Source organism: Ostrea edulis, chromosome 7, assembly GCF_947568905.1.
Source record: "Ostrea edulis chromosome 7, xbOstEdul1.1, whole genome shotgun sequence".
NCBI lineage: Eukaryota > Metazoa > Mollusca > Bivalvia > Ostreida > Ostreidae > Ostrea > Ostrea edulis.
The window spans coordinates 74340720-74400837 of record NC_079170.1 but is presented as its reverse complement, the minus strand read 5'-3'; the positions used below and the strand labels follow the sequence as shown (position 1 = coordinate 74400837).

The following is a 60118-nucleotide window of genomic DNA, read 5'->3' as shown; positions in this document are numbered from 1 at the left end:
TACTGACTGAATATTTTACATTATTATTATTATTAACTACAGTTACTGACTGAATATTTTACATTATTATTATTATTAACTACAATTACTGAATGAATATTTTACATTATTATTATTATTAACTACAGTTACTGACTGAATATCTTACATTATTATTATTAACTACAGTTACTGACTGAATATTTTACATTATTATTATTATTATTAACTACAGTTACTGACTGAATATTTTCGGAAACTTGATATTGTAGCATTCTTGAAGAGCATAACGTGGAGGAGGACATAGAATATTGACATTTATTAAATGTGCTTTTAAAAGAATAAGATTCAAGTGATTAATACTGTTAGAATCCGTGCTCTATATATAGAAAATAACGGAGGCGTCCTATTATATTCAGAACACTAACTGACAACCAAGTGTTTAAACCACAGCCCAGTTTCCGCGTCAAAACCAAAATCGAAACCACACACATTTACCTAAAAATTAAAACCCAAATAAATAGTCGGAAAATGTAGGCCTATATTCAATCACGGTCAGAACGAATTAGATTTCAATTCATTTGAGAGATTTTTCTTTGTTATTATTATCCATGATATAGCCTATTTCAGTTTGTCTTAGGTACATTTTTCATCGAGATCGTGAATGTAAATTGTATATTTAAACAAAAACAATAATTTTAAAAATTATCACAAATATACATTGATGCGAGTTTTTAAATATCAGGACCAATTCCTGAGTAAAAGAGTGATGCACTTCCTAATAAAGCTGTATACAATAATTTATATTTTTAAATAAAGAGTGTTCATCCTAATATAATGAGTGGATCGATGACAGGTGGAATTATTCAAGTTGCATATTATTCAATCATATTTCGCTTGCTACTTGGGGTGTTTAACACACCTTAGGACGGCATGACGGATGAAAAGTACTCATTTGTATATCTATCTTCTGGTGATGACAAAGTTCAACGTTATCCGTTGAATCAAATAATTGCCGTTATGCTAAATTGTGCTCCTTTGTTAGCTGACCTGTTTCTATCTTCATTTGAAGCAGAATTTGTTCAGAAACTTATACGCGAGAAGAAGACATTTCTTGCTGTGGCCTTCAATTCGACATTAGATAAATCGACGACGTTTTGTCTATTCACAATGATAACTTTCATTCATATGTCGATTAGATATATCCCTGTGAGCTCGAAATAAAAGACACCACATAGTCGTCCACTTCTGCTTCATCTTAGATATTTTATTGAAAATAGACATTAACAACAAACTAACAACTCAACTGTATGACAAACGGGATGATGTCAGCTTCTTCATCGTTAACTTCCCATATTTATGTAGCAATATGCCATTACCACCTGCATATGGTGTTTTTATCTCTCAACAGATTCGATACACTGAATCTTGTTCTGCGTATAGACAGTTTTTAAATCGAGGAAAGCTACTGACAAACAAGTTGATGGTACAGGAGTTTCAACAGCATCGATTGAAGTCAGCATTTCGCAAATTATATGGTCTTTATAACGATACAACCTATCGTTGGGTCAAATGCTGTCTGACATGTTTCATACCGATTGTTAGGCCGTTCCTGGCACAATGATTTTTACTACAGATAGATCCGTTTACCTGATCATGATATAGGGTTCGTGGCGGGTGTGCCCGTTCGACAGGGGATGCTTACTCCTCCTAGGAACCTGATCCCACCTCTGGTGTGTCCAGGGGTCTGTGTTTGCCTAATTATATATTTTGTATTGCTTATGGGAGTTATGAGATTGATCACTGTTCGTTATCTTCGCCTTACATAATTTAAGAAAAATAAATACCCCTGCGGATCAGTCTCGAAACCATTATTTAGAATTTTAAATAATCCATTTATCTAATCGGTATGGAAACACCCACCCTTAAGACAGACTGAATCTACACACAAACCGCCAAAGAGATCATGGGAGTCGCAAAATGTTGCTTCATTCATTCGGAATAAATCGGCTGTTGTGTAATATAACCTCTTTAGAAACATAAAAGGAAGAAACAGGAATTATTTCAACAAATCATTGCGCATGATAAAAAACTGTTATTCGCGTGTGAGAAATATATGTAAAATTATAAGCATATCCTCTACCTAATAATGGCATACATACGATGCATTCGCAATTATGGCCATTGCACACAGATTTGTCTTAGCAAATTCACAATTGATTTGCAATATCATTTTTGGATACGTGTAAAATACGAAAAGAAATTAATGAAAGCAAAACCTTCTGAAACGAAATGAAATCAAGACTAAATGAAATTGAAACGGAATTGAAGAAAACAGATTATATAACATAATCCTTAATTATAATGGTGATATGGGCGAGCAGCTCAAGCCCCTGTTAAAGCTGTCACATATAAATTAAATCCCCCCCCCCCTTTGATGTGATCGCTCGGAGTCGGTGTCTTAGAAAGTAGAAAGCAAGAGCACGTGTACCATCTTATTTCATTTCTGAAAAATACTTTTATATTATACGAATACAAGTCGGTACGGTGCATGTATATACAAGTATAATATTAAGTAATTATTATTGATATGCAGTAACTCTCGAGATAAAACTATATATCTATGAACATTTGCACCACTAAATCATTAATACGTGTTTGTCGATCTTGTTAAGCCAACAATATTCACATATCTACATCCATTTGTCTTCAGAACAAAAATACGTTAAAGCGGATCCAAGGGCCTGGGATACTCACCAATATTTACCATTTTTATTATTACAATTTAAAGAAGTTCGCTTCATTTCATTTTGTCTTGTTTCGTATCGATTTTGCTTTGCATTTTACAAGTATCATGTTATAGCACAAAAAGTATATATATGGGGCTCGCGGCGGGTATGGCCGGTCAACAGGGGATGCTTACTTCCCCTAGGCACCTGAGCCCACCTCCGGTGTGTCCAGGGGTCCGTGTTTGTCCAACTATCTATTTATATTGCTTATAGGAGTTATGAGATTGTTCACTTTTCCTTCTCTTCACCTCACATGTAAACGATTCGTGATTATCTGTTCTCTGCAATTTTCCTTTCCAAATAGTATCATACATGTTCGCACTTGCAGGGAAAAACCACTTTGATTTGTAAAAGAGCGAATACTTCTTTAGTTGGTTAGAAGAGAGGCGGCGTCGGGAGAATGAGAACGAAGATAACAAACATAAAGTACTAAGCGGACAGCATATACGGTAAGCATTAATGCATGTCGTCTTGAACATCAAAAGGTTAAAAATCTCTGAGGAGAGGATTGATTGGTTGATTGGTTGATCGTATCTTGCTTAACATCTCACTCGAGAATTTTTCACTCATATGGAGATGTCACCAAGACCGATGATGGGCTTCAAATTTAGGCCTATACTCGGCGCTTACGGCCATTGAGCAGTGAGGGTTCTTTAGTGTGCCACACCTACTGTGACACGGGTCATCCGTTTTTAAGGTCATCTTCGAGGACCCGTGACATTCAAACCTGATGCCGGGCCTTTGGCGATGGAACTGCCACTACCTGTTTTAACGACAAGTAGTTTAGGTATGTCGCGACCGGGATTCGAACCCCGGGCCTTCTGCATGCGGGGCGAACGCTCTAACCTCTCGGCGACCGCGGCGGTCTGGGAAGATGAAAATGTCAACGTTTCCCTGATTCATGAAAAGTAAAATGGCATATTTCAATATATAAACAACTTTTTGCTCAAAAGCAATGTTATGGTAAATAAGTCACCACTGATCCGAAGCGTATGATCAGGGTGGGTTTTTTTTTTTAAATTGAAACAGACTACTGAAAAAATAAGTCGATTTTGCGCGGATTTCAATAGTCTCGTTAACATTCAGCATTTCGCATTTGTGCCAAGAGCTGTCTAGCAATCGGTATGAAACACGGCAGACAATATTTAACCCAATGATAGGTTGTATCGGGAAACTAGATCGTTTTAACGACCATAAAATTTGTAAAATACTGACTTAGAAGAAACTGTTGAAACCTTTGCATCATCAACTTGATGTATAGCTCTGATGAATCACATAGAATTCCATATTTCTGTTCTATTAAGATCAAAACAAGGTCCTATCATGAAGCATGATTTTGATGTCATACGTTTCTTCATGTGGACACTGTTAGACTACTGCCCATTAAGTTTTCTCAGTGTGTCTTTCCGGTGAACATGACTTTCCTTTTTGTATATCTGCTTAGATAAATACATAAAGTGGTGGAGATATTTTAAAACATTTAGAAATTGTACTTTTGTTTTGGCGCATTGGGGTAATATTGATCTGAATTGTATCATTATTTTTTGGTAATTTCTTGTATAAACTTATAAAATGGACTGTTCATACATCTGATAAAAATACATACACGTATGTTTGTATGATTGTATGTACATGTATGTATGTATGATTGTATGTACATGTATGTATGTATGCATCTATAGTTACAAAAATGTATTGCCGTTACAGATATTGAATTAGAACACGATTAATTTTAAAAGTCGCCAGGAGGAAACTGGCCCGCAATACGCATACCGCAGGACTTGGTTAAATGTCCCCAGTTTTTACATCGAATACAGTTAGTGCTTTTATTACGGTTTTGTAAAGTTTAATGTCACACCACAACAGCTTTGAAAGAAGTTATTGTCTTTAATTTCTATTTGCTATTTTCTGTTTGGTGTTTCACACTTTTTTATGAGGTGTCTTAAACACTTTCCTTTGTACAAGAGTTGGTGAATTCCCAGACATGGCAAAGTTGATCAGTTAATTAATCAAATTAAAAAACTTTACAGTGCGTTTCATTCATTTATTTAAAAAACTCAAACCACAGTTAATTTTGTCTCCCTTCGCCAGTTCTGAAATAAATTCTAGTTTCCCTGCCAACATGTGTATCGTATCAAAATATATTTTGTTTCAACTATGGACACCGACGCTAATTAACCATTACGACATATTCGCCTAAAATGGCACATAACAGTGGTACATTTCTTTCTATGAAGCCAAACTATGGAGTTTGGTTCTTTCCACGTGTTTTGATATTCAGGACGAGGTCAAAGTAAAAGTCGCAAGGATATCCAAAGTTGACCCTTAGACCATGTATCACCTAGCCCATGTTCAAATAACATCCAGCCCTTTCACCCTATGAATTACGGATCTGTTTGTTCTTTCAGTAGATAAATAGCGCGACGGGGGGGGGGGGGGGGGGGGGGGGGGGGGGGGGGGGGGGCAATGGAACGAACCGAACCAGGTTTCCACTAAAAATCACTGAAGGTCTATCAGCTGAGTTATGTGACATCGGTGATTGAACCTGTCTGACCGTCACATACAGTTCACGGTTCGCCTGCCAAATGTCTAAAGCCGTAAGTTTCAGGAGTTAGTCTACGTCACTACAGGTAATAGACATGGAAACTTGTAATACAGCAGAGCTGTGCATGAACATGGACCCTGGCCTCACCCTGGGTTTCTAGTTTGGTGCTTTACCAATTGAGATATCTGATCATGGGAGACTATACACCGACAAACTAGCCATTATAGCAAATATTCGTATATTTTAAACATTGGTTTACCATCTTGTTCTATATTCAATTTTATTTTTGGAAACACACGGGAGCATAAACTTGGACGCTTTACGCTAGCATGCCTGATGAAGCGCGTAATGCTTCTTGAAAAGTATTTCGGCTTAGAATTGAATTCATGATTCATATTTGCATTCCATTAGTGTTGTTGCTCTACTGCCTAGTAGTTATGAAATAGACGTAGGATATTTTCATCAAGATTCACGCTCACGTGCCTGTATATATACATCTTTGCACACTTACATTCTCATGAGAAATTTTGTAAACACATCAAAAACATAAATACATGCATGCATGTGTAAACTAGGTCTAAATTGACGACGTCATTTAAATCCACTTTTATCTTGCGTGATACGAAATCCACGACAAGAGACATTCAGATTAAACACTTGTTTTTATTGCAAGCCCTTTTACTATTTATTCGAAAAATAAGATATCTTTTTAAATCAAAGATATATCGCTTATTTTAAATATCTCTTTAAAATGAGAGATATATCTTAATCTTAAGCGATATATCTCTAAATAAGAGATATCGCTTTCACTTAGAGAGAGATCTATTTCACTTAGAGATATATCTCTTTCACTTAGAGAGATATCTCTTTCATTTAAAAAGATATCTCTTTTACTGTAAGATATATCTCTTACACTTAGAGAGATATCTCTTTCACTTTAAGAGATATCTCTTTCACTTAGAGAGATGTCTCTTTCATTTAGAGAGATATCTCTTATACTTTAAGAGATATATCTTTCACTTAAAGAGATATCTCTTTCACTTAAGGAGATATCTCTTTCACTTAAAGAGATATCTCTCTAAGAATTTCTAGAGAGATATCTCTCAAAGTATAAGAGATATCTCTTTAATCCTTGAAAAAGAGATATCTCTCAAAGAGAAAGAGATATCTCCTTCCAATATTTTTTATTAGTTTGAATACTTAAAGGAATTCTCCCTAAAACGGAAGCCCTTACCATGAGGCTGGGGTGTTGCTAAAACGCGGAACAAAAAATGGAACGGAACACGAAAATATATTATGCAATAATGTTATGAGGAGGTCAACATTCTGCAAAATCAAAAGGCTTATTATGAACAATGGATGCATGAACAGAGAGAACAGGAAGTCATCTTTAGAATCCACCATTTCATATTGATACCTCATACTAATGCATTATCATGTATTTTTACACGGTGTATTTTGTGGATGAATGTACCAACAGGCGCTTGCTTAATATGTTGCATAGTAAGTTTTAATAAAAATATCAAGCAAGCGCCTGTTGGCACCACCCCCCCCCCACCCCCCCCGGCTTTGTCTTCCCTCCCCCTAGATCTTGACAGTATGTTGTTTCACAAATTAAAGCTGTGTGACCGGATATTCATGTATTATTTTTTGTACATAATTACTTTAAAGCAGATTAATTACTTTATAAAGTTATTAACTTTCCCTTAATTACATGCTTGAAAACATCTGCATGTAAAGGAAAACAGTGTGAATATTATTTAGAAAGTAAATATGGTGGCTACATATATAAATCATCCCATAAGAGACGTCTATAAATAGACCCACGCGCGTCAGGGGAATCCCAACATGATGTATTAACTCATACGCAACTGTCTAGTTTTTAGGCTGAAAGAGCGTAAAACAACGAATTACTAAGAGATATTTGATATTTTATTTCTATTAAACTTATGGTACGGTACTGTTATATCAAAATACACAGCTTTACACAGATAAGACCACCGATGATCTGAAAGTCTTGGGTTAAAACAGGTGAAATAATTTATGATATGTCGTGCAGTCTCATAACTACATACGTGCGATGATGTAATAACGTTTTTAAAAGATGAAAAAAATATTGTAATTCGGACCATACAGCTTTAATAATAAAAATGAATAAGATAACATACTGAAAAAGACTTGAATTATAATTGAACACCTTTCAAATCTATTACTTTATTCTGGCTGGTATCGTAAGATCAGAATTTATGAGCGCATCCAATGAATAATCAAAGTATTGAAAGTACTGAAAAGCGCTAAGCTGACTTTATGAATTCTGTATGTAATGTTAATGAGCAGGAACAACATTAAAAAAAGTGTTATATATTATTCTTTATTTTCGCATAACTAAGTGCGTAGTACATTTTCTGTAAGAAAATAACAAATATGGATAGGAAGCAATGTCCTGAAACTTTTCAACACGTTGAAATATAAATGTTATATGATGTTGTTAAAACAATGATCACTATGATAATTTTGATCCCACACTAAACTAAAACCCTGTCCTTGGATCATGAAATTCACAATTTTGGTAAAGGACACCTGTTCTTATTAAATATCTATAATCAGAATTTAGTATCAATAGCATTACCACCGCTGCGGTGGTCCAGAGGTAAAGTGTTCGCTCTGTATGCAGGCGGTCGGGGTTCGAATCCCGGCCGCGACAGACCTAGTTCGTTAAACAGGTAGTGACAGTTCCATCACCAAACTCTCGGCATCAGGTGTGAATGTCACGGGTCCTCGGAGATGGCCTTTAAAACGGATGTCCCGTGTCACAGTAGGTCTAGCACGCTAAAGAACCCTCACTGCTCAATGGCCGTAAGCGCCGAGCATAGGCCTAAATTTGAAGCCCTTCACCAGTCTTGGTGACGTCTCCATATGAATTAAAAATTATTGAGAAGAATGTTAAACAAGATACAATCAATAAATAGCATTTAAGGCTATGTTATTCAAATATTTGACAAATGAACACTTTATACCCTGTTTAGCTCCCACCCGTCTTCCCAGGGCAAGGGTTTCTGATTCGCTCTGCTCCGGTCCCTGGATCATTAAATGATCTACATGACTATGCATTTTTTTCTCTTACAGATGTGATGTTACAGAGAAGAAAATTTTTGGTAGAAAATGTGAAAACAGTTGTAATGGTAGTTTTCGGTATAAAGTGTTAAATTGTTATTACGCAACTAACTGTTGTGTTCCAGTTAAATATAGTGTATGAAATATTTTTAGAATACAACTGAAATGAAACAAATCAATAGTTTGATACGTATATGTAAGTCACTTACAATAGAAAGGAACAAACAAACTGGACAAAAAAGAAAATTATACATAACAACATACACTAACAAATGTCACATGTCAAAACACACCAATAATGCAGGATTATGAAACGCTTTACATCCATTTCATTACCTTACCAGAAATCATTTAAATACACACATAAACACGCATCTGTATGACTTGTACTACAGAATACAATGCATAATTATCTGTTAATAGCAATCAAACCATGAAAGTGGAATTATCTTTTGTAATCAATAATGAAGTTATTTTCAATTCAAAATCAGGTTGGAGAGAATCTGAATCCAAATAAGTCCGATAAATACATGTATAACTGAAAACAAAATTTAGGAAGTTATTTAGAAAAGATGGTCATCATACATGTGCAATATTACTTTGAAACTGAATACTGTGTCATCAACAAGAGTGGAGATAGCTCATTTTTAACATGAAAGTTAGTGCAAGAGGATATACTAATTCAAATATGATGATGAATTAGACTAACATATAAGCATGGATTTACATTTAGCAATTGTAGTGATTGTTTGTTATACGTAAATCTTAAAAAAAAAAAAACCCAAAAAACCAAGAGTTTGTACACAGGTACATTAAACGCTGTACTCATCAACTTGTGTGTATTACACTTCTTGTGTAAAAGCTCATATTCATATTGCAAAGGAGACTCATCTGTTTGTCTGAATGAGACATAATACACATTGCTATTGTTTTAATTTTATAAAACAGTTCTTTATATGAAAATGCTAATAACCTTAGCAAAAAACCATAAGAGTCGAAGCTTGTGTAGGAGTTCTAATATGAAAAAAACGTAACAGAAGTGACTCACAATAAATATGCAAGATTTACAACATGTTCATGTTTGACACAATGGCAATGTTTATCTAACACTTGTTCTAAACATATGTATTTCAGTATACAGCCCTCGTAAAATTCCACGCGGTGTTTTGAATACTTGAAACCGGGGTATTGTCTTCCATAATATAATACAATATAATATAATGTTGTACCTTTTATCTTTTCCTTGCCCCAAGACTATTATTTTTAGTCTCATTTTTGAAACTAAATCACGAAATCAAATTTGATTGTGTTGACGATGATTCTGAAGAATATCTTGGTCGTTTGGAAATAATCAAGTAAGCTTAAGTTACACCGTTGCATCCTCTAAATTTCTGCATGACCGACTTACATATTAGATCAGGGAAGGTGTAAGCAGTTACGCAATATCATCCTTCTGAGACACCGATCTCTGTCCTTCGCTGTCAAAACATAACCGTGCACAAATTCTTTGTCGTTCACAATGGACGCGGATCAGTTAATTTGTTACTGTGTTGCACACATTTTTGCTGCGTCGGACAAAAAATTTACTGAGTCGGAACAGCAGCCAAAACACACGTGGAAAACCCTCCTGACTCGTGTATAGCTTAATGACGTGGCTTCTAATTATAGATTGCACCATGCAAATTGATTTTCCTGGCCTCTAAGCGCCATGCGAAGGTAACAATGCAAAGGCACCTTAGCTAAAACGGTTTCATATACATATTTTTATTCAATTTTAGATTTTGAATCACTTTAATTATTACAGACGCAGATTCAAATGGGAATTTTAACTGAAGAATGACCTGCATCTGTGTCTCACTTTCCCCAAGAATGAGGACAAAAATATCACCCTTTTTATACATATTTTATTCACTGTTCAACGAACTGTATTCCCGGGGAAAAAATGCAACTGCAGATATGAATGTTATCCCCGTGCTAGATCGGTTGCAAAATTACGACTACTTTAAACACGAATTGTTGACTAAGGCGATGCATAAATTCGCCTATAGGTGGCGATAAACCGGAAACATGATGACGAAAGCAAAATCCAACTGGCGGCAATAAGCGCTTAAGCTACGCTTAGCGCTTAAAAAGTACCCCCACCCCCACCCGAAAACAACATTGTAAAAGATAAAATGATTTTTTGAACAATTTCCCCCAAACATAGGCCTTTTAAATTGAACGTGCTTTTATTCGAACTACATATGTTTAAGATAACTGAATTTGAATTTGAATTTAGTTCTACACCTGGTACAATATACATTTATGTATCACATCAAATTTTAAAGCGAACGAGTCCGGTGAAGAAAAAGTTTTGCCTCATTTTGGGATGAATCTATGTGAAAGTTCATACATTTACCGATATACTGCGGATTAGTGTTGAAACTGAAGAGATACAGCGGGAAAGAAAGATTGAAACAAAACCAATGCTAACTAGGGTGAAGTTTACGACCAATGGTAAGAGGTATTAACAGATTTATATATTTCATGATGTATGAAATAGCAAAAAAGCTAATACGGCATTTATGCTTGAATGGAATTAAAGTCATTTAATTGTTAATCCAAATATTAAGCTATACAAGTATTTAGTTTAGAAATTATCTGCCAGAAGTTCTCCCTATTTAGGATTGGAGTGCTGCGGTTACTAAGTCTCCTGTTAGTTCAAAAAATAATACATCAAACACAGGATGTTTAATTTGTTGACAAAATATATAAGATCATGAGTTATTATTTATTGTTTTATACATATCACACTCCCTGTTGTAAGTACACATGCACGGTATTATGTGTAAATCATTTCATAACTTTTAAAGTGATGACTTATAAACGATGCTGATTGGTTGAAAAATTCGTTTGATTTCTCAGTCAAAATTTCGTTCGGAGTTCATCTGCACTAAGCCCGCGGGACTACTTTTCCACACAAGCATTATATATAACGAAATGCATTTGTTTGATGTTTGTTTTTCATTGCTATCAAAAATGAGCACAACTAAAGATATGAATAAAATACAAATTAATTTAAAGAAACAACATACATAGGTGATGACGTGGCAGAGTAGTCAATTTGATGACGTAGACCACTTACTGGTAGAAGTAGACAGATTACACGAGTTCCCGGTATGAATCGTCTGCTTTACGAGATCGATAACATGACGGAGCAAGTGGCGACTTCTGATCTGGTAAATATCAATGAAATTGAACTGCGTTATATGGGGCTCAGTCAACGAGTGCGTTTTAAACGTTTTCCTCGATATTGAAATGGAGCCGAATTGCATTCCACCGTTCCAACGACACGACTAGTGTTCAACGTCTCCTCCAACACGATGCAGCATAAATCCAGTCACCACTTGTTATCTTCCTTTATATTTAATTCAGCTTTTAACCATTGTACCTTTAATTTGGCGTATAATCCATTTAAATTTGCACAGTAACTGTTCCTGACCTGAACGCACAGCCATGCCGTTTTGTTTTTGTTTACATGCTTGCCTATATGTATTCCTACGCGCCATTTCAGAAATGTTAATTCAAGCTTTTGATGGGAGAAACTATTTGTTTTTCTATCTTAAAAACATAATTAAATGATAAGAAATAAAACTTATAATTCTTTGTTTGATGCATGTATCAAACGAAACATTGGACGGAAAACTTCATCAATGCGCGTAGCGCATTAATGACGTTTTCCGTCCAATGTTTCGTTTGATACATGCATCAAACAAAGAATTATAAGCTTCATTTCTTAAATACATGTACCCGTGCGTTAATGACGTTTTGCCACGGGGAAGGGGGGGGGGGGATATAAACCACGTGTGTTCTTTTCATTTTCTACCCATAGGTATCACTGCTCGTTAACACCTCTGTCGATGCCGAAATTTCAAAATTCTTGTAAAATACCTTGTAAATTCTTATACTAACCTTTTACTAAATTCGCTTAATTAATTTGTGATGCAAAATTTGAAGATAAAGTTGTTTTATCGCTTGTAAACAATTCATCATATCTACTTTAATCATTCTAATTCTTAAAATCCGTTTCGTCTTCCGTTCCGCGTTTTAGCAATACTCTGATGGTTGCAATCCCGCGGGAAGATTTTGCTTTTCAATTTTAACCTGCACTGCTGAAATCTTGACTATTATTTATTTTGCCACCTGAAGTTATTACATGTACATGTTCATGCATGTATATTACATGTATCTGCTATCCTAAATTGTATCCTAGATTGTTTTAAAAAATGAAAACGAAGACTCTGGGTAATATTTCATCCATCTTGTATTAAGATCGTTTGCGCAGTACGCAGCCCCCCTTCTGGAATTTTGAAATTCCAATTTTTTACTTTTATATGCACCCAAAAAAATTGGACCCCCTGGAAAAATTGGGTCTATACCTAAAATATTTGAACCCCCTGGAAATATTACCTGGATCCACCCCTGACTTAGGTTGGTTTCGTTTTGTTCCTACATAGGTCTAGGTTCGTTTCGATTTCGTTTCGTGGTTTTACAGGTGCCCTTATGAACAACATATACAAACGGGAAAAAAACCCACGAAAATGACCAAAGCGTCAAAAGCTTTGTTTCATCTAAGAATTCAAAGTAAACATGTTTTAGACAATAATAATGCATTGTACATTCATTATTTCAAGCATTGAAAATGAATCCTCATGAGAATATAAAAGGTACGTAAAATTATGGTACACACAATTTTTCTTTTTACTTAATGCCTTTTGGTCCGCAGGTTAGACTTTGCATTACCATGGTTATCAGGAAACATTTTATTTCTTTTTTCTTGCTTTTACTTATAAGTTTTTCTTAATATATGAACACATTCTTCGCTAAGAAACACTTTTAATTCACAAACGATGTGTTGAAATAGCGCGGTAGACACGCACAGCTTCTTACAACTTGCGTATCCATACCGACCGCCTCGTACAGGTCCGTAAAATTTGTCCATTAATGATCAAAAATTCTAATAATTTTATACGCTTTTTATCAGATGTGTTCACACATGAATATGATATTAGAAATACCAACACATTAAATTAATGTTGTATATGTACTCTCTAAATTGTTCTCCAAAATACAGATATCCTACCCTTGAGCATGTTTTCAATGAGAAAACATTTTTTTTTTTATAATTTCGTATGTTTTATACTTTCTCAGTAATACCGTAAAGTGTATCTTTACAATTTGTCTCTATGAAAATACATGTACATGTATCTACATTCAAACTGTCGACAACATACACTTTTCGATACTCAGATCTATGCAATATCAATATTTGTTGTACAAAGCCTGTTTTCTAAAATCAAAACCAAAAGCGTGAGGGGAAACCCTGCTATGGTGGAAGATCTACTATATAGTAGTGTGTCCCCTAGGGGGGAGGCTTAGCCATTTTCCCGGAGGTGGGGGGGGGGGGGGGGGTTACTATACAACACCGGTATCATAATATAATCAAGCAATATGAATACATGAAATTGGGAAACAATAGAACAAACCGCTGGCTGTTCTTGTATATGAAAATATTTGTTATATATTTAATCACTGGATAAAGAAGACTCAATTTTTTATTACTGTTATAACATAAACAATTGTACATTGATAGAATGGAGACCATAAATTATACAAAAGTATGTAAACCTATGTATGCATATGATGTGAACAGGATGAAGACAATGGTATGGAGATATCGTTAGAGAATTCAATGCATATGTTCTAGAGATTCCTTTTACTGCATCACACCACGTACGTGCACCTATCATCATATCACGTACGTGTACCTATCATCACACCACGTACGTGCACCTATCATCACACCACGTACGTGCACCTATCATCACACCACGTACGTGTACCTATCATCACACCACGTACGTGCACCTATCATCACACCACGTACGTGCACCTATCATCACACCACGTACGTGTACCTATCATCACACCACGTACGTGCACCTATCATCACACCACGTACGTGCACCTATCATCACTCCACGTACGTGCACCTATCATCACACCACGTACGTGCACCTATCATCACACCACGTACGTGCACCTATCATCACACCACATACGTGCACCTATCATCACTCCACGTACGTGCACCTATCATCACTCCACGTACGTGCACCTACCATCACATCACGTACGTGTACCTATCATCACATCACGTACGTGCACCTATCATCACATCACGTACGTGCACCTATCATCACATCACGTACGTGCACCAATCATCAAATTTACAAAGAGAAAAAACAGGTACTTTTTTCACATTCACGAGAGACATTAAACATTCCCCCTTTATCCAGAGCATGTACAATGTACTAAACGAGGTAGGGTTGGAAGAGAATAGAATTTAATGTAATTTAAGTATAATTTTAGTGCACACGTACAAGCACAGGCCCCTGTGGTACAAGTACAATACATACTTACTTATACATGACACTGTGTGTGACATCGATGTACAGTTACTTATTTAAATTGTAAAGCCCTATTCTTCGAATTATGTTATCATTTCACGAAATTTTACTGGGCTGAAATTCTAGAACCATTTTTCTAGAATTCTAGAATTTTGGAATAGGTCATGGCGATTTTCGTTCTTAATTCCAGACCTTATAACGGAACAACAGGTGAATGATGGTTTTACAGGTAAGTGGATGTAGATAATACAAGCTTTGTCAAATTTGATAAACCGCATATTAAAATAGAAAATTGCCACTATGAATAGAGGAAACACATAATCGCTTTATGCACAAAAATAGAACAAACAAAGTAGCACAATCCTTATAAAAGACACAAAGTCCTCTTCCCTCAGATTCCATTGAAATCAACGAGGCTTCCTGCGAATTAAATCTTTGTAATTACAACCACTTCTTCTAAGAACTTTATTACCTGAAGATGTGCGTTTCGTGTGCATGGAAGGCAGTTGTTTTATTTTTCTTTGTATCAACAATCTCAGCAGGTATGTCATGATAGAAATGTCAGTTATAGCTCTCTGATGACATTTCATGGAGCGATACTGTATACAATCAGAATCAAAGCAATATTTTTTTAACGTACGCATGTGATTGCTTATTATCCTTTGACAGTATTAACACATTGACTGGTATTTACTAATATTACCCAATTATGAAATCATTAAAAATCAGTCTTTTGATTAAAATATAAGTATTCAAACAACAGAACGAGTGGATATTGTCTTAACAACCTCACTAGCCTGTGTATTACATCAGCCTTTATTTGTGGAATTCATTTTGCTTACTGGTCTTTATTTTTTCCGAGCCTTCATTTTTGTTACTAATGTATTTCTTGGCTCACGTGCGGATTCATTCAACCAAAAGCGATCGGTTATAAAAGCGCATTCTCACAAATTGAGTTGAGTAATTTGGTTTACTCATCATTAAGAAACATGTCACATATGTTTGGTTCTTATCTTATATATTGCATTATGTCATCCCCGTGTATATATATATATATATATATATATATATATATATATATATATAGAATACAAGTATTTCTTGTATGTCAGAAATTTCAATTTTAAAAATACATGAGAAACATATCGGTGAAAGTGTTGAAATATTACCCTCATGCATTTCATTTCTTACATTTCCATTTAACTTTCATTTCTATCAGAATCCTCATCCGTTAGAAAAGACATATTATGCGTGTATTTAATGTATTCATGCGCGCATTGTTTACAACTCCATCACGTTCATGAAGAAATGCCGTTTTCAAAGGTCAATTCATTGGTCATTTTCGATGACGCGTTAGAATATTCCCAGCTAAATAGAAAATCAATAATGATTGCCTTGATATCCAAATTTACAAACTGATTTAACTCTCTTTAGACATTTCCAAACTTGCCTGAATTGAATCGTAGGCAAAACTTTCAATATCGTAAAATCATTTGCATCGTATCATTCATAGTGCAAATTGAACACTGAATATGCAAGTATTGAAAAATGAAACATATCGTATTCATGCGATGAAGTGCATTAAGTTTAATCATATATTTCAATATGTACAATTTTCTTGTATTTCTTTGCTAAGTCAAATGGCCAGCAGGGACATACACTCTAATCAAACCAGATACTGGATGTCCATCGAATTGGCTGGAGGGATGGCGATTTCAGGACAATGAAAACGATAACAATAAAAACAGGATAGATCGTGAACATCACTTCTTTGGTAAGCAGCTTCACAAATCACGAGTGAGGTAAAAAAAAAAAAAATCCATTGCCTAAGTATATCAGTCTCGAATGTTTGGGTTATCTTTTCACCTTTAAATAATCAGAGAGTTTTTAATTTATACATACATTAGACGAAACATAGCTTTTATTGAAAGTTATAACTTGATAAGACCCTTTCATTTAATTATGTTAGGAAAACTATGTAAGCCATGCTTTCGGCACCTGAAAGTAATTTCAAAGCATTATGGTAATTTCATTTAAACACATTTTCATAGAATACTCTAAGCGCTCCATATCCATATTCTTGTGACATAGTATACTTTAATATCCACGGGATTGTTTCATAACCTGCTAACGTTTATGTAATCAACATTTTTGCTTCTGATATATTGTAGAAGATATTTGTTTAAAGTAAATCTTTTTTACTGTCCAGGTATCACTGAGCAGAAACCCAGCAATTTCAATTTCTCCTACTGCACGAAGGCTCCAATCAATCTTGGCAGCGAGGGAAATTGGCCTCCCGGAAGTTATTGTATCATTAGGCACGGAAACACATGCCCGGGAGGTAATATTATCTTTGCATCTTAAAAATCGTTGTAGTTTTTATTGCATCTCTTTAGGACAAATCTATAAAATCAATAGAATGAAAGTCGAAGATAACGAACAGTGATCAATGCCAAAACTCCTATAAGCAACACAAATTGGAAAGATAGGGAAACATATAGCAGGTGCCTTGGAGGAGTAAGCTTCCACTGCCGACCGGTCACAACCGCCTTGAGCCCTATATCTTGATCTGATAAACGGAGTTATCCGTAGTCAAAAACAGAGTACCAAGAACTGTCTAACAATGGCTATTCCACACGTCGGACATCATATGACCCTATGATAGGTTGTATTGGCAAACTAAATCGTTATAATGACCATAAAATCTGTGACATGTTGACTTTGGAGGAGACTGTTGAAACCCCTGCACTATTAGCTCGTTTGTCTGTAGCCTGCCTCGATTTAAAAGACTGACCATCAGCAGAAGAAGTTCTTGCGTATCGAATCAATTGAGAAATATAAACACCGTATGCAGGTGATAACAATTGGCTTCTTTAAATGGTCGGAAATTGTGGATAAAGGAAGGAAGTCCTAACAGAAATAACACCGACTCTCTGGTTGTAGGGGATTGTTGTTGGGGTCTACAACTCAAGAACATACAAAAATCTAAGGACTACAAATACAAAAACTAGAGATCAAAATGTAGCTTTCGGGAATCAGATGAAAAGCTCTGTTCAAGGACAGGAAATGACAAGTGTACACACTTCGACAACATCCACATTGTGATACCATGTTGCAATTTGCGCACCGGGTACGAAACTGGAAGACTATCACAATTTATCCAAATACGCCCAGGGAGAGATGAGGGATTGCACATTCGTGTTGTATCTATAATTTTGAGTACAGAGAGTACACAAATCGAGTTGCGACTCACCATACTCGACTATTTCTTCAGTTGTCAGTCATTTACTTTAGTCCGAAACGAATTACTGGTTTTTTTGTGTATATTCAGTATAACAAGGACAACACATAATTAGATAATAGATGGTACATCATTCATACAGATATATTCGCGATGACCGTAAGATGGTACAAATGTTGTAGCTCGTACACTTTGCAGTTTATTTCTGACGTTTGTTTTGTGATTAGGTTTCGAGAATGGAAGCATTTTTTGGGATGACGAAAACGACAATAACAACAACAGCGTTGGCGGAGTATTACCAAGCGGACAATACGGCAATGACACGATGATTAACTACTGCTGCAGGTAGCCTTTTCTCTCTCTTTCTCTAACTACTGCTGTGGGTATCTCTCTCCATAAAAAACAATTTTCTGTTTTTGAAAACGAAACTGAAATCGATGACGTATGAAGTATTCTTTGCGTTTCAGAATTATGTAGGTATTATAGTTATCATAAACAATGCTTTTACGATGGTAGAATGGTAACATACATGCTGATAATATGAAACATGGTGCATCAGTCTACGTATACGTCATTAGATGAGATGAAGTAAGAATAGAAAGCTTTGAAATAGTCTACTACGCTGGTGCTCTAGCGTTAATTATTTTCGTGTTTGTGGCATTGCGATTTAACGTAAATGAAACATATATTTAAAGTTTTATATGCTTAGTCGATGCAATACGTTCGCTATTACAAACATGAAATGGAAATTTATGTATACCTAGAGCACAATGGCTGGTTAAAAACCTTGATATCTGGATATACTATAGCCAAAACTTGCATTTCTATCAATTAAGTATAACCATACCATATCGATTCGTTGAATGAAAATGGGAAGATAACGGTGATAAATTACATAATTCCGATAACAAATACAATACGTAGTTTGACACTTTTGATGTTATCATAGTGTCTGAAGCACTATGGTAAAACATGTTGCTTACGTAACGATTCTTGTTGGCATAAATCTAAATTTTCTTCATTGGGAATGCTAGCATGAACAATGTCACGTGAATGTTCCCTTATATGATATTATTGCATATACAGTGAAATCTGTCTCACCCGGCATACACGAGTGACAATGTGTCGCAATAAACAGTGTGTCGGAATAAACAGTGTAAACCAATGAAAGTGAAAATAGACTCCGATTCCCAGTGAAATAAATCTCGCAGTTGTCGCATTACACAGGTGTCACTATATCATCTTCCTCGGAAATATGATTGAGCAAATGACGATCAATATATTGATTAATGCATAGAAAAGACACACTAGGGATTAGATTACGCATACTATATTTGGACCACGCTGGTTTCTTAACCTCTTAATAACCCATTTTCCCAAACGTTCTTTTCCAAGCAAAAGGTAAAGGGTTACTATTCCATAACTAACTAACGTTCAAAACAAATGCAGAAATATCAGAATTGTTAGTAAATCTTTTATAAGTACATAGATCTCCAGGGCAGAGTGAGTACATGCATATAGGTGGTTGTGTTAACATCTGACTTCAATCGTATTTCAGGAGAGATGGTAAATTCAATTCACCAATCCAGCTTCCCACGACTCAGCCATTCCATCTGCTCAAATTTGTCTACCCTTGTCAGATGGTCAAAGGAACAAACGTAAAGGAAATAAGAATAGATTTTGACGACGAAAATGACCATAATAAAGACCACGCGTATGGAATGCACCCGTTTGGACCGTATCCCGGGAAAGAGGATAACTTGCTCGTCTATTGTTATTATAGCCCAACTAAATAAAATTGATGTCAATCCACTTGTTAGTTTCACTTTTCTATAGTATCAATACGTTCAGATACACGTGGGGTTTTTCTATCGCTGTTTAAAATATAGTTACTATAACAATATTTTTCTGCTTTGAATTTACTATTGCAAAAACTTTTCATAGAAAGATGAACATAAAGAACATTGATGCAATTCATAACTCATAGAAAAAAAAATCTAAATTAAGGGTAAGTAACATCTTCGATTACTTTAGCGAAAATGTTATACTCTGCAAACATTAATATTTTTATTTAGGCACTTTTACTCTTTATTTGAACTGATTAAACACCACCGGAGATCGGCGGTCGGGGCAATTTTTCTTTATCATAAACTAATCGGAAGGTACGGGGAAGGAATTATAGTATATAAATCATCAATCTATGCATCTCTGCAAGTGCAATTATGCTTTATTTCAGATACTTTGGTAGTGGTCTGTCAGTCTCTCAAAATACTGAATCGAATACATTTGCTTTCAAATTAGTACAGTATAAAAATGGTTAATATAAAAAGCGGTTGTCTTAATTGTCGGGGTTTGGATGATTCAGCTCTAACACTGGCAGATGATCTCAATAGCTTAAATTCATCACTTGATTGTTTAGAATCCGTTGCGCAATGTTCTGGTTTGAGAACAAACTTTCATAAAACATAAGCCGTCTGGATTGGGATAAAAAGGGGCTGTGGTGAGGAGTACAAAGCAAATCAAAATATAATTTGGAATCACGAAGGAAAATTCAAGCTTCTTGGTATTATATACGATTTAAAAAAAGATTATTTCACTTAAGATAACTTTAAGGAAAAACTGCAATCAATGAAAAATTTGTTACATGACTGGGCTTTTAGAAACCTTACAATTATGGGTAAAGTCACTGTGATTAAAACACTAGCTTTGCCAATTCTTATTCATTGTTTATCTGTCCTTCCAGATCCTAAAACTAAATTATATGACGAGATTCAAATTTATCTGGAATAATAAAAACGACAAAATTAAGAGAAATATCATAATGAATGATAAAGATAACTGTGGGTTGAAAGTACTCCATATTCAATCTTTTGCGAATAGCTTAAAACTCGCATGGATTAAAAAGTGTCTGAACCCAACTTGTAGGACATTATGGAAAATGTCATTATCAGATAAACGTTGGAGAGAACTTATAAAGAATTTCCCTAATAATGAAATGTATGACAGTTATATTGTAAAATTACAAAATGCGACAAGGGTATCGAATTTTTTTTACCCTGTTTTATGTCATCCGTCGTCGAGACCCCATGGAAGGTAAAACAGAAGTGGGAGGAGAAATTGTTGATAAAATTTGATGAAACTGAATTGGAGCCTTACTTTATGATTCCACATCATGTCACAATGAACACAAAACTCGTCACTTTTCAATTTCAAATTTTACATAGAATATTTTCTACAAATTCAAAGCTTTTTGTTTTTAATTTACTAGATACCGAATTTTGTTCATCTTGTCATGAAACTAAAGAGTCAATAATTCATTTATTTTGTGAATATCAGCATGTACGAAATATCTAGATTGTACTTAAGCAAAAGCTGGCAGAATTATGTGATGTTGATATATGTGTTAATGAACAGTTATCTTTGGATATAATCGCAAAACGTCCGTGAACTACAGAGCAATTAATCTACTGATACTGTTAGCTAAAAGGTTTATATATATCTATAGATGTTCGTTATCTTCACCTTGCATGTCAATATACGTTACCAAATGTGAAATCCCTGTTTGAATATATGAAATATTTTAGGTGTATTGTCATCTACGCCTCCCACGTATTAGGATTACGAAAAGAAAATGAGATTAAAGAGAGCTGGCAGATCATCTCAAAAATCTTATAAATGTTATAGTTTGTATGTAAAGGAACATATGTATGTGTATTTGTATGTATATGCAATTTGAAAATTAATATGAATGTTCTCTGTGCATATATTTAGAATAAAAGTACCTGTTCATCTTAATACCTATACAATATATTTGTTATTATCAACTGTAGCAAACCTAGCCGGAACTAACCATACCGGGTGTGTTTTCGTTTCCCTTCCCCTTTAAGACACGTATTGCGCTTCTTAAATAATTCTGTATGAAATAGATTAACGTTGGACCATCCAACTTTATTTGTTGTTTGACCTAGTGAATAAATAAAGTTAATACTTCGAAGACTTATTTTGTGGGTGCTTGGTTTTGCATCTGCTGCACGAGTGGCTGTATCGGCATCGGGTTTACCTAGAGGGGAAGAGTGTCGTTCTTCCTCAACGCAACATCGAGTTGGCAATTAGGAGCCCCTGGAAACACTATTATGGTGGCTCTGGGCGGAATCGTTTGTGAATCCTTCTTTCGAAATTATTGTGTTCACTGCCTTGTCTAACATGTCATTTCCACTCTTGCCGTTGATTGATGTAGGATTGATTGGGTTATTGTACCATTGGAAAATGACTGGAAAATAACTTGATGGTGGTAGATTCAAACACTTTTCGCTCTTTTTTACAATGTGCTGCAACTGGGATTCTCAGTCGAATTAAAAATGTCAATTGTGCAGTGGAATAGTTCGTATCGGGGTTGTTTCCTAAACAGTACAACGCGTGTTAGCCAATCTTAATTAAGTGTAAATTATTTGATATACAGGGGTGGCGTATTCCTCCTGGGCATCTTATCCAACCTCTGGCATATTCAGGGGTTCGTGTTGTCTCAACTCTTCCTCTTATGTTATTTGTGGGAGTTATGAGATTGATGACTGTGTAATCTTCAACTAATCTTGATCATTTTGAAATTAAGAAAAATCATATGAAGCTATGATAATAACAGATTTTGAATGATACTAGATTTATTTTGTGGTAAAAATTGTGGTACATGAAAACTGAAGATAACGAACAGTGATCAATATCATAACTCCTATAAGAAATACAAAATAGAGAGTTGGGCAAAGACGTCCCCCCTGGCTATACCAGAGGTGGGATAAGGTATCCAGGAGTACCAATCATTCCCTGTCGCCCAGACATACCCGCCGTGAGCCTTACATCTTCATCAGGTAAATAGAGTTATCCGTACTCAAAATCAGTCTGGCAAAAACAGCCTAGCAATCGACATAAAACAAATCAGAGAGCGTTTGACCTAATTATAGGTTGTGTTGGCGACCATGAAATTTGCGAAATGCTAAATCTAAAGGAGACTATTGAAACCCCTGCAGCACCCACTCGTCTGCCAATAGCCTGCCTCGATTTAAATCCTGATCATACACATAACAAGTTCTTGTGGATCAAATCAGTGGAAAGATATCAACACCATACATGTAATAATAGAATTTCGCAAAAGATGTATAAAGTGTTGACAAGTGAAAAGTGAAAATCGTCCAGTTTATCATAAATTTCAGTTGCTAGTTTGTCGTTAATGTTTATTTTCAATAGAATATCTAAGAATGAAGCAGAAATGAAATACGCTGTGGTGTCTTTTATTTCGAGTTCACAGGGATAGTCTATATATCGAATCGACATATGAATGAAAGTTACCATCGTTAATAGTGTAAAACTTATACCGTACCAATTTTGATGGAGCAGATGCGCATATATAAAACGTCATCGATATATGGTACAGAAACCAAAATTATTATACCCAAATTAAAGACTGTTATGTTCCTTTAAGAGATATATTTGATAATTCCTTTTCAGACCTCATGTGTTCAACCTCAAAATGTTCTGCAAAAAATTGCAAAACTTGTGATATACTGATCACTAAAAATTCATTTAATAGTAATCTAACTGGACGTAGTGTCTGTACCAAAACGTTTGATAATCTGACTTGTAAATCTTCTAACGTTGTCTACGCCATTGAATGTAACCTGTGTGGCTTAATTTATGTAGGAGAAACCAAGAGTTTACTTAATGAAAGAATATCGGGGCACAGATTTCAAATTAATAATGGTGGTAACCAACTTCTTTACAAACATTTTAATACACCGGACCACTCCATCTTGTCCATGAGGGTAAGGATTTTAGAAAAACAATTACCATCACACAAGCAATCCTACATTAAGCACCCCTTTTCAAAGACAACGAGAAGATCACTGGATCAGGACCCTAGGCACCGCATTTCCATATGGATGCAATGATAATGTATATGATGTTGGAAATTTGACTAGTCCACAAGGAAATAACGTGAATGTGATGGGACTCTTTCCCAATACCCAAAGACGGAAACGCAGTCATGGGCATCGTTCATATAAAAGACCAAGTATAAATGATGTCACGTTTGATTCACTTTTGCCTTACGTCAACAGACAATTAGGTCCACGTGATATTCGTACAAAGCTTTACTCTATTCCATTGAAAGTTTTACACACGTTATTTGAAGAAGCTATGACTAGTCTATACTTGGATTTTTCAACACCTGAATATAGACTGAACTCTATGATTATGGATGTTGCCTACCACAGGCTCTATAAACCAGCACGGACCATGGGTGATATTCCTTCAAAATCATGCCGCCAGTTCCCTAAGCTCAAATTTACAAACAAAGGAATAGATGCCGTCAACATAAACAACATTCTTCGTCATAAAAGGGTTCAGACGTGTATTCCAACTTATTTCAAGTTAAAGTCTACACCCTGTATTTCCTACAGCTATACTTCTACTATTGCATCCAAACCTTTTAATTATAAACAAACTTTGCAGTGCTTAGATATAGACCATCTTATACGTAATCCACCAACATGTTCTTCGTCTTCTTTCAACTATAGTCCAGCTGGACATCTCATTACTGGTGATGTTGATATAGTTTTAAAAAAATGGAAACCTGAAATCACTTATTCTTAAAGGTCCTAAATACAGAGAACTTCGGTCCTTTAATTGGCGACAGAACTTCATCTCTATTATGAGTTCTGTCGAAGATTATGCCAGACGATGGGGGTAAATATGAAAAAGAAGAACTTGATACATTGTCAGAATGGGTTAAAGACATAAGAGGGATATTAAAATCCCGCATTAGACACATAAAAACAAAAGTACGTACCATCTATCCTTCTGTGTTTAGTAAACCAAAAGTGATAAAAGAATTAGATAGGTTACATGAGGAATATATTTTGGTTCCAGCTGACAAAGCTAGTAACAGCATTGTCTTTGTTTGTAAGGCTCATCATTAGAACTGTATTTTAAACGAACTTGGCATTAATTCCACTTTTGGTAATCATACTTATACTCCAACTGCCCTTTCAAAAGACGAAATTCTTCAAAACCATGCTTCAGGTTTGGACACGTTTAATATTCCAGTCAATGGGTTGAATGAATATTAGTTACCGTACCTATACTGGATTCCTAAACTACATAAAACCCTTACAAAGAAAGATACATTGCTGGAACCAGTAAGTGCTCTACCAAGCTCCTATCTTTGCTCCGCACGAAAATGTTAACAGCTCTGAAGGAGAAACTTCAAACTTACTGTGCGCCTACATATGCCAGAAGTGGTGTTAATCAAATGTGGATTCTAAAAAATTCTAAAGAACTTTTAGTAAACTTGAAATCGCAGAATTTTTCCCAAATCAAAAACATTAAAACCTATGACTTTTCAACACTATACACGACCATTCCTCACGATAAATTAAAGACTATACTTTTTGACATCATAGACAGTTGCTTCTTCAACAAAAACGGAAAACGGAAATATTCATACCTAGTGATCAATCGTTCAAAAACTTACTTTGTTAAACACCACTCTGATTCCACGTACAAGTACTCTGAAGTTGATATAAAAAATATGCTAGAGTTCCTCATTGAAAATATCTTCAGGTCTTTGGTGATCAGGTCTTCCAACAGTCTGTTGGAATTCCCATGGGCACGATTTGTGCTCCTTTGTTAGCTGACTTGTTTATATATTCATATGAAGCAGGATTTATTCAAAAACTTCTACGTGAGAAGCAAAAAATCTCTCGCTGTTGCCTTCAATTCAACTTTTAGATATATCGATGACGTTTTGTCTATTAACAATGATAGCTTTCATTCATATGTCGATTTGATATATCCCTGTGAGCTCGAAATAAAGGACACCACAGAGTCGTCCACTTCTGCTTCATACTTAGATATTTTATTGAAAGTAGATATTAACGGCAAACTGACAACTCAACTGTATGACAAACGGGATGATTTCAGCTTCTCCGTCGTCAACTTCCCATAGTTATGTAGTAATATTCCATTATCACCTGCATATGGTGCTTATATATCTCAACTTATTCGATATGTAATAACTTGTTCTGCATGTAGTCAGTTTTTAAATCGAGGTAAGCTACTGGCAAACAAGTTGATGGTACAGGGATTTCAACAGACTCGATTGAAGTCAGCATTTCGCAAATTCTATGGTCGTTATAACAATCTAGTTCGTCAGTACAGCCTCGCATTGGGTCAAATGCTGTCTGACGTGTTTCATACCGATTGTTAAGCCGTTCCTGGCACTGATTTTGACTGTGGATAACTCCGTTTACCTGATCAGGATATAGGGCTCACGACGGGTGTGACCAGTCAACAGGGGATGCTTACTCCTCCTAGGCACCTGATCTCACCTCTGGTGTGTCCAGGGGTCCATGTTTGCCCAACTATCTATTTTGTATTTCTTATAGGAGTTATGAGATGATCACTGTTCGTTATTTTCACCGTGCATCCAAATGTCGCATTGAAGGCCACAGCAAGTTAATTTATTTTATTTTCACGTAGTAGTTTTTTGATAAATTTGGCTTCATAAGAATATAAAACAGGTCAAATCAGTTAACGAAGGAGCATAATGCATACCCATGGGAATTTCAACAGACTGTTCGAAGACCTGATCACCAACGATTACGAAAATATTGTCATTGAGGAACTCCAACATATTTTTAACTTCAACTTCAGAGCACTTGTAAGTGGAATCAAAGTGGTGTTTAACAAAGAAATATTTGGATTACTGATCACTAGATATGAATGTTTCTGTTTTCTATTTTTTTTTTTTTTTTTTTTTTGGAAAAGCAAGTTTATGATGTCAAAATTTTTATTCTTTAATCTATTGTGAGGAATGGTCGTTTAAAGAGTTGAAATACCATACATTTTGATGTTGTTCATTTGAGAAAATCTTTGGTATTTTAAGTTTACTAAAAGGTCTTCAGATCTGTTTTAGCTCATGACATACACCGTTCAATAATGGTAAAACTTTCATTTTCTATTTTGATTTACTCTGTAAAAGCTTTGGTTTAATGATAAAAGTTTTTTTTTCTTTTTTCTTTTTTGCAATTTGAAATATCAATTCTCGGTTCTAAAAAGATTTGGGCATGTTACTTCTTCTATACATCTGATCCGATCTCTGGTATGATCAAGGGCCTGTGTGTGTCCTCCTATTAATTATACATTATATATATATATATATATATATATATATATATATATATATATATATGCTGTGGGCTGTTAGTCCCCGAGGGTCTCTACAGCCCAGTAGCTACGTATTTCGTTGCTAGCTTGAAAATACAGATGTATATTTAATTGCTGTTATAAAATTTAGAAATTCATTTCAAAATTCAGTATTATCTCCCTCATGCATAGCTCTTATCCTTAGACGAATTTGACTCCACTTATTTGGTTCTCTGTTCTTCCCTATAATAGCTCTAGCAGATTTATCGATTTCAAACATATCGGTCGAGCATCACTGAAGAGACATTATTTGTCGAAATGCTCATCTGGTGCATCAAAATTGGTACCGTATAAGTTTTGTATATATATATATATATATATATATATATATATATATATATATATATTCATTTCGTAATCCCACGAAAAAGATACCACCGAGATCAGCAAATTCATATGGATTTTTAAAGATATAAATATTGACTACAAAATCACTTCGAAAATTTTAGGACAAACATCGCCATACTCAAACATTTCAAAAAAGTGCAACCTATGTATTCTAGGAAAATTCTTTATGATATGTCATCCCGAACAATCTTCATTAAATAAGCGTTCAGAACGTGTCAGAAGTTGCCGTCATTCCCGTATAAATTTCTATTTACTCAATCCTGTGTGTAATCATGCTTAGCAACTACCCAGTATGTTTCTGTGTAACATGTACTCAGTCATGTAGGTGCTTTTCGTTAGGTGTCATTTTTCTCCTGACAAGTAAGGGGAAACTATCACCTTACGAAACAGCCTGTAGAGAAATAAATGATATTATGTGATTGAAATCCATCTGATCATCAATTTATGTAGCTCTGTGAGGCCACGTCGAGCACTCTAGAAGATTATATCAGATATTTATCCGACTATATATATATATATATATATATATATATATAAAGCACAGAAATAGCAATGAACTCTTAAATGAACATAACTGCCCTAAGTGAAGAAATAATTAATATAAAGCACAGAAAATTTCACTTTATGTGGATACCCACTTCCGCCCCTACCCGGGGTTGAACTCACGACCTGCGGAACCAAATCTCCTAGCAGCATGTAACCAGTGCGCTAGACCGCTCGACCATCTAGGCAAGTCATATATATATATCCAATAATAAAAGTCAAGAAACACAAAACTCGAATAACATTTCACTGTTAGCGCTTTCGGCTTTAATGCCTCTTCAGACAGTTATAATTGACTTTTATTATTGGATGTATTTACTGTATCAAATACCGAATTCTTTATTTACAAACTATATATATATATATATATATATATATATATATATATATATATATATATATATATGTTTTATGATGATGAACCTTGTTCGTTATCTTCACTTATCCGTACGCATGTGTCTGCGCATAGGGGTGAATGTAATTGGTAAGAATCTTCCATTTGAAAAATTCTTTTAAATGAAAGATGGATTAAATAATTATCTTGACGTGAATAGCTATATATAGGGAGTTCTTAAGCACGCTATAATACATTTAAAACTTATACGGTTCCAATTTTGATGCACCAGATGCGCATTTCGACAAATAATTTTTCTTCAGTGATGCTCAACCGAAATTTTTTAAATCCGAAATGTAATTGTCCAGATCCGTTTCCATCATTTTGTGTTCGATTTAAGGTTTAAATGACCTGCTGTTTTCTTTCTGTGTCAATTGTTTACTGCTATAGATAAATAGAAAATTATGACACCCCCCCCCTTTTCAAGTATACAAAAACAGAGTGGAGAATAAGATAATCTCTATCAAAACTAGTATGAAATATACATGTGTGTGACCGGTCGATAGGGGGTGATCACTCCCCACACTAGTATGAAATATACATGTGTGTGACCGGTCGACAGGGGGTGATCACTCCCCACACTAGTATGAAATATACATGTGTGTGACTGGTCGACAGGGGGTGCTCACTGCCCACACTAGTATGAAATATACATGTGTGTGACCGGTTGACAGGGGGTGCTCACTCCCCACACTAGTATGAAATATACATGTGTGTGACCGGTCGACAGGGGGTGCTCACTCCCCACACTAGTATGAAATATACATGTGTGTGACCGGTCGACAGGGGTGCTCACTGCCCACACTAGTATGAAATATACATGTGTGTGACCGGTTGACAGGGGGTGCTCACTCCCCACACTAGTATGAAATATACATGTGTGTGACCGGTCGACAGGGGGTGCTCACTCCCCACACTAGTATGAAATATACATGTGTTTGACTGGTCGACAGGGGGTGCTCACTCCCCACACTAGTATGAAATATACATGTGTTTGACTGGTCGACAGGGGTGCTCACTCCCCACACTAGTATGAAATATACATGTGTTTGACCGGTCGACAGGGGGTGCTCACTCCCCACACTAGTATGAAATATACATGTGTGTGACCGGTCGACAGGGGGTGCTCATTCCCCACACTAGTATGAAATATACAGGTGTTTGACTGGTCGACAGGGGGTGCTCACTCCCCACACTAGTATGAAATATACATGCGTTTGAGTGGTCGACAGGGGGTGCTCACTCCCCACACTAGTATGAAATATACATGTGTTTGAGTGGTCGACAGGGGGTGCTCACTCCCCGCACTAGTATGAAATATACATGTGTGTGACCGGTAGACAGGGGTGCTCAGGGGGTGCTCACTCCCCACACTAGTATGAAATATAAATGTCTGTGACCGTTAGACAGGGGCTGTTCACTACCCTTAGGTACCTTATAGACACCAGCTCTAATATGTTCAGGGTTCCGTGTTTAAGCAGTTCTTTGATGTGTATTCCTTGCGGGAGTTATGAGATTGATCAATGTTCGTTATCTTTACATTTTGATGTATAAATACAGTTGTTCATCTGAGAAGTGTTTAAGATTGATTTTTGTTTTTGTTTTATTTTTAGGTCCCATTCGGCAATATTTATATAGAAATGTCAGCAACTCTAGGCAAAGTGTTAAGAAGTTTGACCATTGCTCATTGCATGGCGCGTACGCTACAGCGATGAAGACCAATGCACTTTATAATTTTACAAAGTAAGATAAAAACCGTATGCTATAAATGGATGTGTCATCATTCATAATATCAGAAATTAATATCATGCTCATCACAGACGCGAATTTATCAAATGAAATTTGGCTTACGTAGCTTCATAAATTTTGACAATAAAACACTTTGGTGTGAATTAAATGATGAAAAAGTACTGAAATTGTTTACTATTGTTATGAAGAGAGATACCTCTTCGATGATAGAAATACAAAACCTTTATAATTACAGTACATCAATATTTTCTTATCACTTCCATTTGTATTTCACATGTCTGTATGGACAGCACAGTTTAATCAATGACATCTGAGTATTTTTTTTATTCCAACATTAAATCACTGCCTTGGTTTCCAAAGATACGACAAATAAACAAAAGTTCAGTATTCTATGTTGCACATAGACATTCAGGTGCTATATATATATTCTACAGAGATATATCGGGATGAACATGTGGTTTTGATGCAGAAAAACAAAACCCAAATATACTGATAATCATATCTATTTTTGAGTCAAATATGGCGACAATTGTGAATTGCGGTGATCTTCATAATAGAAGAATAAGTGTGCATAGTAAGAGCTCTGTCTCCTTTCATGTATATCTAGTGCATTTCAAAATAGAAACATGCAAATATATATTGAAAGAATTAATGCACATTTCATGCAAATAATTTATATCGCAATTAGTATATAAGACACAAAATCAATGCCATTTTAATTCGTTTTCAGTTCAGTTCCAACGAGACATTTGTAATCAAAACCACTCTATTGAAGTACCTTCCTTCTCTGAAAATGGCTATTGCAAGGGCAATTCTGTTAGTTTATTTGGTATCGACGATCTCAGCAGGTATGTACTATCTTCTAGTCAAACGTTTTAATTATTCAACGAATGGGATTATATATCTTTAGACTTTTTATCCACAGAAACATATTTGAATTTCTCTTGGAATTAATATGTATCGGCATTAGAGATCCACATGAAAAACGCTGTATATCAGTACTTTAAAGATAATAAACAATACGACGTTGACGTAAAGAGCTGCTATTAAATAAATAATTCGTGTTTTCAAAATATATAACAAATTTCCATTACTCGATATTTTTCATTTAACTTTTCGTCTTTATTTTTAAAATCTAGTATTTCTCGCAAAGGTTTCCTTAGAGAAGAAAACATTCTATCGGGACTATTTTACATTCGTCATTCTGATTGGCTAATGTACTGACGTTGAGAAGGTATTCAACATTAACAAGAGAGAAAACATTCAGTTGCGACGGCATAATTTAGAATGACACAAGGACATAACGCCAACCAGTTCGTGGGGTATTGCGTGGGACAAACAAACAAAATGAAAACTCAACGAAGTAGAACGTATGCATCACACATGCATACATTGCATTAGAAATGGAGTAACTACACTGTATATCATTGGTTATCATGTGTAACAGTTAATACTGAGTTTATCGTTGACAACTGGGTTTTACCGGAGACGCGGTCACAAATAACAAATGCGAAAATGTATTACTTATCATTATCAATTTAATACTATAATTCCTTCGGCACAGTGTATCTTCAGTAAACATGGCGTTGTAGTTTGATCTATACTTTCAAGCTTTGAGATATGTTGTAGACTCGTTGGAAAGAAATATCTTTCTTAATTACGTATTAGTCATAACATCAAATTTCAGATACATATCATCAAATGGCCCTATCTAGTCAGGTACATATCATCAAATGGCCCTATCTAGTCAGGTACATATCATCAAATGGCCCTATCTAGTATTATGCAAATGCGAACGCAATATAAAATGGTTACTTGATTCTGATAGGCTGCTTTCCCAATCACCTGATTACTGTGGATTCCCGATTTTAGGCGAGTACTTGATATTGTCTCACATCTCATACACGACAAATCGCAAAACAAGACTTCGCGAGTGGACCGTTGATCAAAATGGTGTTTGTATATATATTCCAGGAAAATAAAAAGAAGTCGTTAACTATTCGTGAAGTTCCTCGGAAGGATTCTTGATAGATTAAACTTTTCATCTTGCCGTCTGACAAATTTATGATATTCTACAAATCAGTCGTAAAATTTGGCAGTCAGGTGTAATGCAGTCTATTGTCATTGCCTATCTATAGAAATGTGGCAGGAAATCATTTGGACGCGTTTTCTCTAATGACAAAGATAATTTCTATTATCTTTATGTGTATCCGAATAAGCAGACGCATTTCTGTATTCAAAATTACAAAATGTATAATTCCTTCAGAAGGTCATTATCAGTTTCCTTATTTAGTAAACAATGACATAGCAAATGGACAAGAAATCATTTGAAATTCTGAAAGCGACATTAATGTGCAAATTTCTCATTAATTCTGGTGCGTCAAGATCTTTAAATTAAACACCACAAATTTAGATATATGCTTAGCACTCAGGTCCATAGCATTAAGGGTTCTTTCGCATGTCAAAACCAGTCGCGACACGGAACCTTTGTTTTACGATTATATTCAAACTATGCTTAATTCGCACTTTAAATCCTTAGCGTCTGGCGACGGAACAATCGCTACTAATGTTTACGACTTGGGTTTAGACGTGGAAATGACATGAGCGAGCCCCCCCCCCCCCCCCCCCCCCCCCGCGCTACGAAGTGAAATTTTTACCACTGAGCTACCGTGATGTGTGAAATGTGGTACAGGAATTTGCTTTGGTGAAAACAAAATAAATGCACTTCGGAATTGAGGAGATTTCTACAGAGAAACCCTTGAAGTTGGATATATTTTTTCCGTCATGAAAATGTAGGGAAAACGCATAGGTTCCAGAGGAGTAATTTATGACAGCCATCATCCATGAAAAACAAAACACACTTAAGTTTCATGAAGTTCTAATTAGAGCCAAAACTAATTTGTAATTATTATAAATCTATTAATTGTTAGGCGTTGTTGTGTTTTAACAATGTTGTTGTAATATTTCTATTTCTATTGTTTAGTAAAATGGCCAAGAGGGACGTATACACTGATGAAACCAGACACCGGGTGTCCCGCGGGTTGGTTGGAAGGGTGGAGATTGCAGGACGGTGAAAACGATCATAATTTAAACAGCATAGACACCGCACATCATTTCTATGGTGAGTCAATACGTACGTCCCATGAAACATGTACACTTGTTATTGAACTATCATGTATAAACGATTTGTGACCTATTAGATGAATTATGTTCAAGAAACGATGTAGATACGATATCGACGATATCGACAAACCAAACTTGACATTGTACCGATATGGATAAGTATCTCCCCAATAATAGCACACCTTTACTGACGATATTGTGCCAAAATTCAACCATGATTGTTTTTGTAATAACTGTATTATTATTATTATTATTTTATTCAATTATAAAGCGTAAAATTACAAATAGTTTCTACGGGCTGTACAATGCGTGTGCTAATAATCAGTGAGACTATACCAATAAATGTCCTTGGATTCAATATTTTGAAACACATCATTGGCTATTCAAATATAACTAAGACTTTTGAAATATTTTATGGCTAACAAGACTATTGAAAAAGGCTCCAACAAAATTTATGTTCCTGTCATTAAATAATTGACTTTGCAAAATCCTATGACATCACAGGAGTGTGGAACTACGTTAAATGATGTTACACGTAAATGTGCAGCAGGAAAATCGAGAAAATAACAATTTAAACAAATACGATTAACTGGACTCGAAGATGACTAAAGTTCATGACCGCTACCTTGGTGAACAGAGTGTAAACCCCCAATATGATAGTCAAGTTAGCATAACCAAAAGCGCTAACAGTATAATGCTATTCAATTTTTCGAATTCGAATTTTGTATTCCTTGACTAAGAGACATTATTTGTCGAAATGCGCATCTGGTGCATCAAAATTGGTACCGTATAAGTTTTACATATATACTATAAATGTTCATGTAAAGTTTCTCAAAATCATACTTCCTAAAGGCATCTATGGAAATCAACCCCGAGATTTCAGATTCTCCTTCTGTACCAAGGACGCTCATGATTTTAACGCCGATGGATTGTGGCCGGCTGGAAACTACTGCATTATGAGGCAAGGGCATACGTGTCCTTCAGGTAATGACAGTTTATTATTTTCCCAAACATGTCTTTAAAAGTTTCTTCTACACCTTCGTAATGCAAACAACTTTTTAAGATTAAAATTCTTTTAACAACTTAAATACATGGCATGTGAAAAAATTGGAAGTGACTCACATGAATTAATGCTGGATACCATGAATACAGTACACCTATCATCGCACATGAGACACTAAACCTATCATTACACATGAGACACTAAACCTATCATTACACATGAGACACTAAACCTATCATTACACATGATACACTAAACCTATCAACACACATGGTACACTAAACCTATCAACGCACATGATACAGTAACCTATCAACGCACATGATACAGTAACCTATCAACGCACATGATACAGTAACCTATCATCACACATGGCACATTAAACACATTATCACACATGATACACTAAACATATCAATAAACATGATACACTAAACCTATCATCACACATGATACACTAAACCTATCATTACACATGATACATTAAACCTATCAACACACATGGTATACTAAACTTATCATTACACATGAATACATTAAACCTATCAACACACATGATACACTAAACATAGCAACACACATATTTACATACCGATGCTGTGTATATAAGGAAGCTGATATGTGAGATTTTGTTTATGATTCAGGTTTTAATTACGGAACTATTACTTGGGATGACGAAAACACCAATAACATGAACAGGCGTAGTGGAATATTACCCAGTGGTGATTACGGCAGGGACACCACCATACATTATTGCTGCAGGTCTCTCTCTCTCTCTCTCTCTCTCTCTCTCTCTCTCTCTCTTCTGATTGTATTAAACAAACATATACACAACAACAAAATACATACAATGTAGTGATTCTTACGTAAACACCCTCGAAAAGATGAAAAATATCAATATGCTAGGTGGCATCGTATACTGTCGTATACTAGCAGGCATATCTCTACTTCACTAATGTTATTACTTACAATTACACTAAAATTTGCACTAAAATTTGTATTTCAAGGAAAACAAACTGACAAAATCATTAAGAAATTTGCCTGAAATAAGTTAGCATGCAATGGAATCTGTTAGTTATTTTGAATCTATTATTTCAATAAAATGAAAAGCTGAAAATGACGAGCAGTGATCAATCTCATAACTCCTATAAGGAATACAAAATTAAAAGCTGAGAAAACACGGACCCCTGGATATACCACGATATATATATATATCCAAAGACCTAATCACACAGAGTATACCCCAAAATGTGGGTTGTAGGCTATATGTTGTGATGAAAGTGTAGGCTACCGAAACGGCAATATAGATGCTTTCTCCTCCTAGGCACCTGATCTCACCTTTGGTGTGTCTAGGGATCCATGTTTGCCCAACTATCCATTTAGTATTCCTTATAGGAGTTATGATATTGATCACTGTTCGTTTCCTGCACCTTTCATGGTCGAGGTTCGTTTCTGCATACAATATCAATTTATGATTAATTCGCAGGAAAGCATATGGTTACAGAAGAAAGCATTAATTCAGGGATATATTCACAAATATATTCAATGTACATTTTCTAGTTTTTTCAAACACTTCAATACAATTCCGATGATCGGGGCAAGTTGGGCACCACCGCGTGTCTATGATCAAACATTAAAACAACGCTGTGTTTTATTGTCACTTTTACATGACCAATGATTATGTGCTACCTGTATATGTTTATGCATGTACTGTCAGTGTTTCCAGTCTTCTTCAGTCGTGTTTATTCATCATGGCAACTTGAATGTAACACAAGAAGACTACAAACAAAAACGTACTATGACGTCACATTGGATATTACAGTTCATAGTTGAAATTGAGCAAAAAATATTTGGAAAAAAGTAAGAGCCTTATATTAATTCTAACAATACTCACTGACCCCGTGGACACATCGTCAAACATGAATGAGCGTACAATCTAATAGATGGTAAGTAATGGAACAGGATTTAGGGGGGGGGGGGTCAGAAAGCTGTTAACTTCTGGTCTAAGTGATATACAAACGTGAAATATTACAGTAAATCGGAAAATAAAGCACTGATCTGATACTAAATGTCAGGTGCTAGATAAGAGAGATATATGCCTATTCATAGAGATGCCTTCTGAATAGCTCATACAAAACATTGATTTTTAACTTATTCTTTAATGCAATTTCATTACAGATCAGATGGTTATTGGATGAACTATATAAAGCTTCCGAACACTCAGCCGTTTTTTCTGATTAGATATACATCCATCTGTCAGACAGTGGAGGGAATGTTAACGAAAGAAGTGGGCGTCAACTATGGCGACGAAAAAACCTACAATAGAGATTCATCTTCCGGAGCCCATCCATTCCGATTGCATCTCCACGGAAATACGAATTTCCTTATTTATTGCTACTATTACATTTAAATAACATTAAATAAAATGTTACCCATGGCGGTCGTATTATTTTCACTGTTTTAGTATCTGCAAGATAAGTTGCTTTTTTCGGAGTGTTAATATTGGCTTATATCCGTTATAGCCTCTTAAAAGTTTCAAACCTTTTACATCTTGTATTCGCCTATTTGCGCTCTCCGAGAAAAACTAAAATGAAATCGAAAGCAAACACAAATAAATAAGAAACAAAACAAAGCCAAATATATATTGGCATACTGTATTCTCTGATAACACCACCAGTGGTAGGTTAAGGCACTTTTTTGGCAACGGGGATGACCAACGTTTTTTTTTATTTCTTTTTATTTCTGGATTGTGTAAAACCTAAAGCGTTTAACACGGGTAGTGATTGTTTCCTCGCTAAAAGTCAAGCATTAAAATCTTTTGGATTTGAATGGAGTAGATATTAACTGCTGTGCAGAAAGAGCCAACATTAAAATCCATCGGCATACCATACCCACTCAACAATTTCAGTGGTAATATGAAATATTATTTAACTAGTACTTGAATCATACGATTGGTAGTGCATTCGTGATTCCAATTTCCAATTCAAGGATTTTTAAATGTAATATAAAACCAAGTTATCTCATTTTCTAACGTTACATTTTTAAGGTTTTCGATCTTTTGCAAAACGTTTAGGGTATATTTATCCTTATTAAGAAAATGCATTGAACACACCGATTTGTTTACACATTGAGTGAGATCTAATTCAAGGGGATTGTAATGATATCCTTTGACCTTAAAAGGAGAGTTTGGAAGTGAACGGTCAAATGAGTGCAGAATATTTTAGTATTTGGAGGTGAAAGGTCAAATGAGTGCAGAATATTTTTTTTCTAAAAAGATTCCCTTAAATGTATATTCTGAGGTATATTCTTATTACATGTACATGACAGTGCAAAACAGGCAACAGGAAACATATGTTGCACGTGCAGAGTCGTTCATCAACATACTGCAAGTGAATCACATCTAATTCATCGAATTTCACTGATTAATAATGATTGGTTGCTAGGGATCAAATAACCTTTGCTATAATTGGCCATGATTGACTGTTTGTCTCTGAGTGATACGTGAAAGGCGAGGATAACGAAAAGTGATCAATCTCATAACTCCTATAAGCAATACAATATAGCTAGTTGGGTAAACACGGACCCCTGGACACACCAGAAGTGGGATCAGGTGCCTAGGAGGAGTAAGCATCCCTTGCCGACCGGTCAAACCCGCCGTGAGCCCTATATCCTGATCAGGTAAACGGAGTTATCTGTAGCCAAATTCAGTGTACCAAGAACGGCCTAACAATCGGTATGAAACACGTCAGACAACATCTGACCCAATGGTATGTTGTATTGACGTATTATGCACATTTATGATACAAGATTATAACCATTGGCCCAATCAATCTGTAGGGAATTCTTCAAATATTGTTTTTGATTATGTAAAACTTATACGGTACCAATTCTGATGCACCAGATGCGCATTTCGACAAATAATGTCTTTTCAGTGATGCTCAACCGAAATGTTTGAAATCCGAAATAACTATGAAGCTTTAGAGCTAAATATAGCCAAAAACAGCGTGCCAAAAAAGTGGAGCCAAATTCGTCCAAGGAAAAGAGCTATGCATGAGGGAGATAATCTTTAATTTTGAAATGATTTTCTAAATTTTATAACAGCAATTAAATATACATCCGTATTTTCAAGCTAGTAACGAAGTACTTAGCTACTGGGCTGTAGAGACCCTCGGGGATCTGATTCATTATACCAATGATCTAATCCATTATACAAATAGTTGCAATTTACAGTCAAAATTAAGGTCAAAGCAGGTGACCCAAGAGTGACTTGCCCTTGATTGTAAACAGAAAGATAAGTCGTGCGTCGAATACTATTTGTAACGAAATCTTTTTAAGTTGAAGAAGGCAAAATGCAAGATATGAATAAAACAACGAACATAATATGGAAAGAAATACTGTTTAATAGGAAGTGTAGAGACTCTCAACTAATTAACATAAATATTCAGACTCGAATTATCTCAGATAATAAAAACTGCAAGAAAACAGATATTTAAAACAGTAAGGGGAGAGATCATAAGGTCGATGGCGGATACAGATCTAAGTTCAAATGGTTAAGAGGGGCGGTAACAATTCCTGTAAGTATCTGTCATCCGACACTGATTATACTTTAGTAGAAAAAGGAAAAAAAAAAGACAAGTGACTGTTAAAAACAACAGTTAATAGTTTTAATGTACACTTTCGTTTGTGAATAAACATTAGAAACAGTATATAGAGTGTTATTTATAATCATATGTTTGTACTTGTTAATCGATTAATTTCAACAGTCATCGTATTTGGTTTTAAGGGATAAGGGTGGGGTGTCTTGGTGAAAACTATTTGAATTTAGTTCTATAGCAGTCATTGAATTCATAACAGAAACAAAATTAAAAAAGAACGCATCAGAATATTTATAAAAAGTTTATTTTGTAAACAGACAAGAATTCCATCAATTAAAACAACAGAAACATAAACATACCGTTCAGTTGTTTCTGATGTCTGCAACTAGGTCTAGGTTTAAAACTAAAAGTTCTACTAAATGACGAATTCATACGTTGACTTTGATATTGGAAGCCAAGAAATAAAGGCAGAGTTAGATCTATAGGACTTAATGCTGATGATAACCTGTTGTTTCCAGGCAACAGACATCACGGTCATGACTCGGTATGAGCGAGGCTGGTTTTGACGATCGAAAAAATATGTTCATGTCAAGGCACCGCAGCAAGTCTTCATTAAAATCCTACAACGGAATATCTCAAGTAAGGTAAAACTATCTGACAGTTCTTTTTTTTTATTTCGTCTGACACACACGGGAGGTAAAAAACAGCAACCTACCTACACTTTGCTAAAACCACGGGTCCTTACGATGATCATGCTGTTGTTCCCTTTCAAAAAAGATCTGACCAAGTGTTTAATGTTAAATTGATCCATCCATCCTTCGTCAATTCTCTCCGATTCTCTGAATTTCTATCGACATATGTGTTCAACAAAAGAATACATTGTTCAGAGTGCAGCACGAGTTATTTTCCCCTGAATACAGGGGGCACACAACACGATGGGATCTTCTAGTGATGGCGTCATTATAAGGAATAGATAGAGAATGTACTATTTCTTATTGTAATTAAGTGTCAGTTAATGTAGAAATTAAGTGTAATTGCTGACAAACGAAATGACTGTACAGAATTTTTAGTCATTTATTATATATGTATTTATGTGTCCTGTGTGTGATTTTTCGCAGTCCACAGTATCTCAGTTTAGATCAGAATAAAAAGGATGAGCAATTTTTCATTATTACTTTTTATCAATATTATTGACGACAAAAAAACCACAATAAAATATTTAAGAAATTATATGTGCAACCAACGCATGCAATCATTAACTTGTAACCATTTCATACTGTGGACAAAGATATATACATCAGGTGTCAATGAACGAAACATGTTAATTATATCGAATCCGTGTCTCTAATGTAATTTAATGTTTGTGTAAATCAACTTAACCCAAGTACACACAAAAAATCGTCAAGCACGTAGCAATTAAGAGAGAGAGAGAGAGAGAGAGAGAGAGAGAGAGAGAGAGAGAGAGAGAGAGATAGAGAGGGGGGGAGGGCTGGTCTATTTTTTTCGACAATGTACTTTTTCTGTTATCATTACATGCCAAGCTGGTTATTCTTACAAGCAAAGTTTGATCTGAAGGTTGTCGCATTTTTTATATAGCAGTATTGAATTGTAGTGGAACTATAAAATTCAAGGAACCAAATTATCAAATGTCAGGACTAACCTCGATGTATCCTCCTCCTCCTCCTCCGCCCCGGCCCTTTCCCTCCGTGATGTAGGATTTGGAGCTTTTGGGTTTTGTTATATTTGTTTGTTTGTTTTTGCTTTTCAAGAATTTTCTGACAATCATTGTGAAGTCAACTTCACCCTCTCGTCCTCTTTTTTTGAAAACAATATGTTACATACCCCATTATATTTATATTATTAAATGTTTTCATCGTGCATTTGTTTCAAGATTACTCATGGAAGCAAGTTTTGATATTAATAGTACCACTTGGACAGAATTAAACACTAAAATAGGCCTACTGGATATAGGTCTATACCCCACACACCCTCCCATTCCTTCAAATTAACGAAAAGTAGATGTTCTTCGTAAAATCTAATAAACCGAACTGTGTTATTATAAGAGATATGATACAACCTGTTAATACTCAGTCCATTATCAAGATTTTGATACCGTAAGCTTTACAATACTTGTTACTACAATTTTATCTGAACGGTAAGCCCGCCCCTTACTTCCGGTGTAAGGACAGGAACTACAAAAATGAAAGTCATTGCAACGACAACAAATACCAGATAAATTCCAATCCGGAAAGTTCACTTGACCCTTTGGCTCAGGTGACCTAAATAGTAACCAATCAGCCAATATACCTTACTTTGATTGTGAAACTAACTACCATTATTTGTAAGATTACGGAAAACCATCGTTGTAAAAGAAGAAATATGGAGGTTGGGGTTGACTTTGTAAATTCTCCGCAGGTTCGACAAACAACGTTATTTGTAATTGTAAAACACACACACAATTACTAATCATTGATTCACAAAGCCATATGTACAGATGTATATGTATATGTATGTTCTTGATATCAACTGTCAACAGATGCTATGTGCATATTATCAAAGCATGTCTTCTGTCAGTCGAACTTTTCACCTTTGCTTCAATTTCAACCAAACTTGGCACACAAACAGTATCCTAGTTTAAAGAAGGCTCAAGTTTGTACAAACTATTGGCACCTTCCCTTCCAAAAGGATACATTCAAGAAAATAAGTAATGTAAAGCAAAGAATCACTGGATCAGAGAAGACAAAACGTGTGTCAAAGAACCCATATTAAGTGTAGATCAAACAAGGGGGTGTGCGCAGCTCAGTTAAGGCTATCCGAGAAAAATCACAGTGCTGTTATAAATTTACCTCTGTGCACTTCGCACCATATGATGTCACAATGAAAAAGTTCGCCACAGCGTTTATGTTCTGATAGTTGTATCGTGGGGAAAGTGTCATGATATTTTGTCATTATTTACTACTGTTATCAAGTTATAAGTTGTATACGTGAAAATATATCTTGTCAAATGAATATATATATATATATATATATGTGTGTGTGTGTGTGTGTGTGTGTGTGTGTGTGTGTGTGTGTGTGTGTGTGTGTGTGCAATATATATATAATTTATTCAAAAGCTTCTACGTGAGCAGAAAAAAATCTCTCGCTGTGACCTTCAATTCGACTTTTAGATATATCGATGACGTTTTGTCTATTAACAATGATAGCTTTCATTCATATGTCGATTTGATATATCTCTGTGAGCTCGAAATAAAAGACACCACAGAGTCGTCCACTCCTGCTTCATACTCAGATATTTTATTGAAAGTAGACCTTAATGGCAAACTGACAACTCAACTGTATGACAAACGGGATGATTTCAGCTTCTCCATCGTCAACTTCCCACATTTATGTAGCAATATTCCATTATCACCTGCATATGGTGTTTATATATCTCAACTAATTCGATATGCAAGAGCTTGTTCTGGGTATAGTCAGTTTTTAAATCGAGGTAAGCTACTGACAAACAAGTTGATGGTACAGGGATTTCAACAGTCTCGATTGAAGTCAGCATTTCGTAAATTATATGGTCGTTATAACGATCCAGTTCGTCAATACGACCTCGCATTGGGTCAAATGCTGTCTGACGTGTTTCATACCGATTGTTAAGCCGTTCTTGGCACACTGATTTTGACTGCGGATAACTCCGTTTACCTGATCAGGATATGGGGCTCACGGCGGGTGTGACCGGTCAACAGGGGATACTTACTCCTCCTAGGCACCTGATCCCACTTCTGGTGTGTCCAGGGGTCCGTGTTTGCCCAACTATTTATTTTGTATTGCTTGTGAGAGTTATGAGATTGATCACTGTTCGTTATCTTCACCTTGCATATATATATATATATATATATATATATATATATATATGAAATATAGTATTCCTTTATGATATCAAATCATTCTCCATTTTTAATATATAGTATGCACGAAGGTGATATTCATATTATATTGTGACCTTGAAATCGTCCCTAATCTGAATGACTGATGCGTTTAAAACTTCCCTCATGTACATAAATAATCTCATACTACAGAAACAGCGGCAAAGTTCAGGTTCATCTGCTATAAAAAACAATATGAATTTCTCTGCTATATAATCTAGATATATGTGTGCGTTTGAAATGTGAGGGGAACAATTTCTGTCTTGTATATTAGCGGTATGATATATATAAGACTGTTGATATGTTGTTAAGTTACAACATGGTCAGTTTGAGTATCCATTTGCCCCGAACACTTTTCATGTTAAGGATTTTTATCTTTTTTCTGAGTATATCAATAAAAATTCAGCTGGTTACCCGCATGAACCTGACCTTTTGTTCACAAGTAGGGCCTCTTACTGTTTTCCAAAAATAAAGTGTTAAGTGATATTTAACTGACGTCACGGCAAATTACCATGAGGGGAATTTACGATAGCTCAGTCACAGTCAACATATGGGTAGCATCGTTTCGGTGTTTAACCATAACAAGTGTAATGATACCTGAGATGCAATTTCACCCATGATTATTGACTATGGAATCCCTTAACGTAGTTGCGTGGGAAGTCAAAATTTTACATTTGGATATATTTGAAATTTTAAAAAAAATCTTCTCTCGAACAACAATTTACTTTCATACAAGGTGGCAAATTAATTGTTCAAAAAGATCAGGAATGAAAAGTGTGGTTTTAAAGAATAAACTTTGAAAGAGCAATGTTGAAATGTTTTAGAATAATTAACAACATGTTTAAATGTATCAAAGCAAAATGCAGATTGGGAGTCCGTCAATGGGAAAATGTGTCACTTGTTTTTATTTTACATATACATGTACTTGAATGATTTAGAATTTGTAATTAAGTGCCAGTTAATGATATGACTGTACAAAATTCTTATTATTTATTATATGCATGTTTCCCTATCTGATTTTTCGCCGTCCACGGTATCTCAGTTTAGATTAAAATAATAAGGATGAGCAATTCTTCATTATTACTTTTTATCAATATTATTGACGACCAAAAACCTACACTAAGTATGGTGTAAGGTGAAGATAACGAACAGTGATCAATCTCATAACTCCTACAAGCAATACAAAATAGATAGTTGGGCAAACACGGACCCCTGGACACACCAGAGGTGGGATCAGGTGCCTAGGAGAAGTAAGCATTCCCTGTATGTTTCATCGCGATTTTGTTCCCAGGTGTCTGTTATTTATTATCTTTTTTTTCAGATTACTCATGAAATTTGTGGTATTAATAGACTTGAATACGTTTATACTCCTCCCCCTTCCCTGCAATATAAAGATATGTATATTCTAAAAATGTTCTTTGTAAAGTTGAATAAACTAAACTTTGTTATTATACCCCGCGAAGCAAGGCTCTAAAGATAACACGTATGTAAAAAAAAAAAAAAAAAAAAAAAGTCAAAATCAGCAAAAGAAAATGAGACAATCTCTATATACGTTCACTGAAATTTTCGTGATCCATATCGGCGCCGCCATTTATTTTTTCACTACCTGCTTCAACAGTTATTCATGTTTTATTTTGAATGCCAATGATAGAAGACTCTGACGTGCAATTCGTAATTTAAACACTCAGTTTGTTCAAAGTGAATAGTATAATTATCATTGTAACAAGTTTTAGCAAATAATTACATATAAAACCGTAATACGACTAAATAGATGAATGAGTTCATGAGTTTCTTTAAATAAGAATATACGATAAAATTACGGTTATATTTTTACCATTTTGAATTTATTAGTTAATTTTGTTTAGTTTTATAACGGCCTTTTTCATTGCATACGGAATGTATTATTGCTGTTTATAATTGTTTGCTTTGAAAAAGGTTGAGGCTAAATGTGACGTCACAATGCACAGTTTACGTCGCCTTGTGTTTTATTTCCCGTGTTCAATGAATAGGCGGATCCTGTAAAACTGTTGTCCCCATATAAACCCCTTTAATAGAGAGCGAAGCCCTCTCACGGTACGAAGGGCTGTGAGAGCGGAGCTCTCCCTATAGGTAGCATGTATATACATGTTTAAAAGGAAAATATAGGAAAATAATGAAAAATTAAACCATACCTATGGAACTTGAAAAGTTTGGTACCAATAGCGTCGATTCGAATATTAGCGCGTGGACATGTATTCCTCCATTTTGAATCTCGTCTACCCTAGTTCACGTCGTTCTGAGATGTTGCATAAAATCCGTAAAAGCATGTAAATCTTATTTTCTTAATCATATATAATCACTCTACGTTTAACGCCATGTTTTTTGTTGTGGTTCAAATGCTATGCTTGTAAATTTGCTAAATAACGACGCTGAATATGACGTCATAATGTACTGTTTACATTAATTGCGTTTAGTATATTTCCCGCGTTCAATATATAGGCGGATCAAATGTCCAAAATTAGGATGGTTTGATACAGCTCCGTCCGCGTGCTAACTTCGGGATGTTTTTGTCCTGTTTTGGATATAGATATTAATGCCAAAACTTTTTTGCTTCGCCCTCAAACACGGTCACGCCGTAAAACATATTATTGAGATGTTACTGGGTTTTTAGCGCAAGGAAAATTTCATTAAAATGTATATTTTTAAATGAATCATAATGTACCATACTTAACGGAATTATGATTACCACTTGGGACACTCCAATGACCATTACATGCTTCGCTCGGTCCAACGGTCACACCGTATACATATTAAGAGATATGATACAACATGTTAAAACTCAGCTCATAATAAAGATTTTGATACCGTAAGCTTTACAATACCCTATTTGTTACTACTATCTTATCTGAAGCTTAGGACCCCATCGGTAGGCACGCCCACTACTTCTGGTGTAAGAGCAATAACTGCAAAAATGAAGGTCATTGCTTTTTGAACATCAAGTAGGCCAAAACCACTGTTTCTTCATCGCTGATCGCCACCAAATCACATCACGGATGTAGTTTACTCTGCTTTTCTTGTTTTCAATTCAGTTGACTTTACGGTCCATATTACCTTTATTTTACACCTGTTTCGTCTTTTTTAACCTTCTAAATTAGATATTCACGATTATATTATTTTCCCATATATATTGTTCCTAAGTATTCATTCGATAAAAATCTAACGAACTATATTTTGTGTTGTCCGATTGTTATTTCTGTAATCTGCCATGTAAGCTTAGGTATGGGAGCTTGGTAAGAGCACAAATCAAAAAAGAAATATAGGTATAAGATATGAAATATCAATTTCAGTGTTATAGGATTTGGCCTTCGGGCGTTATAGGATTTGATCACGTTACCAACTTCATGTAATAACCTAATAAGACTCAAAAATGATATCTTATTTCTTAATTAACGCGACACAGATGTCCACAATGAATCCTCATAATCATCATGATTACTTTCCATGCATGTCGTTGATGATTTGGATTTTTCGAAAAGTTACAGAGACATTTCTATTGTTTGATGAAGAACTGGCAAACAAAAACCTCCACGTTTAAAGTATGGACAAATATATGATAATCCCCTTCGTTTTGAGACAATAGAGACAAACATTGCTCAACTGTAGGTAAATATTTTATTAAATCGGATTATAGTAGCAGTACACGAGGGCGTTATCCTTTTTACCCGGACGCGGTCCATAAGGATGGGATCCATATGCATGGTCTTTATTGTTTTCATTTTCGTCGTCGAAATTTATTCTTAATTCTCTGGAGTTCATTCCTTTGACTGCCTGGCAAGGGGAATTAAATCTAAGCAGATGGAATGGCAGGGAAGCCGGAAGTTGGATTGGTGTAGTGAAGTTACCATCTTTCCTATAATGAGATTCAATTTTTAAAAATGTCTGTTCATTTACATCATATCCTTCTTTAATTTGCAGTATAGCGAACTCTTGGTAAAATAAGCGTTTAATTACTGTAGATTATAGCCTGCTGTTTTCAGTACTTTTTCTCTTGTTTTTTTTAAAACCTCGATTTGTAATGCAAATTAATCCATTGTATTATGCTTGCTATGGTAGAATTAGGAATTTAACAAGTATTTCATGCATTACAAAGGTCTAAATTAGTGGTACTTCACCTACAATAGATAGCATCTTAATATTGGTGAAAAATTTCGACGGGTAGTAAGACAATCAACCATGCATACATTCCAAAATTGATTTATTAAGCATTGATCATCAGTTGCAATCACATATGAATCAAACTTTCCATTCTATAGAAACATCTTGTAAGGCATGCGATTAGGTATGCTAGATACTCATTATGAGGTGCTGACGTGGCATTGCCCAGATCCGGGTTTACATTCAAAGGAAGATTGCCAAAATATATTTGGTATGATGCCAGCATGGAACCATGGGTAAACCAATGTTTTTGTCATATTAATTCAACATAGTAAAATATAACATCAATTTACACCTTACTTCTTCAACGTTTCATCGTATAATATATGCCAATGCATATTATGAAAAATTAAAGACAGCCAAAAGAATGTATTATCGACATTTCCTAAATACATGTGTATTTCCAAGTCTGTGATTTCCCAAATCTCACTGAATGACTCCCTATAACTTATCATATTACACGTAACCAGCATTCATTTCAACACTCACTTTCTGCAGAATGATTATCTCCAAATAAAACTATCAACAACAATACAAATTGCAATAAAAAAAATTGCTGACTTCGTCTGTTCATTTACATCATATCCTTTAATTCGCAGTATGGCAAACTCTTGGTAAAATCAGTAGTTCTATAAAATACGAGATAGTAATACCTGCAGCAGTAGTTAATCATCGTGTCTTTGTCGTATTGTCCGCTTGGTAATACTCCGCCAGCACTGTTTTTGTTTTTGTCGTTTTCGTCATCCCAAAAAATGCTTCCATTCTCAAAACCTAATCACAGAACAAACGCCAGAAATTAAATGCAAAGTATATGAGTTATGGTATGTGTACATTATATATATATATGGTTATATGTTGTCAGCGAATAAATGTTTGGTTGTTGTTTTTTTTTTTTTTTTTGGTTTTTTTTTTAATATTGCTAAAAAAAATTATAACTATCTTAATTGATACGTTTCAACAACAACGAAAAAAATATATAATGATACAGAGAGCGAAGTATATAGTTTCATTACCTCCAGGGGGGCATGTTTCTCCGTGCCTCATGATGCAATAGCTCCCAGAAGGCCATTGTCCCCCGTCACTAACATCCTGAGGGTTCTTGGTACAGAAGGAGAAATTCAAATTGATGGGTTTTTCCTCAATGATACCTAAACAGCCAGAATAATATTCAGTTTTAGCACTCCTTGTGGCATATATTGTTCAACTGTGGTAAAAAGTGAAGATGACAAACAGTGATCAATCTCAGAAATCCCATAAGCAATACAAAATAGATAGTTAGGCAAACACAGACCCCTGGACACGCCAGAGGTTGGATCAGGTGCCTAGGGTGAGTAAGCATCCCCTGTCGACCGGTCACACTCGTCGTGATCCCTATACCTTGATCAGGGAAACGGAGTTATCCGTAGTGAAAATCAGTCTGCCATGAACGGTCTAATTTGATGCAAACAAGGAAGTAGTATAATATAGATAAGTGTTCCCGATTTAAGGCACCAAAGCCATGGTAATTGTGTGAAAAGTCCTATAATGTACTAAATATACTAAAGATCTACACTTCAATTCCATGAAAGTAGGTGCGCGACGCTAACGAACCTATAAAGAATACAAAATGGAGTACAGCAAACACATGTCTCCAAGGAATAGGTAATTTCTAGTACTCTTCACAATCCCCGTGTTTGTTTCTGGCATTACGTAATATCCGCAAATAATCACAGAGAGTGCGCAAAGCGCAATTTATAGCGGTACACTTAACAATGGAAATCCATAGACATAAAAGTAACACCATGAAAGATATTGCTTTTTATGTATGATATCTTACATAAATGATGGCTGTATTTTTGCAAAGAGCTGACGACGTCAATTGCAATAGGATTGTTTTGAAGTTAAAGTACTTTGATGAAAGGTGAATACAACGAACAATGATTAATCTCTTAACTCCTATAAGCAATGCAAAATAACGAGTTGGGCAAACACGGGCCCCTGGACATACCAGAAGTGGGATCAGGTACCTAGGAGGAATAAGCACCCCATGTGGACCGGTCACACCCGCCGTGATCCCTATATCTTGATAAGGTAAACGTAGTTATCTATAGTCAAAATTAGTGTGCCAAGAACGGTCTCGGTATGAAACAAGTCGAACATCATTTGACAAATAATAAAGTGAGTCCCCCCCCCCTCTCTCTCTCTCTCTCTCGTTGGAGAAAATTACAATATTGAAAGGTTTTCTATACATGAATTTCTTCTGACTTATGTGACTGCTTACCAAAAAAGTGATGCCCGAAGCTTATGGAGTTGCTGTTGTTATTGTTTTCATTGTCCTGGTATCGCCATCCATCCAGCCACGTTGGTGGACATCCAGTATCTGGTTTTAGCAATGTATATGATCCTCCTGGCCACATCACTTAATAAAAATATGCAAACGAAAAACCAATAAGGAACATTCAAAATCCCTACAATGAGATCACTACGTTGCATTTACAATACATATTTGTATGCCTAATATTTGAAATTATCACACAGGAATATTATTTCCGGGCTCATAACGCGGGTTCGTCAGAGATTTACGAAGACAGCCGAACATCTGGTAGGACGAGACTACATTAACTTTGAAACAAGCTTGGCAGAGGCCTTCCTACTCTTCATCACTGTGCATTTAGTTTTTCTTCCACACGTGCAGTTTTAGATAAGATTTTTGACAATTGGTCAGTTTTGCCATAGGCCTAAGGCCCCATGGGTGCAGGAGTCCTGAAATTTACAATTTATGTCCCTTTTGTCTAAAAGATGCTTCATACCAAATTTGAAAAGAATAAGAATAGTGCTTATCAAGAAGAAGTTGACAATGTTCAATTGTTAACACAGGACGGACGACGATGAACAACGAGCAATTGCAATACGTCATCTGAGTTTACTCAGATGACTTAAAAATCATCGTGTACATTTGTTTAATAAAACTCGAAACATGTAGCGAAATAAGAGGGATTATTTTGATAATGAGTTCATGACACATATGTATTAGCCTTCTTATTCAAATATTTAAATACGTATCATACATATGTAAAGTTTCGTACGAAGATTTGATAATCATTTTCTGGACGCATGCACCATATGAAACAATTTTGAGGAATATCATTTAATTTGGACGCGGGGTCAAATTTTGCCCGAAACGTACAGTGTCCTTTCAAGCGATAGACAAAGTTTAATTTCCCAAACTGTGACGGAGCAGATGACGTCAAACTATAACAATATGAAAAACGCAAAATAGCGCGTGCTGACATCGATACAAAATTGTCAACATTCTAGATTTATTACAAACGTTATTCAAGTCTATTATGATTATTATTCCTGTTTCATTTGTTGTTGTAATATAATAACGAAAGGTGAAGATAACTAACAGTGATCAATCTCATAACTCCTATAAACTATACAAAATAGATAGTTGGGAAAACACGAATCCCTAGACAGAGCAAAGGTGTGATCACGTGTCTTGGAGGAGTAAGTATCCCCTGTCCACCGGCCACATCCGTGAGACCTACATCTTGATCAGGTAAGCCAAGTTGTTCGTAGTCAAAATCAGTGTGTTGAGAACGGTTTAACAATCGGTATGAAACACGTCACACAGCATTTGACCCAATGATACATATGCAGTTTCTATTGGCAAACTAGATCGTTATCATGGCCATAGAATTTGCGAAATGCTGATTTTAAACGAGATTATTGAAACTTCTGTACCATCAATTGTTTGTCAGTAGGTTAGCTCAATTCAACAATTATTCATAAGCAGAACAAGCTCTTGCGTATCGAATCAGTTGAGAGATATAAACACCATATCCTTGTGATAATGGGATATTCCTGCATAAATATGAGAAGTTGACGATGGAGAAGCTGAAATCATCTCGTTTTTGCAAAAAGTTGATTTGTTAGTTTGCCGTTAATATTTACTTTCAATAAAATATCAAAGTATGAAGCAGAAGTGGACGACTTTGTGGTGTCTTTTATTTCGAGCTCACTGGGATATATCGAATCGACATATGAATGAAAGTTATTATTGTTAATAGAAAAAACGTCGTCGATATATCTAAATGTCAAATTGAAGGCCACAGCAAGAGATTTTTTTTTTCTTCTCACGTTGAAGTTTTTTTTAAGAAAGTCTACTTCATGAGAATATAAAGACAGGTCAACTAACAAAGGAGGACAATTCGTGCCCATGGCAATTCCAGCAGATTGTTGGAAGACCTGATCATCAAAGACCACGAATATGTGGTCAATGAGGAAGTCCAGCATATTTTTTTTAATTTCAACTTCAGAGTACTTGTGCTTGGAATTAGAGTGGTGTTAAACACGGTATTTTTTGGATGACTGATCACTAGATATGAATATTTACGCTTTCCATTTTTGTTGAAGAAGAAACTGTCTATGTTAAAAAGTATAGTCTTTAATTTATCGTGAGGAATGGTCGTGTAAAGTGTTGAAAAGTCATAGGTTTTGATGTGGTTGATTTGAGAAAAGTTTTGCGATTTCACAAGTTTACAAGAAGTTTTTTAGAAATTTTTAGAATCCACATTTGATTAACACCACTTCTGGCATATGTAGTCGAACAGTAAGTTTGAAGTTTCTCCTGCACAGCTGTCAATATTGTCGTAAGGAGCAAAGATAGGGGCTTGGTAGAGCACTTACTGGACTCAGCATTGTTAAATGTGACTTAAAGTGAAGCATCTTTTGAAAAATTTCATCTTTTGAAAGGGCAGTTGGAGTATAAGTACGATTACCAAAATTGGAATTAATGCCAAGTTCGTTTAAAATACAGTTGTAATAATGAGTCTGTGTAAATAAAGACAATATTGTTACAAGCTTTGTCATCTGGAACCAAAACATATCCCTTGAGTAACCTATAACTCCTTCATCACTTCTGGTGTACTAAACACAGAAGGATAGATGTTAAGTACTTTTGTTTTAATATGTCTAATGTGGGATTTTAATATTTCTCGTGTACTTTTATCCATTCTGACAATGTATCAATTCTTTTTCATATTTAGCCCATCGTCTGGCACAACCTTCGACATAATTCATAATAGAGATGAAGTTATGTCGCCAATTGAAAGACCGAGGTTCTCTGTATAAATACAGAGAACCTCGGTCTTTCAATTGGCGACAGAACCCTTTAGAATAAGTTATTTGAGGTCCTCATTTTCAACTATATCAACATCACTAGTAATGACGTGTCCAGTTGGACTTTAGTTGAAAGAAGATGAAGAACATGTACATGTAATTCAATTAAGTATAAGATGGTCTATATTTAGGCACTGCAAAGTTTGTTTGTAATTAAAAAGTTTGGATGCAATTATAGTAGAAGTGTATTTGTAGGAAATACTGGGTGTAGACTTGAACTCATTTCATATGCCATAAACACTCGATCAAGAGACTCTTTTCAATTCACAACTAATCCGATTTACACGCATAAGCCAACATTGGACTTCACTCATTGAGAAAAGCATGCTTCGCGTTACGAAATACTGGAATAAAAGTCCCCATCTTTCGAAATACCTTCCAACATGATTAAAATACATTGGTTAGTCAAAACATAAATGCAAATGAGCCTTATAGAGGCCTCACAAATAGTGGCATTGTTGGTTATTTTCATTAAAAACATCGGGTTTTCACGAACTCCGATCATACCAATATCACTACAATGAGAGCAAAATGCGAATATTGTTTGTAGATGATTGGAGAGTGTATCAAACCTTAAAATTTGTATTTTCAAGATCACATACCTGCCGAGATGGTCGATGCAAAGCAAAGTAAAAGAACTGCTTTTTTAACACAGAAAACACTCATCTTCAGATGATAACGGACTCTGACAAGGTGGCTATACTGTAAAACGCTGACTAGTATTAAGTCTCATTGGTTTCAGATGAGTATGGATGGAAAACTTGAATCATTCTCTGTATTTTATATGGCTCGTTATACAAATATATTCCTGTCCATAAACGATTCATTTACACTTGCCATTTCGAATTTTATTATGCAATTTATAATATAAGACAAAGTATCAATTTTCCGTATCCGCTCATGTGTAACGACATCATACCACAATTCCCTGACATTCGCTTAAGTCGACCTAAAATAGACTTTGACTGGCGCCATGTTAGACCTTCTCCAAAAAATTCATCAAATTCAGTGTGTCGACATTTGAAAGAATTTTTCATATCGAGGTTAACGACAATTTCGTATAAAACAGTTTTTCTCTGCAATACAGAGAAATATGTTGCGTAATTGCCAGCGAAATGAAAATTTCCTTCAGAAATGGACAACAAAAAACTTGTCTAGAAATTTTGCTACCAATCCATGAAATTTGATACCCATAATAATTGAAGAATTCTACGTGCCTGCAATAAAACATGTTTTATCAATATCAATTGGTAACAATGAGCGTTGCCTATTTAGAATCCCATTGTCTGTAGGAATTCATACGCACTGATTTTGGCTAATGATAATAATAATGTCCTTTATTTATACAGGATTGCACAATTAGTTGTATAAATTAGTTTACATTGTGGTCCTGTCTATAACGTATGCATATACATATCGAGAACCTGTAAAACTTATACGGTACCAATTTTGATGCACCAGATGCGCATTTCGACAAATAATGTCTCTTCAGTGATGCCCAACCGAAATGTTTGAAATCCGAAATAACAATGTTTTAAAGCTATTATAGGCAAAAACAGTGTGCCAAAAAATGTGGAGTCAAATTCGTCTAAGGATAAGAGCTATGCGTGAAGGATGATAATCCTTAATTTTGAAATGAATTTCTAAATTTTATAACAGCAATTAAACATACATCCGTATTTTCAAGCTAGTAACGGAGTACTTAGCTACTGGATTGTAAAGACCCTCGGGGACTAACAGATCATCAGCAGAGGCCTCAACATATATCACAAAGCATGGAAATATCACAATTTATATACTTAAAGATAAGAACTAAATGAAAAGAGACAATAAACACACGAGTATCATTGATGATCAAAATAATGTTTTAGATAGGCTGATTTAAGGGTGACGGACCTAATTCGTTTCTACAATAGAGATTTTATTCAAATTTTGATATAAGGTAAAGCATGCATTAATGAGTTAAAATCAATGAAAAAACCAAATGAAAATCGTATTTGATTTTCACCGGGGGGCGTTTCAAAAGTTGACTATGAAGTAGTCGTAATTGCAAAGGAAATATAGGGGAATTACCAATGTGCAATATAAAAGTTAAAATTAAAAAAAATCTACAATAGAGTTTTATACCAAATTAAAGGATGATTTTAAAAAGACAATAAGCTTACTAATTATAAGAAAAAAAGTATGGGTCATCGGCCATTCTTTTTTAGGGGAACATGTCAAAGGACGATTTTTGGCCAGTTTCCAAGGAAAATGTCATTGAATAAGAAATAGATAGGTTTTCTACTTGTAGTTTCATACTTTTCCTTTATACTAAATAATCACATGGATTAGGTAAAAGTTCACCAATCATATCTAAACACTCAGTCATTTAATAATATTCCAGGGGTGGTGTCAAAATATGTAATGTATGAACTGTAACAAATCCGATATAGAGCTCAGTATGCAGCTTAAGACAACGGATTTGTATATATAGTGTAGGCCTATGTGTAATATGCATATTTTGTTTTCATTTTCATTATCTTCAACCTTTCTAAATAAATTCAAAAATTTCAAATGTTTGAATAACAGCATACATGATAAGAGATCAAGTATATGACTTATCGGACTTGTTTCAAGATAGGATCTAGCATGTACGTACTTCAAGTGTCATCTTCATCTATAAGATTTTTCTTATGAACACTCTCAGAAACAAAATGGACTTTTATTCCCTGAAACATTTTTATAAGTTAAGCTTAAGAGTAGCATAAATCTATTTTAATAAAGGAATTCTGATATTTCTTGTACTTGTATTGAATGTAAATGCATATATACATGTTTATGTAATACGGTGGTACATGTTGATTGGTAATTGCAATCTCAGACGCATATTATTCTACCTGAATGTATTTTTCTCTATATCGAAAGATGACGATAAGCCAACTATTTTCGCCAAGATATGTGTATCTCTGCCGTGTGATCGGTTTTGTGCTAAGATCTGCGCTAGGATGATAGTCTTCAAACTATTCAACGGCAGGATCGATTTTCCGCGCAATTCGGCATTGTGACGTCAAATACAAAGCCCAGCGGTGTATTCAACGTCACAACTATAATAGCTGTTCCCAACATTATGACGGAACGATTTGTTTTGGGGGGTTTTTTGTCGGAAGAGGAATTATTCTGCTTTGGTATAATAATAAAATATCTATCCAATGGGTAGGGTCGATAGCGTGTTTATTGTCAGCCTAGAAACTACCCCCCGGTCCTGCCTCTGTTCTTCGTTTGTTGTTGATTGATACGGTTTTAGTCATTATTTCTTTGTTGTTTTAATGAATGGTCGAAAGATTTCAAAATATAATTCTACCCTCTTTTCCGCAGTTGGTTGTAAATAGATATTGTCGTCGGTTTTTGAGTAATACGCTTCTGGTGCATTCCGTAAATCGTTAATTATGTTCCCCAAACGAAGTTTGGGAACATATTGGTTTTACTCTGTTTCTTATTATTATTAAGGTCTTCCGTCTTCTGCGGAAGACCTTACTATTATTGTTCGCGTTCTTCTTCTTCATTATTATTATTATTATTATTAAGGTCTTCCGTCTCCTGCGGAAGACCTTACTATTATTGTTCGCGTTCTTCTTCTTCATTATTAAGGTCTTCCGTCTCCTGCGGAAGACCTTACTATTATTGTTCGCGTTCTTTTTCTTCATTATTATTATTATTATTTTCCTTGGTAGTACACGCGTTTTTCTCAGCCATTTCTCGATCGATTTTCACGAAATTTTCAGGAAAGATCTCTTTTGGTGACGAGACTTGGCTTGCAAAATTTCGTGCTTGACGTCACTTCAGGTCAGGAGTTATCTCTCTTTTAGTGACTTTTTGAAGGGCCTTGTTGTCCACACATCTCCTCCGTTAGTTTTGAAGCTACAGTCTTGAAATTTCTACACAAGATAGAGTAAACATTTTAGAAGATTTGTGGGGGATTCGATTTTACCGGAAGTGATTTGCCTAAAAGCTGGCCTGGACCTGAAAAAATGGATGCCAAAATTTTTCGCCGATTTCGGCTATTTTTGACCTTTGATCTCCAATATCTTTTTTCTTGCAAATATTTTGTTAAGACATGTAGAACAAAATTTGTGCACATTTACAAGATCGTTTTGAAAATATCAAAATTTAGGGGCTAGCCCCTTAAATTAGGGATCTAGAAGGGCTCAAAGTCTAGATCAAATATCTCAAAAATCGTTAATATTTTGGTATAAGTCAAAGAACAAAAATGTTCATCTCAACAATCCAAATCTATTCAGATAAAAAATTAGGTCATATGTTACGTAATAAGGGATTTTAAGGGCCAAAACCATAAATTTTTTACCCCTTGTATCTCGAAAACGACAAATATTTTGAAAAGCAATAAAGAACAAAAGTTGTTCAGAATGATGATCTGAACAATATGCATATTTCGTTTTTACCCTATGTGGCCCCGTTAGGGAGCTACAGTTTGGCCCCTAAAAATTACTTCTAGAAATAACTCGAGAACAGTAAAGAATTTCTAAATACTTGTTGAACAAAAAATGTTTGAAATGTCATGACCTTTCTTACGATATCAAGCAAAAGGGGCTGACCCTTTAAATTAGGGGCCCAGAAGGGTCCAAAGGTTTATGAGAATATCTCAGAAACTATTAATATTTTGTAATAAGTCATTGAAGCGGAAATGTTTATCTAAACGAGCTTGTTCTTATCAAATCAAAAAGTAGGTCATATGTTACGTAATAAGGGATTTTAAGGGCCAAAATCATAAATAATTGACGCCTCATATCTTGAAAACGACAAATATTTTAAAAAGCATTATTGAACAAAAGTTGTTCAGAATGATAATCTAATCAATATGTACATTTCGTTTTTTTCCCTATGTGGCCCCGTTAGGGAGCTACAGTTTGGCCCCTAAATATTTCTTGTAAAGATAACTCGAGAACGGTAAAGAATTTCTAAATACTTGTTGAGCAAAAAATGTTTAAAATGACAAGGTCTTTCTTACGATATCAAGCCAAACGGGTTGGCCCTTTAAATTAGGGGTTCAGAAGGGTCCAAATGTTTTTGAGAATATCTCAGAAACTATTAATATTTTATAATAAGTTGTAGAAGCGGAAATGTTCATCTCAACGAGCTTGATCTTATCAAATCAAAAAGTAGGTCATATGTTACGTAATTAGAGATTTTAAGGGCCAAAATCGTAAATATTTGACGCCTCATATCTTTAAAACAACAGATTTTTTGAAAAGCATTATTGAACAAAAGTTGTTCAATGTGTCATAACCTATCGATCAATATCAAAAAATGGGTCTGTGGGCCTCATGGTTCGCCTGTAGAGTCGATTTTTGTCGATATCAGTCGATTTCAAAAACTTGTAACTGGTAAATATTTTGAAAGGACATATTGAACAAAAGTTGTTCAGTTTATCGAGATCTATCGATTGATATCAAGAAATAGGCCTATGGTCCTAATGGCTCGCCTGTAGAGTCGATTTTTTGTCAATATCGGTCGATCTCAATAACTTTTTACAGGTAAATATTTTGTAAAAACATAGAGAACTAAAGTTGTTGAGTCTATAGAGGGCTAACAAATGACATCAAGAAATAGGCCCGCGGGCCTTATGGCTCGCCTGGAGAGTCGAATTTCAAACGAATTTCACCGCAACTTTGCTTCAGAAGCTTATGATATGAAAAATTGATTATATCTAAAGTGTCTTAAAGTCGGAAACTAAATTGGGACTCATTTGTCTTTTTTTTTTTTTTTTAACTCCGAGTGCATCAACAAATCGGACGGAAGACCTACTCGTTGCTCGCAACGAGATCGTGTCTAGTTATTATTATTTTCCTTGGTAGTACACGCGTTTTTCTCAGCCATTTCTCAATCGATTTTCACCAAATTTTCAGGAAAGATGTCGTTTGGTGACGAGACGTTGCTTGCAAAATTTCGTGCTTGACGTCACTTCCGGTCAGGAGTTATCTCTCTTTTAGTGACTTTTTGAAGGGCCTTGTTGTCCACGCATCTCCTCCGTTAGTTTTGAAGCTAGAGTCTTGAAATTTCTACACAAGATAGAGTAAACATTTTAGAAGATTTGTGGGGGATTCGATTTTACCGGAGGCGATTTGCCTAAACGCTCGCCTGGACCTGAAAAAATGGATGCCAAAATTTTTCGCCGATTTCGGCGATTTTTGACCTTTCATCTCCAATATCTTTTTCCTTGCAAATATTTTGTTAAGACATGTAGAACAAAAGTTGTGCACATTTACGAGATCTTGTCGAAAATATCAAGATTTAGGGGCTAGCCCCTTAAATTAGGGATCTAGAGGGGCTCAAAGTCTAGATCAAATATCTCAAAAATCGTTAATATTTTGGTATAAGTCAAAGAACAAAAAATGTTCATCTCAACAATCCAAATCTATTCATATAAAAATTTAGGTCATATGTTACGTAATAAGGGATTTTAAGGGCCAAAACCATAAATTTTTTACCCCTTGTATCTCGAAAACGACAAATATTTTGAAAAGCAATAAAGAACAAAAGTTGTTCAGAATGATGATCTGAACAATATGCATATTTCGTTTTTACCCTATGTGGCCCCGTTAGGGAGCTACAGTTTGGCCCCTAAAAATTACTTCTAGAAATAACTCGAGAACGGTCAAGAATTTCTAAATACTTGTTGAACAAAAAATGTTTGAAATGTCATGACCTTTCTTACGATATCAAGCAAAAGGGGCTGACCCTTTAAATTAGGGGCCCAGAAGGGTCCAAAGGTTTTTGAGAATATCTCAGAAACTATTAATATTTTGTAATAAGTCATTGAAACGGAAATGTTCATCTAAACGAGCTTGTTCTTATCAAATCAAAAAGTAGGTCATATGTTACGTAATAAGGGATTTTAAGGGCCAAAATCATAAATAATTGACGCCTCATATCTTGAAAACGACAAATATTTTGAAAAGCATTATTGAACAAAAGTTGTTCAGAATGATAATCTAAACAATATGTACATTTCGTTTTTTCCCTATGTGGCCCCGTTAGGGAGCTACAGTTTGGCCCCTAAATATTTCTTGTAGAGATAACTCGAGAACGGTAAAGAATTTCTAAATACTTGTTGAGCAAAAAATGTTTAAAATGACAAGGCCTTTCTTACGATATCAAGCCAAACGGGTTGGCCCTTTAAATTAGGGGTTCAGAAGGGTCCAAATGTTTTTGAGAATATCTCAGAAACTATTAATATTTTATAATAAGTTGTAGAAGCGGAAATGTTCATCTCAACGAGCTTGATCTTATCAAATCAAAAAGTAGGTCATATGTTACGTAATTAGAGATTTTAAGGGCCAAAATCGTAAATATTTGACGCCTCATATCTTTAAAACGACAGATTTTTTGAAAAGCATTATTGAACAAAAGTTGTTCAATGTGTCATAACCTATCGATCAATATCAAAAAATGGGTCTGTGGGCCTCATGGCTCGCCTGTAGAGTCGATTTTTGTCGATATCAGTCGATGAAAAATTGATTATATCTAAAGTGTCTTAAAGTCGGAAACTAAATTGGGACTCATTTGTCTTTTCTTTTTTTTTTTTAACTCCGAGTGCATCAACAAATCGGACGGAAGACCTACTCGTTGCTCGCAACGAGATCGTGTCTAGTTAGGGTCTTCCGTCTTCAGCGGAAGACCCTTCTATTATTCTATTGTTGATTTTTCACTTTTCTTATTA

At 35.2% G+C, this 60118-nt stretch overlaps 3 protein-coding genes across 3 annotated transcripts; 2 read left to right on the top strand and 1 right to left on the bottom strand.

Annotated features, from left to right (window-relative positions):
• Window positions 1-15276: 15276 nt before the first annotated feature.
• On the top strand, window positions 15277-19929 carry LOC125648717 (uncharacterized). Its single transcript, XM_048875721.2, has 5 exons — window positions 15277-15418; window positions 16513-16650; window positions 17086-17217; window positions 18345-18462; window positions 19676-19929. The coding sequence occupies exons 1-5, from the start codon at window positions 15355-15357 to the stop codon at window positions 19911-19913; spliced, it is 690 nt and encodes a 229-aa protein (XP_048731678.2). The 5' UTR covers window positions 15277-15354; the 3' UTR covers window positions 19914-19929.
• An 11205-nt stretch (window positions 19930-31134) lies between these two features.
• Window positions 31135-36971, top strand: LOC125648722 (uncharacterized). Its single transcript, XM_048875727.2, has 5 exons — window positions 31135-31254; window positions 33390-33527; window positions 34382-34513; window positions 35177-35294; window positions 36711-36971. The coding sequence occupies exons 1-5, from the start codon at window positions 31200-31202 to the stop codon at window positions 36940-36942; spliced, it is 675 nt and encodes a 224-aa protein (XP_048731684.2). The 5' UTR covers window positions 31135-31199; the 3' UTR covers window positions 36943-36971.
• A 9704-nt stretch (window positions 36972-46675) lies between these two features.
• On the bottom strand, window positions 46676-53146 carry LOC125657187 (uncharacterized). The gene is made up of 5 exons (XM_048887841.2): window positions 53001-53146; window positions 49496-49633; window positions 48249-48383; window positions 47889-48006; window positions 46676-46930 (listed from the first exon to the last, which is right to left on the bottom strand). Exons 1-5 carry the CDS (start codon window positions 53062-53064, stop codon window positions 46696-46698), a joined length of 690 nt encoding a protein of 229 aa, XP_048743798.2. The 5' UTR covers window positions 53065-53146; the 3' UTR covers window positions 46676-46695.
• Between the last annotated feature and the right edge of the window lie 6972 nt (window positions 53147-60118).

Bases quoted from the DNA above. Each gene is read 5' to 3' on its own strand.
- LOC125657187 (XM_048887841.2), bottom strand. From the start codon at position 53,064: ATGAGTGTTTTCTGTGTTAAAAAAGCAGTTCTTTTACTTTGCTTTGCA. The intron at 48,384-49,495 runs GTAAGCAGTCAC...CTGGCTGTTTAG, and splicing joins CTTCGGGCATCACTTTTTTG to GTATCATTGAGGAAAAACCC. The intron at 46,931-47,888 runs GTATTACTATCT...ATCTCATTATAG, and splicing joins ATGATTAACTACTGCTGCAG to GAAAGATGGTAACTTCACTA.
- LOC125648717 (XM_048875721.2), top strand. From the start codon at position 15,355: ATGTGCGTTTCGTGTGCATGGAAGGCAGTTGTTTTATTTTTCTTTGTA. The intron at 16,651-17,085 runs GTAAGCAGCTTC...TTTACTGTCCAG, and splicing joins TCGTGAACATCACTTCTTTG to GTATCACTGAGCAGAAACCC. The intron at 17,218-18,344 runs GTAATATTATCT...TTTTGTGATTAG, and splicing joins CGGAAACACATGCCCGGGAG to GTTTCGAGAATGGAAGCATT.
- LOC125648722 (XM_048875727.2), top strand. From the start codon at position 31,200: ATGGCTATTGCAAGGGCAATTCTGTTAGTTTATTTGGTATCGACGATC. The intron at 31,255-33,389 runs GTATGTACTATC...TCTATTGTTTAG, and splicing joins GGTATCGACGATCTCAGCAG to TAAAATGGCCAAGAGGGACG. The intron at 35,295-36,710 runs GTCTCTCTCTCT...ATTTCATTACAG, and splicing joins ACCATACATTATTGCTGCAG to ATCAGATGGTTATTGGATGA.